Below are 72,089 nucleotides of genomic sequence, written 5' to 3' on the forward strand. Positions count from 1 at the left end.
TGAAAGACATTGTGAACTGCACCGAGTTCAGTTGGTAGGTTTAGCTTGTATGACACCTTGCCTATTTTCTCAATGATCTCGAACGGTCCGACATATCGCGGATTTAGTTTGCCCTGTTTGCCAAAGCGAACCACACCCTTCCAGGGTGAGACTTTAAGTAAAACCCGGTCCCCGACCTGAAATTCTAGTGGCTTCCTACGCTTATCCGCGTAGGCCTTCTGACGGTCGCGTGCTGCCACCATGCGTTGTCGTATCTGCGCAATCTTTTCCGTGGCGTCCACTACAATCTCTGGACCCGTGATCTGACTATCCCCCACCTCTACCCAACAGAGAGGTGACCGGCATTTGCGCCCGTACAATGCCTCGAATGGAGCGGCTTGTATGCTGGTGTGATAGCTGTTATTGTATGAGAACTCCACCAAAGGGAGATGCTTTTCCCAGCTGTTGCCGAAATCAATAACACATGCCCGAAGCATGTCTTCAAGAGTCTGGATCGTTCGCTCAGACTGCCCATCTGTTTGAGGGTGATACGCTGTGCTCATGTCTAACCGTGAGCCGAAAGATTTATGCATCGCTTGCCATAGCTCTGACGTGAATCGTGCATCCCGATCCGAAATGATGGAGGTGGGCACCCCGTGCCTCGAAACAACTTCTTTAAGATAAATGTCTGCGAGAGTGAAGAACTTATCCGTTTCCTTTATGGCCAGGAAGTGTGCAGATTTGGTGAGTCGATCCACGATCACCCATATGGTATCATTCCCACGCTGGGATCTGGGTAGGCCAGTAACAAAATCCATGGAAATTTCTTCCCATTTCCATTGTGGTATCTTAGGTTGCTGAAGTAGACCCGCTGGTTTCTGATACTCCACTTTGACTTTCGCACATGTCAAACACTTGCCAACGTAAGTTGCTATGTGGGCCTTCATACTAGGCCACCAGTATGTAGTTCTGAGATCGTGGTACATCTTATCCGACCCTGGATGTACCGAGTAGCGAGACTTGTGTGCTTCATCCATTACAAGCTCTCGTAAACCGCCATAAAGTGGGACCCAAATACGCCCTGTTACATAGTAGGCGCCGTCTTCCTTTTGTTCCATTCGTTGCCTTGAGCCGCGTAAGGCTTCAGCTTTGACGTTCTCGGGTTTCAATGCTTCTATCTGAGCGGTTCGTATCTGTGCAGGAAGACTGGACTGAATAGTAAGCTGTAGTGCGCATACGCGTCTAGGTAGAGTGTCTTTCCGACTGAGGGCGTCAGCCACAACATTGGCTTTGCCTGGATGGTACTTAATAGCGCATTCGTAATCATTCAGAAGTTCGACCCATCTTCGTTGATGCATGTTCAAATCCTTTTATGTTCGAGACTCCTGTGATCGGTGTAAATTGTGCACCTGGTACCGTACAGATAGTGTCGCCATATCTTAAGCGCGAAAACAACAGCTCCCAGCTCTAATTCGTGCGTCGTGTAGTTCCGTTCATGAATCTTAAGTTGCCTCGAAGCGTAAGCAATAACTTTATCCCGTTGCATCAATACACAACCAAGCCCCTGTATCGATGCATCACAATAGACCACGAAATCATCCGTGCCTTCTGGCAATGAGAGAATAGGTGCGCTGCAAAGCCTATCCTTTAAGTACTGAAAAGTGGTTTCCTGGGAATCTCCCCAACGGTAGGTGACACCTTTCTGTGTCAACATAGTGAGCGGCTGTGCGATCTTGGAGAAGTCTTTGATGAATCGTCTGTAATACCCCGCCAAATCCAAGAATTGGCGTATTTCCGTTGGTGTACGCGGTGCAGGCCAGTTCCTGATCGAGTCTACTTTGGATGGATCGACATGAATCCCATCCCTGTTCACCACATGGCCTAAGAAGTGGACTTCACGAAGCCAGAAGTCGCATTTTGAAAACTTGGCGTACAGCTGTTCCTTTCGAAGAAGTTCCAAAATAAGTCGTAGATGCTGTTCGTGCTCCTCTTGGCTCTTGGAGTAAATCAGAATGTCGTCGATGAAGACAATCACAAACTCGTCTAAGTACGGCTTGCACACCCAGTTCATCAGATCCATAAATACGGCAGGCGCGTTCGTTAACCCGAATGGCATGACAAGAAACTCGTAGTGGCCGTAGCGAGTTCTGAATGCGGTTTTGGAGACGTCCTCATCCCGGACTCTCAGATGATGATACCCTGACCTCAAGTCTATCTTGGAGTAGTAACTCGGCCCCTGCAACTGGTCGAATAAGTCATCTATACGCGGAAGAGGATAACGGTTCTTCACCGTCACCTTGTTCAGTTCACGGTAGTCGATGCACATCCTGAAAGTGCCATCCTTCTTTTTCACGAAAAGTACTGGAGCTCCCCAAGGCGATGAGCTTGGACGAATAAAGCCCTTTTCCAAGAGCTCTTGTAGCTGCTTCGACAGTTCTTCCAGCTCGGTTGGAGCTAAACGATACGGTGCTCGAGCTATGGGTGCTGCTCCTGGAGCTAGCTCGATTTGAAACTCGACCTGGCGATGAGGCGGTAGACCAGGTAAATCGTCGGGAAACACCTGAGGAAATTCGCGTACAACTGGAATATCCTCTATTCTTTTCTCTTTCGCCGATGCATCAGTAACAAGTGCCAAAATGGCAGTATGACCCTTCCGTAAACATTTCTGAGCCTTTAAGAAAGAGATGATGCCAACCACAGCACCACTCTTGTCGCCTTGAACTTCGAGAGGTTCCTTACCCGAACGAGGAATACGAATGATCTTCTCCTTACATAGGATCTCTGCTTGCTGCTTGGACAACCAATCCATGCCGATGACGATGTCGAAACTACCCAGAACTATGGGTATAAGATCAATCGAGAAGGTCTGACCAGCTAAAACGATGCTACAACCCTTGATTACATGCACGGCTTCTACGCTTTTACCATTTGCTAATTCTATGACGTGTTTGGTGTTTAGGGGTGTTGGTGTTCGTTTTAACAATTTACTCATTTTCAAAGACATATAACTTGTATCAGCACCCGAATCAAATAAGACAGTAACATAAATATCGTCAAGTAGAAACTTACCCATAACCACATTGGGATCATTCACTGCGTCACCCCGACCTAGCACAAAAGCACGACCCCCAAGCTTCGTTGCCATTGTTGTTGTTGTTTCCCCCGTTGTTGTTGTTGTTGTTGTTCCCGTTGCCCTGATTGTTGTTGTTGCGATTCTGGTTCTGGTTCAATTGAGGGCAATCACGTTTGTAGTGGCCTCCAGCCCCACACTGGAAACATCCCCGGTTTCCACGCTGTGGCTGCTGCTGCTGGTTCTGTAGAGCTGGCGGTGGGAGTTGCTGGTTCTAATTTGCTGGCCGTGAGCTTCTACAATCCTTTGCCTCATGACCCGGCTTGAGGCATCTTTGACAACGTTCCCTGCGACATCTCCCACTGTGGTGTTTGTTGCACCTATTACACCACGGGTGGATTCCCCGATATCCACTCTGTCCCTGACTGCCTGACGACTGCTGATTCGGACTCTGGTAGTCGTTGGTGCGACGCTGCTGCGCTTGAGACTGAACAGAAACTGATCCCTTGCTGGAATCCCCATCCCACTTTCTGATCCACTGCCTGATCGGTGAGTCGGTGAGCAAGACGCTGAATGTCTTGGATATTGTTGAGGTTAGCCGACGTCACGTGGCTCTGAATCTCTGGCGCAAGCCCCTTGAGGTACAACTCAATGCGCTTAACTGGAGGGTCCACCATCGTTGGACATAAGATGGCCAGTTCGTTTGACCGTTTCGTGTAAGCCTCAATCTCTGACCCCGTCATCTTCAAGTGGTATAGCTCGTTCTCCAACTTGTGAATGTCGTCTCGTGTGCAATACTCACGTTTAATCAATTCCTTGAAATCCTCCCAAGGTGTGGCGTTAGCAGCTACCAACCCTAGGATCTGTACTTGCGCGTTCCACCAGGTGAGCGCAATCCCTTCCAACGTGCCAGTGGCGTACTTGACCCTGCGAGCCTCAGGGCATTCGCACATTTCAAACACTGACTCTAGCTTCTCAAACCAATGGAGGAGTCCCACTGCCCCCTCGGTGCCACTGAAAGTACTTGGACGACAGTCCATGAAGTTCTTGAAAGTGCAGACAGGCTGCTGAGCGTGCTGACCTATCGTGTACGAATAGGACAAAGTTAAATACGAGAGTTAATGTAGGATCTAAAGATCCTAGTGTGAGTCTATACTGCAGGGTATACTACCTGCTTGAGCAGCTGCAAGTGCCGCAGCAATTTGTTCATTAACGAAAGCCGTCAACTGGGCTTGAGTCATGTTCACACATCCAGACATGATCTTCATAGCAAACGCAACATGAGTTAGAGAGGTTCGCGAATAGAGCGATGATAGAAGAGTGTAAGCACATAGGGGTTCTCATGTAACGACGTATAGTAAGCAATGTAATCTAGCATACTACGAGCAAAGTTCTATGCAGTTCTAGCAAGTAGGTAATAAACATAAACCTTATTACCTAGGATGTCGAGTCTTGCACGTGGAGCGAAGCGTCGTTGTGGATCGTTGAGAGCACTGTTCTGGTTATAGTCTGGTTTTAATAAAAACGTTTTCTCCATATTAAAACCAAGTTCTCTATAACCAATGGCTCTGATACCAATCTGTCACACCCCCAAATTCCACCTGCGGAGTATCACCGCTTGGGAGCATGACTGACCAGGATCAAGCCATCAATCATATTGAACATAGCATAATATAAATAAGATAGTTCGTAAAAACCCAATTCAATACAATTGATGTTCTAAACCAAACATAGTATCAATAGCGGAAGCGTAATAACGAAAACCCAATGTATAACATAAGTGCAAATGTTTAAGTGATTAACATAGCATTCACGATCCATTGCCCACAACGACCCGCTCCTCCTTGTGCAAGCTCCATAAGTACCTAAGGTCCTGCAAGGCATGCAGCAGAAAGTCAACAACTAGTTGAGCGAGTTCACAGTTAATAGTTCAGTAATAGTATAGTGCGAGTAGTAGTATGTTCGTTCGTTATGTCATGTATCGTATTAGTTTCCATCGCGGCCTCCCAGGCAGGTATGCGAAGATATTAGGGAATGTTTTTCCCAAGTATTCTAGACTAGGTTTATTTGTATCGCGGCCTCCCAGGCAGGTGTGCGAAGATTAGTAAATTTAGTTCGCGGCCTTCCTAAGGCAGGTGTGCGAAGTCAGTCATAATATCGCGGCCAACCCTTGGCAGGTGTGCGAAGATCAGTTCAGTAAGTGTTACTAGTCTAGTCGTATCTTATCGTTCGATTCTATCATCTGAGTATACACAATAATTCCTCAAATCCCATTCCCACCCGGGAACCCCATGCCTTGGCTGTGTGAACTCACCTTGGTTTGCTCGGTATGCTAAAAGGGTTACACGCCCACAATTAATCAATCACGACCTATAGTACGCACGTATGTATAATCAGTTTCGAACTCGAAATGTTTCACAGGCAAATCTATGACATAAGGTGCTTAGCAATTAATATCATATATCACGTAAGCAGTTAAATCAATTAACAGGTTTAACAGAGTTAACATACCACAGAATTAACGTATCAACAGAGTTATCTTTCTAACAGGGTTATACAACTTAACCGAGTTTAACCGAGTTAACAGAGTTACTAAACTAGAAATGTTATGTACTTAACAGTGTTAACATGTTTGTCAACATCAAATAACCTAACAGGAGTTAACAAGTTAACAAGTTAACAAGTTAACAAGGTTAATGACTTAACAGAGTTTGTACAATTAACAGAGCCGACAACTAACAGAATCAAAACTAACTGAGTTAAATAGATTTACATAGAGGCTACAGACATTAAATCGAAAACACTTTTGGGCCGAAAACAACATTGGGCCGAAAACACTTGGAGCCGAAATCACATTTGAGCCGAAATCGTTTGGGCCGAAAACCCCTTTGGTTTTCGTTGGCTTGGAGTATGACGAAAACACTTGAGTGTTTTCGTCCAGTTTGTGTTTTCGCCTGGTTGTTTTCGTCGAGGTGAGGAATCATCATCAAACAACAGTTACGCATCAGCAATCTAATCCTCATCATCACCATCAACCACAGCAGGTTACGTCGCACAACAACCCTAATCTCAACTAACGGTTTCAACACCAACATCACACAATCATTCGATCATTACTCAAAACAGCATATCGTTATCATCATTCAGTTGTCAACATACAAAAGAACTCTAATCTGTTAAGTGTCTAACATCCCATTATCATAACAGGTCATCAATATTAATAAGATTATAAGGACCCCTGGCATACCAAATCTATCCGATCTAAACAATACGTGAAATCATATGAACTATCACATCACTATGCAATCAAAATCACATACCATCATCAGATCGTTCGTGGCAGCATATCAATATCATGTAACATATAGACATGTAATCAAATCAGGTTTGACTCGAATGATAGTACTACGAACCGATATAAAGGTCACTAACCGAAAAGAGAAGCTTGAAAACTGATAGTTGCCGTCACACAGAAACAAGGACTCTAGGGTTTGCCGATTGCAAAAACTGTTCGTATAGTTTGGAAGCAAACATTTAAAACTAAATGCTATTGGGCCAAAGCCCAACTTGATTTCGTTGGGCACATTTGGACGAAAACACATATGTGTTTTCATCAGGATCTGTTGTGAACAAAACATAGATTTCGGCTAGGGAGGTGATTTCATAGATTTCAAGTTTGTTGCTGTTAAGCATGACGCTAAGCATGATATTAAACAAACATATATTACATACACGCTAAATCCCCACACCATATAAATCATATAAATCACTATACGTGTACAGTTGTGAACAAACAAGTGGTGAAAACAAACAATCCAAACAATTAACGTGCAATAAATGCGAAGATGGAAATCGTGGAAATTCGAGTTGTCACAGATATATCAAATTAAAAAAAAACCACGATTAGAATGTCTAAATACTTGTTGGTAATATTGATGGATCATTGTGAGACTGATAGATTACCCGACCACATAAAAAAGATTATAGTTTTTTATTTATTTTTTTTTTTTTTGAGTAAAACTACTAAAATGGTCACTGAGATTTGGTCATTTAGTTTAAAACTCAAACCTTTTGAATCTGGGTCCCTGTGGTTTCAATTTTGTTGTCATTTTCATCAAAAACAAAATTTGATCAGATTTTTCAGTTAATATCAAGTTTTTTTGTCTTTTTCCTTCCTTTTAATGAATGGCAAAATGGTCATATTTTTTTAATTGTAATAATAAAACGTTATAATACCATTTTTCACTCCATTAAAAGGGAGGAAAAAGACAAAAAAAAAAACTGTATGTTAACTTCAAAATCTGACCATATTTTGATTTTGGATGAAAATGACAATAAAATTGAAATCACAAGAGCCTAAAATTTAAAAAGTTTGAGTTTTAAACTAAAGTGGTGAAAGTGAACAAATCTCAGCAACCATTTTTACAGTTTACTTTTTTTTTTTTTCAAATTCCCCGATGACTTGTCAAAATCATGAAAGGAATAGCAACGAAGATTTTGAAAATATTAAAGAATAAATATATAAAACTCGTTAAAAATAATAGCTTTTGAAGGATTTCATTAAAGGTTTTTCAGTATTTTCCGGGGAATATTTTTTCACAGACATTCTATTGTGGTGGAAAGTTCCTAGATTTACGCATAGATTACCAACGAATTAATCCATTGGTTGAAATATTACGTTTTCTAGTATTTTGATGCATATTCATGATATTCACTTACCTAACTACGAGTGGGTTTATGTGAGTGAATAAGCTCGTATAGAAAATATTCGATTGGACGTGGGGCACATGTTTTATTTTTTTAAGGAAAACTTCATTAGAAACATCTAAATCCGAAAACCGGATCGGGACCCAACCAAACTACATAATTACAAAATTACAAATTTATACCAATCATTTTAATGGTTTTGCCGCAATCCTTTAAAAATAGTAATTTTACTCCCTGATCTATGAAGCTTATCTCTATTTCACTCCTTGCCCCTAACGTCATCCAATTAAACTGTTAAATCCTGGTTTAGATCTGCGATGGGAAAAGACTAAAAGACCCCTCATGTGAGGGGCATGTGACTAGGATTTAATAGTTGAATTGGATGGCGTTAGGGAGGGGGAGTGAAATAGAGATAAACTTCATAGGTCGGGGAGTAAAATGGCTATTTTTAAAGGATTGGGGCAAAACCGTTAAAACAACCAAACCACATGGAGCAAAACAGAAGTTTACTCTTGTTCTTATATCTATTTTTGAACCACAAGAAACCCAAAGACTTCACATCGCTGAAAACATTATCTACCTTAACCTCGACATCCGAGAACTTCGCCTTGTTCCAAGCCAGCCACAAGCACCAACAAGCAACAACGATGATACCGTGCAAAGCATCCCTTTCCTTACCTTTAAGGTTACCATTTTTATGAATCTCCAGAAGATCTTTTGTCGAAAATGCGAAGATAGGCGGAACCCGACACCATTGACTAATTTTCTGCCACAATACGAAGGCCGTGATACATGAGGTGAGGAGGTGATCGGCAGACTCTTCCTCAGATCTGCAGAGGGGACATAACCCGTCACCTACAACAATTCCCCTCCTACGCAACGCATCCGAAGTGGGATTACGGGACATCTCGACTCTCCAGACAAACACGTTGCATTTTATAGGGGCCCATTTACACCAATCCAACACAAAACTATTGTCATAGACAACAGAACCTTCTAACACTTTCTTAACCGAGCATACGAAAAAAAGTACCTGATTGATCACCCACCCATTTCCAGCCGTCACTTCTGCTATTTAAGGTGACCGAAGCGAGAACAACCGATAAAGCAGTCATCTCGGTGGATTCAACCTCCATGATCGGGTCATGTTTCCACAACCACTTTCCAGATAAACGATCCCGAACCGAGCAATCTTTAACAACTTCAAGCGAGAACAGATTCGGAAAAAGCTCTTTAAGAGGAGTATCCATCAACCAAGGGTACAACCAAAAAAGAATACCGTCACCTCTTCTAACCGAACCTTTGAAGAAGCTACGGATCTGATAATTTCCGGTGTCACACCCCAACCGATGGCGGAATCATCGGGGCGCGGCACTGAGCGAAACAGATTGTTCAGAAGTTCCCACAACAACTATCATACAATTCAGTTATATAACACGTCCCATACCGTGTCCCAAATAATAACAAGTTATCATAGAAATCAACTAAACAATATGGGAACTGTTTCGACAACTCAAATTCTTAATTATTACAGACCGAATTAAATATTGTTTTAAGACTTCTAGACGGCTAACTATAGATCTTACTGACTACAGGTGCCAGTACAAGATCTACAGATAATTATGGCCCTGGAGCAGGTATATGGACACTGTCCTAAGGTCACTGGCTCCTAGAAGCTTATTATTGCCTCGCTTCCCTAGCACGCTAGTAGCTTAAACACCTGTCACATACGTTAAAATAAAAGTCAATACATATAATGTAAAGGTGAGTACACAAGTTTGATATAGCATATAAAGTTCGAAAGTTTACGCATAACCAAGCACGTACACAAGGGCAAACGATGCATGTAAATTATCAACATGGGACCATCGATACCAACGACTTCAAGTTGACTGTCCGAGACAGTTCGCAATACATGATTACCACTGTAATCCATGCAAGTAATTGTCCTTAGCAACCCCCGTGTGAACGGGCGCTGAGTCCAAACTATAGTACTACGTTGCTAAAGCAGGTAGATAGCACTCCACGTGTAAACATAATAAACAGCAATCATTTAGACAAGTAATACATGCAAGTAGGTTAGCGTTCAAATAGTTTGTGTTGTTCGTGAATTTGATAGATTACGTATGTAACACCCAAAAGTGCTGAAAGCAAAAAGGGATCGAGTATACTCACAGTGGTTGGTTGTGGATTGAAAGGAGCACTGAGAATAGGTTAGCCTGAATAGTTCGATAACACAACGATGAGTATCGCGGAAAAGTAAACAATGTACTTGGGTCGAGTAGGCCATTCGATCGGACAGCAGTTCGATCGAGTGGACTGTTCGATTGGTTTGAAAGTCCGTTCGAACATCCATTCGATCGGCCGGCTGGCTCGATCGGCTGGTTCCTTCAAGTGGATTGTTTCTTCCTTTGATGTGAAGGATGTGTTTGTGTATGATGGTTTGTACTACCTTTCAAGTTGGCCAATCGAACAGCTGTTCGATCGGTTAGCCCAACCGATCGGCTAGCACTTCATTGTTTTCAAATATGTCACTCGATCGGTTGGCATGCTCGATCGGGTGACATTCCAATGTCTCGAAAAGTCTAAGTGTTGAAGTGTAGTATCTCATGATTCGAGCAGTAATGATTACAATCGAGTGGCGTAGTCGATCGAACAGTACCTCGTCAATACTACACTTTGTGAGTTGGTGGGTCTAAGTGCTAGTCGATCGGTTAGCCTAGTCGATCGGCTGGCAAAGTCGTTCGGTTGGGCTGTTCGATCGAACAGCCTAGCCGTTCGGCCAGCTTCTCGATTCGGTTAACCTATCACCTAACACTTGGTTATTCCCGTTAATTGTTGATGTTTTAGAGATATTTTGACTACGAGTTGAACCACGAAGCTGAAGTCCCTACTTAGTCTACTGACTCGAGCAGGAATCACCCAAGCTCGGCCAGAGGCGGTTTGGAACTTAAGTTTAACGTTTAACCCGAAATCGGTATATCTCTCGGTAGAACCCGAATCTTGAACCATGTGTTTGTTTAGAATGGTTTATAAATCGGTTCAAGCTTCGTTTTCACCGGTTTGGGTGTAAAAGAGTTGAAAGATAGATGAAAACCCATCTTCCAATCCTTTTCCACCGTGAAATGTTAAGATCTTTGGAAGATTTTAGGTTATTTATGTGGAAATCGGTTAGATCTAAGTTATTCATGGTGGAATGATGCCAAAACTTAGTGTTCTTGAAGAACACATGATGACATCACCCAAGAACACCTAGATCTTGGTGATTTCATGGATGAAATCCAAGTTTTGAAAGATAGAAAGGTGTAGAATCGATTAATGAACAAAAACGTACAAGGATTAGAGCGAAATACTTACCGGTTTGAGAGAAATCTGAGATTTAGTGAGAAGAAGAGGCTGGTCGGTCAGAGCTTTTCCAAAAGTGGAAAGTTTGACAAGGACAGCCCTATTTATAGGCTTCCAAAAGAGGAAAGGGTCAGCTGATCGAACAGCATTCCTGATCGAGCAGCTGCCCGATCGAACAGCCTGTTCGATCGGCTAGCCTGTTCGATCAGGTTGCCCTGTTCGATCGGCTTGCCTGTTCGATCAGGTTGCCCTGTTCGATCGGCTTGCCTGTTCGATCAGGTTGCCCTGTTCGATCGGCTTGCCTGGTTTAGAGTGTTTCGCGACGATTTTTGATATTTCGACTTCGATGAACGATGATTTGAGAATGATAGAATTCCTAATCAAATTACTTTTAGTCCCAACTACTATATCTAACATACAAGCATCCTTACACCACGTTTTGGATTCGATTTCCATTGAGTTTGATTCACCTTTGATTCTTGATTGATTTTGATTGATTCACCACACACTTTAACATAAAGTAAACATGCACAAGCAACACGTAAGGCACACACACACGTATAAAAGCATTAAAATTATCCACACTTGAGTTCGATGATTGATTTGATTAGCTTGATTATTGATTGACTAGCTTTATTGCATTGTTACTTCCTATCATTCACAGTCGGTCGTTGATTCACAGTTCGATTATCGGCCGTTTAGTTTGATTATACAACACTTACTCCAAATAATATGAAAATCAAGATGAAACTAAAATGAAATCAATCTTTATTGACCTTTAATTCCAATAACAGTCAACACTTGACTTTGACTTTGACTTTTGGAGAAAACACGGGGTGTTACAGTCTCCCTTCCTTTAGGGAATTTCGTCCCGAAATTAGGCCGAGAACCGTACATCGCCGTGTGATTTTACCAATTTGATGCTTCAGATCTATCTGAATAACTGCGGGTACTTGGCCTTCATGTCACCTTCGAGTTCCCAAGTGAACTCCGCGCCTCGTTTGCCTTCCCATCGTACTTTTACAATAGGAATGCGAGAGCGTCTGAGTTGCTTGGTCTGTCGGTCCATGATTTCGACAGGCTTTTCCACGAAGTGTAGCGTCTCATTGACCTGAAGATCGTCGAGTGGTATTATTGCGTCGTGGTCGGCTACGCATTTTCGAAGGTTTGAAATATGGAAAGTCGGGTGGACATTGCTGAGTTCCTCCGGTAATTCGAGTTTGTAGGCAACTTTCCCGATCCTTTCCAGAATCTTAAAAGGTCCAACAAATCGAGGCGCAAGTTTCCCTCTTTTGCCGAATCGGACTACTCCCTTCCAAGGCGATACCTTTAGGAGCACGTAGTCGCCAACTGCAAATTCGCGGGGCCTGCGTCGTTTATCGGCGTACATCTTTTGTCTGTCCCGGGCCTTCACCAAATTTTCCCTTATCTGGTGGATCTTGTCAGTCGTTTCTTGCAGGATCTCTGGCCCAGTCAATTGTGAATGACCGACCTCGTGCCATACAATAGGCGAGCGACATCTCCTACCATACAAGGCTTCGAAAGGTGCCATTTCGATGCTGGAGTGATAGCTATTATTGTACGAAAATTCGACCAACGGTAGGTGTTTGCTCCAACTACCACCAAAATCGATAACACACGCACGGAGCATGTCTTCAATAGTACGAATCGTTCTTTCCGTCTGCCCGTCGGTTTGCGGGTGGAATGCGGTACTCAAATTCAGCGTCGTACCAAGAGCTGCTTGAAAAGTTTCCCACAGTCTCGATGTAAACCGAGCATCGCGATCAGAAAAGATGTCTCGAGGCGTACCATGATTCTTAATGATCTCGTCGGTGTAGATTTGGGCTAGCTTGGCCACCTTATAGTCTTCTCGTATTGGCAGAAAGTGGGCTGATTTGGTTAGACGGTCGACTATAACCCAAATACTGTCGTGACCTGATGGCGTGGTCGGAAGCTTAGTTATGAAATCCATAGCTATGCTTTCCCACTTCCATACGGGTATCGGCGGTTGTTCGAGTAAGCCTGAAGGTCTTTGGTGTTCAGCCTTGACTCTTGCACAAGTTAAACAGCTACCAACATATAGAGCAATATCCCTTTTCATCCCAGGCCACCAGTACTTGTAGCGAAGGTCCTGGTACATTTTGTCCGCACCGGGATGAATGGAATATCGGGATTTGTGGGCTTCGTTCATGATGATCCTTCGCAAATCTGTCCTCCTCGGAACCCAGATTCGGTCCAGATAATAGAATATCCCGTTGGCTTTGCTCACGAGCTGAGTTCCATCGTGATAGATTCGTTCTTTCTTCAACGTACGCTCGTTAAAGCAAGCGTGTTGTGCTTCGCGGATGAGAGCTTCGAGGTTATACTGAGCCTGGATGTTTCGAACACCTATCACGTAATTCTTTCTGCTGAGGGCGTCTGCAACTACATTCGCTTTGCCTGGGTGATAACGGATCTCACAGTCGTAATCGTTGAGAAGTTCCACCCATCGGCGTTGACGCATATTGAGTTCTCTCTGGTTAAAGATATGTTGTAGGCTCTTGTGATCGGTGAAGATCGTACACTTTGTACCATACAGGTAGTGTCGCCAAATCTTTAAGGCAAAGACAACTGCGCCTAGCTCGAGGTCATGGGTTGTATAGTTCTTCTCGTGGATTTTGAGCTGTCGAGATGCGTAAGCTATAACCTTGTCTCGTTGCATGAGAACACAGCCAAGTCCAAGGTTTGAAGCATCACAATAGACAACGAAGTCATCGCTTCCGTCCGGCAGTGTAAGAACTGGTGCATGGCACAGCATGTGTTTGAGGGTTTGGAAGGCAGTCTCCTGCGCGGTTCCCCACACAAAAGGCTTGTCTTTATGGGTAAGGGAGGTAAGCGGTACAGCAATCTTTGAGAACCCTTCGATGAATCGCCGGTAGTAACCGGCTAATCCGAGAAAAGAGCGAACTTCTGACGGATTCTTTGGCGTAACCCATCCCTTAACTGCCTCAATCTTTGCAGGATCAACGTGTATACCCCGACTATTCACAATATGACCCAGAAATTGAACCTCCTCCAACCAGAACTCACACTTGGAGAATTTGGCGTAGAGTTGGTTTCCCTGAAGCAACTCGAGAACCAATCGCAAATGCTGCGCATGTTCGGCCCTCGATCTGGAATAGATCAGGACATCGTCGATAAATACAATGACGAAACGGTCTAAGAACGGTTTACACACGCGATTCATCAGATCCATAAAGACCGCGGGTGCGTTGGTCAAACCAAAAGGCATGACAACAAATTCGTAGTGGCCGTATCGGGTTCGAAAAGCGGTTTTGGGTATGTCTTCCTCTTGAATCCGCAACTGATGGTAGCCTGAACGTAAATCGATCTTGGAGAAACACTGAGCACCTTGTAGTTGGTCAAACAGATCATCGATTCTTGGTAAGGGGTATCGGTTCTTGATGGTCAGTTTGTTCAATTCCCGGTAATCGATGCACATTCGGAACGACCCGTCCTTCTTTTTGACGAAAAGGACTGGTGCGCCCCATGGAGAAGTGCTCGGGCGAATGAAGCCTTTTTCAAGTAACTCTTGGAGTTGGTTTGAGAGTTCTCGCATCTCAGATGGAGCGAGTCGATACGGAGCTTTGGCCACTGGGTTGGCTCCTGGAATAAGGTCGATTCGAAAGTCGATATCACGACTAGGAGGTAATCCAGGAAGATCATCAGGGAACACCTGAGGAAATTCTCGGACAACAGGAACATCCTTGACTTCAACTTTCCTTTTCTTGTCCGTCTCTGCTACAACAATGTTGGCCAAGAAGGCTCGATATTCCTTGCGGAGATATTTGCGAGCTTGAAGACATGACATGAGCTTGAGATCTTTTGCAGTAGTTTCACCATAAACACATAGAATATCACCACTAGCTAGCACAAAACGAATCATCTTATCGGAACACACAACTTCAGCACGGTTTTCACGAAGAAAGTCCATGCCTACTATGACATCGAAACTTCCGAGCTGCATTGGAATGAGATTAATCGGGAATATATGATTGTTGAGCTCGAGGGTACAATCACGGAGCACAGAATTGACAGCAATGGTTCTTCCGGTAGCGACTTCTACTTCGAAGGGTGTCGAAAGATAAGAGCGCTTACGTCTAAGAAGCTTCTCAAATTCAAATGACACAAAGCAGTTATCGGCTCCAGTATCAAACAAACATGATGCATAAATACCATTCACAAGGAACGTACCATTGACCACGTTGTTATCAGCTTGAGCCTGGCGTGCGTTGATGTTGAAAGTTCTGGCGTGAGCGGCTTGTTGTTGAGGCTGCTGTTGTTGTTGCTGGGGTTGTTGGGCTTCTTGTTTCACCACCCTGTTCGGGCACCGGTTTGCGAAGTGGTTAGGGTCACCACATGCAAAGCAGGTCCGAACATTGTTTGCCGGGGCCTGTGCAGCTTGAGGAGCTTGAGGAGCAGGTAGCAGGGCTTGGTTAACAGCGGCTTGAGCTTGCGTTTGACGAGGACCATAGCGGCAATTCGCAGTGAAATGCCCGTAAACGTTGCAGTGGACACAGAAACGGCAGGCCACACCCACCGGGTGATGATAAGAACATGTAGCACAGAGTGGGTGGGGGCCGGTGTACGCACGCTTAGCCGGCGGCGCGTTGATCACTGGCGCAGTGCGCTGTGGTTGTTGCTGTTGTGGCGGTACTGACTGAAGAGGAGCAGCATTGGTTGCGGCGGCGCAACTCTTGTTCTTCTTTCTTCTTCTCGAGGACTTGGAGGCTTGAGCAGTAGGGTTGTCGGTTAATGCGGTAGTAACTTGATGCAACGACTTGGATGGCTTATCCCAGACACCAGCCTTAACTCGCTTGTCGTTAATCTCGGCAGCGAGTAGGTAGGTTTCCTCGATTGATGCGGGTTTGGCGGCGAACACATAATCTGCAACACAATCCGGAAGAGCACGGATGTATTTCTTGATGGTCATCTCGGGAGTCTTGACCTGGTCTGGACAGATAATGCTCAGTTGTTTGAAACGGGCGGTGAGACCAGCGTTGTCGCCCTCCTTCTGCTTGATGGTCCAGAACTCATCCTCCAACTTTTGGCGTTCGTGGGGAGGACAGAACTCGTCCAGCATGATAGCCTTCAGTTCCTCCCACGTCAGCTCGTAGGCTGCGTCGTTCCCGCGCTTATTCCTTTCGGCTGTCCACCAGTCCAATGCCCGCGACTGGAAGACACCGGTAGCATTGAGAGTTCGAAGATGATCCGGGCATCCGCTTTGACGAAGGGTAACTTCCACAGAGTCAAACCAGTGAAATAAGCCTGTAGGGCCCTCTTCACCGGTGAACTCCTTCGGTCCACATGCCTTAAATTGCTTGAAACTGAACGAAGCTTTGCTGGGTTCAGTGAGGGTTCGGGATTCTTCCGACGACTTGCTGGTGTTTTCGTACACCTCACTGACAGCTTTTGCTACAGACCTTGAGATGAGCTTGGCGAGGCGTCGGTCTCTCTTTTCCTGACGGGAAAGGTTTTGGCGAATTCTTGATGATGACGACATGGTCTGCAATAGACATCGCCATAGGGCTCAACACAACGAATTCGAATCTCGCACGTCTTAGTTTACTAAAGCTTAGAATCACGTCGCATCTCACGTCACGTAACGCATGTAAACACATAAGCACATAATCATAGAGGCACATAAGCACAGAAGCAATTAGAGCACATAAGCAATTAAGCAAGTAGAGCACTTAATTTCCTAAACACGTACGCACTTTTATCACAGAGGCAATTAATGTCACGTAATTCCTCCTAACAGTACGTAGTAGCACACTTAGTTTCCTAACCGCCTCTAAGTTTTGAATATAGCGGTCACATACAACACATCGAGTAGCATAGTATGGCATTTTGGTTTCGTCTAGATCACATCCACAGGGAATCGAATCGCAGTAGGATAACGACAAAGGTCACGCAGATTGATAACAAATGGAGCAATCAACGAATCTTTAAAACACGTAAACAGGTAAATCATATAAAATCAACGAAGCAACACTCAAAATCGGAAAATGGATTGTCTGCGGCTACTAGACTTTGACTAACCATGGCAATTTAACTATTCACGGTTGACTTGTCGTCACTTTTGACTCTAGGGGACATGTTTCTGCCTCGATTCTTGGGCATTATGCATGCGCGTTCTAGGCCATACTCGTGAGTTCAGGTCGTTGGAGTCCGTCAATTGCCTTGGCGAGATTAAAATAAAGTTGGAATAACTGCCAAGGTTAGGGTTTCACCCCTAGCTCAGCAATTTCTTCCTTGTTTTAAGAAAATTTTAGAGGAAAATTTTCATCAAATTACGGGTTTCAGCCCTGATTTGGTATAATTCTCCCCCGTTTGTTGATAGAAATTAGCACAAAGTAATTGGCAAAAATTTGTAATTTAGGCAGGAATTCGCGGGTTTCACTCCTAATCCCGTCCAAACTACAAAATTTGGCTCGGAGTTCGGATGTAATGATAGAATAGAAGGAAACAACATAAAGTAAGCACATAAAACTTGGTCTCTTGGTTCCTAACTATAGTCTAGGTCTCTAAGACAGCGATCCGGACTAGATCGTGTCTAACCTAATTCCCTATAGTTATGGCTCTGATACCAATCTGTCACACCCCAACCGATGGCGGAATCATCGGGGCGCGGCACTGAGCGAAACAGATTGTTCAGAAGTTCCCACAACAACTATCATACAATTCAGTTATATAACACGTCCCATACCGTGTCCCAAATAATAACAAGTTATCATAGAAATCAACTAAACAATATGGGAACTGTTTCGACAACTCAAATTCTTAATTATTACAGACCGAATTAAATATTGTTTTAAGACTTCTAGACGGCTAACTATAGATCTTACTGACTACAGGTGCCAGTACAAGATCTACAGATAATTATGGCCCTGGAGCAGGTATATGGACACTGTCCTAAGGTCACTGGCTCCTAGAAGCTTATTATTGCCTCGCTTCCCTAGCACGCTAGTAGCTTAAACACCTGTCACATACGTTAAAATAAAAGTCAATACATATAATGTAAAGGTGAGTACACAAGTTTGATATAGCATATAAAGTTCGAAAGTTTACGCATAACCAAGCACGTACACAAGGGCAAACGATGCATGTAAATTATCAACATGGGACCATCGATACCAACGACTTCAAGTTGACTGTCCGAGACAGTTCGCAATACATGATTACCACTGTAATCCATGCAAGTAATTGTCCTTAGCAACCCCCGTGTGAACGGGCGCTGAGTCCAAACTATAGTACTACGTTGCTAAAGCAGGTAGATAGCACTCCACGTGTAAACATAATAAACAGCAATCATTTAGACAAGTAATACATGCAAGTAGGTTAGCGTTCAAATAGTTTGTGTTGTTCGTGAATTTGATAGATTACGTATGTAACACCCAAAAGTGCTGAAAGCAAAAAGGGATCGAGTATACTCACAGTGGTTGGTTGTGGATTGAAAGGAGCACTGAGAATAGGTTAGCCTGAATAGTTCGATAACACAACGATGAGTATCGCGGAAAAGTAAACAATGTACTTGGGTCGAGTAGGCCATTCGATCGGACAGCAGTTCGATCGAGTGGACTGTTCGATTGGTTTAAAAGTCCGTTCGAACATCCATTCGATCGGCCGGCTGGCTCGATCGGCTGGTTCCTTCAAGTGGATTGTTTCTTCCTTTGATGTGAAGGATGTGTTTGTGTATGATGGTTTGTACTACCTTTCAAGTTGGCCAATCGAACAGCTGTTCGATCGGTTAGCCCAACCGATCGGCTAGCACTTCATTGTTTTCAAATATGTCACTCGATCGGTTGGCATGCTCGATCGGGTGACATTCCAATGTCTCGAAAAGTCTAAGTGTTGAAGTGTAGTATCTCATGATTCGAGCAGTAATGATTACAATCGAGTGGCGTAGTCGATCGAACAGTACCTCGTCAATACTACACTTTGTGAGTTGGTGGGTCTAAGTGCTAGTCGATCGGTTAGCCTAGTCGATCGGCTGGCAAAGTCGTTCGGTTGGGCTGTTCGATCGAACAGCCTAGCCGTTCGGCCAGCTTCTCGATTCGGTTAACCTATCACCTAACACTTGGTTATTCCCGTTAATTGTTGATGTTTTAGAGATATTTTGACTACGAGTTGAACCACGAAGCTGAAGTCCCTACTTAGTCTACTGACTCGAGCAGGAATCACCCAAGCTCGGCCAGAGGCGGTTTGGAACTTAAGTTTAACGTTTAACCCGAAATCGGTATATCTCTCGGTAGAACCCGAATCTTGAACCATGTGTTTGTTTAGAATGGTTTATAAATCGGTTCAAGCTTCGTTTTCACCGGTTTGGGTGTAAAAGAGTTGAAAGATAGATGAAAACCCATCTTCCAATCCTTTTCCACCGTGAAATGTTAAGATCTTTGGAAGATTTTAGGTTATTTATGTGGAAATCGGTTAGATCTAAGTTATTCATGGTGGAATGATGCCAAAACTTAGTGTTCTTGAAGAACACATGATGACATCACCCAAGAACACCTAGATCTTGGTGATTTCATGGATGAAATCCAAGTTTTGAAAGATAGAAAGGTGTAGAATCGATTAATGAACAAAAACGTACAAGGATTAGAGCGAAATACTTACCGGTTTGAGAGAAATCTGAGATTTAGTGAGAAGAAGAGGCTGGTCGGTCAGAGCTTTTCCAAAAGTGGAAAGTTTGACAAGGACAGCCCTATTTATAGGCTTCCAGAAGAGGAAAGGGTCAGCTGATCGAACAGCATTCCTGATCGAGCAGCTGCCCGATCGAACAGCCTGTTCGATCGGCTAGCCTGTTCGATCAGGTTGCCCTGTTCGATCGGCTTGCCTGTTCGATCAGGTTGCCCTGTTCGATCGGCTTGCCTGTTCGATCAGGTTGCCCTGTTCGATCGGCTTGCCTGGTTTAGAGTGTTTCGCGACGATTTTTGATATTTCGACTTCGATGAACGATGATTTGAGAATGATAGAATTCCTAATCAAATTACTTTTAGTCCCAACTACTATATCTAACATACAAGCATCCTTACACCACGTTTTGGATTCGATTTCCATTGAGTTTGATTCACCTTTGATTCTTGATTGATTTTGATTGATTCACCACACACTTTAACATAAAGTAAACATGCACAAGCAACACGTAAGGCACACACACACGTATAAAAGCATTAAAATTATCCACACTTGAGTTCGATGATTGATTTGATTAGCTTGATTATTGATTGACTAGCTTTATTGCATTGTTACTTCCTATCATTCACAGTCGGTCGTTGATTCACAGTTCGATTATCGGCCGTTTAGTTTGATTATACAACACTTACTCCAAATAATATGAAAATCAAGATGAAACTAAAATGAAATCAATCTTTATTGACCTTTAATTCCAATAACAGTCAACACTTGACTTTGACTTTGACTTTTGGAGAAAACACGGGGTGTTACATCCGGGCAGCGACTTATTAATCACAGTGGCAATGTTATGCCACACTCCACTAATAGACTTTTTCTCCGGCAAGAACGACCAACCAGACCCACCGGCATGGATTGCATCGATCACCTTGACCCAAAGATTTTCCTTTTCACATTTATAACGCCATCCCCACTTACATAATTGTTTGTGCGTTATCCATCATGAATGTCTTTGATCTTCATTTAAATGTTAAGTATATAAAAGGTTAGCGTGAACAAATAGATACTTGCTCAACAAATATTCTGATAGCTCACACCTTCGAAATGAGCAATGTTCAATCCTCGGGAGATATAAGTATTTAAGTGGAAAAATTAGCCGTTCAAATTAAAAAAAGTTGGCCCTTTATCACTTAGGTATTTATGGATTAGTGATTCATGTTGACATATAGTTTGAACTTTTAAGTTGTGGATGACGAGCAGATTTTCATCTAGTTTTCAACGTTTAATATCGGACTCCTGTGGAAAACTCAAGACGATCAATATATGATCGCTCTTTTTTAATACTCATGTTATTTATTTTTACAATATCATATTTGACTTACAAAGCATATAACTTACAATACAAATAGATAACGAATTTGTACGTCTCTCTACAAAATATATACAAAGGATTTTATACCTAGCACTAAGAAGGATCTCAAATGCCCAACATTCATTGTTAGCTAGCTTAAAAGCATAAATGGTTTTGAGTTTTCATAATGGTAAACCAATAATATATGATAAAACAACCCATTACAATTAATCCAAATATGTAATGCTTTACTAGAGAAAAGGGTAATTTTTCTACAAATATTTTTAACACATTTCTGACCAAATATGTATTAAATGGGGAGAGACAAAAATGCGGGCAAATATATGCTGTTCTGATAGAATTACGATAAAACAGTGACAAAAAATGCGCCGTGTCAAAAAAAATTCAACACAGTTCCAACAAAACATATGATAAAACAACCCATTACAATTAATTCAAATATGTAATGCTTTACTAGAAAAAAAGGGTAATTTTTCTACAAATATTTTTAACACATTTCTGACCAAATATGTATTAAATGGGGAGAGACAAAAATGCGGGCAAATATACGATGTTCTGACAGAATTGTGACAAAACAGTGTGTCAACAAAAATTCCACACAATTCCAACAAAACATATGTTAAATCAGTGGCCGAGGTAGTGCTATAGTAAGGGTAGCACAGACTACGGCTCAACTCTGTATTAGTTGTGTAAAAATACCATTCAACCTCTCTACGTAATGTAAAATTTTTATTCTTTTTTTCGATTTTATACAAAAGCAGTGGCGGACTTCGGAATTATTTTGATAAAGAATTATACTTCTAATCGGCTTAAGTAAGCTTTTTTCCGTTGAGAAATATCTTATTAAAATGATCCTACATTGGTAGTTTGACAAAAACGTGTACTCTTGGCCTTATAAAATAAAACCCAAATCTAAGTCCAACATGGTTTGTTTCATTTTTTATTTTGTACACACAATGGCTTAAAAGTTTTGAACTTTAGCCGAAAGTAAGTTTTTGTTGAAGTTTTTGATTAATAACCGAAATAATCATAACCGATTAACCTGTATCCAAAGTTCGGTTATGGTTATGAAATCCCATAACCGAAACTAGTGGTTATGGTTATAGCTAATAATAAAAACCGAACCAAACCGACCCATGTACACAGTGGCGGACCCAAGATATTTTTTCAATGGGGTCCATTTTTTTCAATGTTCAGAATTTTCATAACAAAACGTTATTCAATGGGGTCCATTTTTTTCAATGTTCAAAATTTTCATAACAAAACGTTAAAACTTTCGGGTCGGTCCTCGTTCGGGTTGGGTCAGAGCGAGGTTTGAATTAGATTTAAAAAAAAAGCAGGAAAACAGGTTATGCAAGGGTTGAACATATGACCTCTTGTTGGTAAAGAGGTGGGTTTACCACTACACTAGCTTTCTTTTTTTTTTTATGGTGTCCACCTAATTTTATTTATAAGGTCCTTAAAAATTTAATATACCGAATCTACTTTTTTTTTTTTTTTAAAAAAAACATTGGCGTACGGAGATCCCGACCCGCTCTATGTGAGTCCGCCCCTGCATGCACACCCCTGCTCTATAGTTATCAAATCATGTTAAACAGACTTTGACTTTTCAATTACACTTCTCCATTGCAGACCTACCGAGACATTTGTGGGTAGGTAGGCGCACCCCTTGAAAAAAAAAGTGTTAATTCCGTCCAAAATTCCGACCGCACCCGTTGAAAATATTCAACCACCCCTCTTAAAAAATCTTATGAATTTATAAAAATTGTAAACACTGATTTTTATTAAAATATAACCTAATTTATATAATTATTCTTTAACCACTTTCACTTAACAATTTAATCCAATCACTTTCACTTAACAATTTAACTCAATAAACATTCCATTGTAACCTAAGCGCAATTAACACAACCCAATCAAATTTGAAGTTAAATAAAATAACCCAACCCATTGCACCTTCCAATTCGTTTCTCTCGCTCTCCCTCCTCTGATCGCCCAACGACACAAACAGTGAACATGACGACGATAGCCACCAATTTCTTGCTGGAAAAGCTTGATTCCGGCTACCAAACCACCTAGAAACCGAAATTTAACGATATCCCTTCGTTTATTTATGTTTTTTTTGTTGTTTTATATGTGTTTTTAGGAGAAATAGAGTTATAGGAAGTTAGGAACTAGGGTTTGATTGTTTGAAAATTGAAATTTACCTAACCCAACCCGATCTGAGCATATAAAACTTTGTTTGTTTATGTTTACTTGTTTTATATGACCCGACCTGTTCCGGCCCGCTATGAACCAAATATTTTTTATATAACTAGGAGACGAAAATCTTCAAAAGATTTTTGCACCCTCGAGAAAAAATTACGGGTCCGCCACTTTAATCTCCAGAACAAAATGTGTTATATTTGTAAATTCAACATAACTCAACTAACCATCGTATGGCATAAGCCCATTAAATAGCTAGTAAACATCACTTTGATGTAGTACATAGATAAAAATACAAACTAGTAAACCCTAAGGAAAACATATATACATATATAAACCGGAAATTAACACATTGTAGTAGTTATTTCAAATGAAAAAAAGGTTAAACTCTATCTACAAAACGTTGTTTGGTTGTTATATTGATTATTATAGGGAAAACTGGGTAAGTGACCTAAACAAAAAACAAACTTAATTACTTGGTTTTTAAGAAATTATACAAACTGTGTAAAAGGCTACATAGTTACGTGATAAATGATAACTTGAAATAGAAACGTTAATTTTCGAAACTCTTGCTGACAAGTATAATCTTATTCATCACATACACCCAACTGAATCTACAGATTCAAATTCAAGTCACGAATAAATTTCCCATGTTTGGCTTCTTTTTTCTTACAGTTTTATATATTTACATTCATGTAACTAATTCTTGCTTATAGCATAACAGGGATACCTCTTACACATCAAAGCTTTTTTTAAACTCATTTGATTTTGGGTGATATAATATGGTAAAGATCATCGTTTATTCTCGTGCAGTCGTGGACCAATCGAGAGGGTTGTGATATGCGAATGCGAAAGTGACGACGAAGAGGTGACTTATAACAAGCGGCAAAATTAGCACGGCAGCAATGTTTAGAGTTAATGTAGCAAGGGGAATGAACTAATGAGACGGGAGGTATATATAATTATTTTAATATGTTTATATATTATACAAAAGTAAATTAAAGTGTTATACGAAGAGAAAATCTTTTTCCGATTTATACTATTAGCAAAAGTTGGATCTGATAGTGATATGCCTTTTCCATTATCATACGAAGAGAAAAACTTTATGTGAAAACAAGTTAAAATTTGTTGATCAGTTCACACATTCTAGAAGTTATTTTAAAATTAGAAGTTTAATTGTATTGCGAGTTTTATGTTATTTTACTTTGAATTTTGATGGGAAATTAATGCTCGTGTGATAACTTTTATCACTGGTAAAAGTCAATAATTTAAACTTAATTGAATCATATTTTCCAATACAATATATACATGAGGTGCCATGCATTGAAAAAAAAATAGTTTTTCCATCGAAATCTGTAAGTATTATATTTTTTATTCTTGAATAGAAAATTTGCATGCACCCAACCATGCATAACAAAAAAATACACTTTGTGAATAGAATATATAACAAAAAAAAAAAAAAAAAAACACTATAATATGTTTCGATAGTTTTATGTTCTGATCGTTTCTCTGAGAATGATAAACAGTGTGGAAACTTTTAGGAAATCTGAAGGTATAACCTAGCAAACATATACTTCCGTTTACAGTTTGCATGGTAAAAGCGCATTAATTTTGCGTATTAAGGTACTGATGACTCAAGAGATATGCAATTTGATAATTCGTTGAAATTCACGGACAGGACGTAGCTTTTAAGGGAACGGACATGCTTACCATTTATCTATGATGTCGTCGGGTTGAGTTGTTTTTCTTCGTCTAGGTACTTAGCTTTTATCTCGCATCATTATAAATATTTTGGTCTTTGTTTTTGTTAAACAATATTTATCTTTTTTAATTTTATGTGTAAGAACGCATCATTTGAATGAATGAAGATTATGTAGTTTTATTTGGAGTTATTATTGTTTGACCCAACCCCAACATACAACCCGAAACATAGTAAGAGGAAAACAATTTTGGTCCCATGACTTTCCGCCCCCTCAGAACTTTTGGTCAAGCTCCGCCACTGTTCACGAGTATAGTGGTAAAACATTAAATATTTTATAACTTCTTACATTAATTATTTTCTCTCTAATTAGTTAGTGAATTTCAATTTATTCTACATACATAAAATTTTATCCTACATAAATCCTATACATTATTGAATTTTATGCTACACATGTCCAAATTTATCCTACACTGAACACAGCTCGTATGTTATCCTTAGGGATGGCAAAAAAGCCCAAGCCCGATGGGTATACCCGAAACCCGAAAGATATGGGCCCGGTCTACCCGAAGCCCAATGGGTATGGGCCGGGTACGGGCTTAAAAATAGAAAAAATTCGGGTATGGGTATGGGATTTAGTGATACCCACCCGATACCCGACCCATTTACCCGAATAATACCCGAAAGTATATCATATTATAAATTTCCATATATATAAACTTAGTAAATGTACCTATTACCTTCTCTAGAGTCATATATGGTATGTATATGGCAAGTGTTTAGTGAACATATAACTTATTTTTGATCATATATATTGGATATGGAAGCAATCACCCTTTATTATGTGGATGTTTTATGCAATTAGGTGGTCCTGATACAATTACTTAATTAAATAATAGTTTTAATTTACTTTAGTATATGTAACACCCCAAAAATATAAAACTTTATATTAGAATTATAAAATGTAAAATAAACAAGAATAAGCCAACTAGGATAAATAACCTAGTTAGTCATAAACCTTGTTATAACAAAGAAACTTGAGTTAAAACACTTAGAGATATCTCGGTTTTAATTGGGTGACCAAAAGTGTTAAAATGGAAAACTTATATTATTAAAAACTTAATAAAATTAAATCCAAACACATCCTTAGATGTGTCTGGAATCGATCAAGAACAGGGCAGGGCGACCAACCACCCTCAAAACCCTAACACTCACTAAACTCACAAATTGAATGCTCAGGCAAAATCGAATTCTGAATATGGATTAGTGATCACCTCGACGAAGGGATCATAAGGTATGTAAAATTTTGTTATTTTGTTGTATCTCAAATTTTAGATGAACTTATGAAATTCGAGTTTGAGCCTGTATAATCAATCTTTGGATGAAACTGGGAATGAAATTAGGTCTAGGACTAAACCCTAGCCATTTACTTGTTGAATTAATGCTTATGTTTGTGAATTCATGATCCTACACTCAAGTGTTGAGTGGGTCTTGAAGAAACTTTATAAACACTAGAGTGAATTTCAAATTTTGTCCTTTATCTTTATAGTGAATTTCAGGCGCTGTCCTTTATGTTTAAAATTGTCGAGTTTTGTCCTTTATGTTTTCATATCTATCATGTGCTGTCCTTTTGGCATAACTCAGTTTGATTTTTCCGTTAAATGAGGTCACGTGCAGATCATGTGAGGGTAGTTCTGTCAATTTAATGCTCACCCACCTACCACGTGCAGACTCTCCACCCAATATAATCCCTAAACTTATTCTCTTCCCCCATTTTCATCCTTCATCATTCTCTGCTTAATTGAGGCGATCCTTAGGGTTTCGATCATTAGGGTTTTGCCACACAAAGATGTCTGATCAAGAAGGGTGGTACATTCGAGAATCCCAGTTCAAAGATTTTGAAGTTGTTGAGTTGTATGGTAAGCCCTAATTTCATTCGATCATACTATAAACCCTAAGCCCTAATTTTTTGATTAACACTGATGATTTTGAAAATGTGCAGATGGCTTTCCTCATCTATTCAGCTTACGAATTCATCATGGTGGTCGATTAACATCTTCCCCAGGCCGTGTGTATGTTGGAGGTAAGATTGATCACGTTGACTTGATTGACATTGATAAGTTCTCTGTTCATGAGATTGATCTTATGCTGGATGAATTAGGCTATAATGGTTCAGAACCAATGTTGTACATGTTTGTAAATCCTAAAAAAAATTTAGACAGTGGTCTTGAACACTTGAGCTCTGACCGAGATTGCTTGAACTTGGCTACATTTGTCGAAGAGCACAAGATAATCAATGTTTATATATCACATGGGTTGAAAAACATTAAGGAGGTATTTTCTCCACAAAAGTCTACAAGTAAACCTATCACTATAGAGGAGATTGATGAACCTAGTCCATTTTCCATTGTTCCTTTAAAGCTAAACTTTGTGGGATTAGATGAGGGCCAAAGTAGTGGTATTAGGCATAAGGTTATGGATGAGAATGTGGGATTAGATGAGGGCCAAAGTAGTGGTATTAGGCATAAGGTTGTGGATGAGAATGTGGGATTAGATGAGGGCCAGAGTAGTGGTATTAGGCATAAGGTTGTGGATGAGAATGTGGGATTAGATGAGAATGAGTGTTAGATGAGAATGACTGTTTTGATGAGAATGACTGTTTTCATGAGACTGAGGATGAACCTAATGGGAATAATGAGAACCATGAAAATGAAAATCAGATAGTCAAAACTTTAATCACCAACCATACTTGTATTCAAACAAGAAAAATGTATGCATGTACATCTGCTTTCCTTTCACAAGAGATATTAGATCAGGTTGAAGAAAATCCAGATATCCCAGTGAGAGCAGTTCAAGAGCAGTTTCAAAGAAAATACGAACTTGGGATTTCAAGATTGAAGGCATACAGAGGTAAGGTCATAGCTAAAAAACATGTTGAAGGGGATTACAAAGAACAGTATGCTTTGCTTAGGGATTATGCTAATGAGTTGCTAGATAAGAATCTAGGTAGCACTGTTAAGATAGAGGTGGAAAATGGTGATCCAAGTAGCCCAAGCAGACAGTTTAAAAGGATGTATGTGTGTTTGGCAGCATTAAAACAGGGTTTCAAGGCACTGGGGAGAGATTTCTTAGGCTTAGATGGTGCATTTATGAAAGCCCCATTCCCTGGGCAGATCCTAACTGCAGTTGGCGTTGACTGCAACAATGGACTATACCCTGTTTGTTATGCAATTGTGGAGTCTGAAAGCCTTAGCTCATGGACCTGGTTTCTAGAACTATTGGGTGATGACCTTGGTCTTCAAAGAAACTCAAACTTTACCTTCATCAGTGACAGGCAAAAGGTATCATTTTTCAAACTTGTTATTCATTTGTTATTCATATGTATTTGTTATGAGATTATTCATTCATTTGTCTTGGCCAGGGGATTCTTCCTGCTATCACAAAGCTGTTTCCATGTGCTGAGCACAGATACTGTCTCAGGCACATTCATGAAAATATGAAGTTGCAGTTTAAAGGGAAGTTGTACAAAGACAAATTATGGAACTGTGCAACAGCCACTACTATTCCAGAATTTACAACTGCAATGAATGAGTTAAAGGCATTCAACAAGAAAGCCCATCTATGGTTGTCCAAGATCCCACCATTACATTGGTGTAGAGCATATTTCTCAGGTTTGTGTTTGGCTTACAAGTTATATTAAGTGTTTTTGTTTGATGTCTAAGTAGTGTGTGATGTATTTGATAACAGGAAGGGCAGTTTCTGATATGCTACTTAACAATATGTGTGAGGTGTACAATGGAAAAATAGTAGAAGGAAGGGACAGGCCCATCATATCTGCCTTAGAGTACATAAGAGAGTATTTAATGACAAGAATTGTGACTGTTCTGAATGTGATAGAGAAATGTGAAGGCTTGTTGACACCTTTGGCCACTGAGCAGTTTGACACAATCAAGAAGGAAGCACCACACTATCATGTGCAGTGGAATGGAGGGGAATATTATGAGGTTAGTGGTGAACCCAACAGTGCACGTGTGGTGAACTTAGATAAGAGGACATGTAGCTGCAGGAAGTGGGAAATAACAGGTATGAATGATGGTTGTATTATCTGTTTTACTGGTTATGAGTTATGGCTGTATACTGGTTATGAATAATGGCTGCAATATCTGTTTTACTGGTTCAACAGGTATGCCCTGCAGACATGCTGTGGCTGCATTATGGTTGAGGGCTGCTAATGGTGGAAGGGTGGGGGCTTTGGAGAGCTGTGTACATCCTGTCTACACAATGGATAGGTGGAGGCTAGTTTATTCACACAAGGTAAACCCACTCAATGGAAGAACTTTATGGGTAAAAACATTGTTTCCTGTGACCATTACCCCACCCAAACACCACACCCAAGTTGGTAGACCAAAAAAGGCAAGAAAAAGGTCAGCGGTGGAAATGGAGGACATGGCTCTTACTGGCAAGCTTTCAAGGAAGAACACGAAAGGAAAGTGTACCAAATGTGGGGAGAAGGGCCATAATATCAGAACATGCAAGGGAAAGAAGAATGCAGGGGGTGCAACAACTTAGTTTGTTGTTTGTTAGGTGTTATGTAGTTTAAAAGAACTTGTCTTTTGGTCGTTGACAAACTTGGTTCTGTATGTTAGTTATGGTACTTTAGAAACTGTCTAAAAACTTCTCTTTTGGTCGTTGACAAACTACTAATCTACTGTATTTTGGCTATGAAATGTCAGGTTGTTATGTTTTGATGTTTATAAGTGTTTGTTTATGGTTTGTTTAGTTTGTTATGGTTTGTTTTTTGGCTATCAAAGTACTAGTGCAGTGGATTATAAATGGGTCAAACAAGCAGGTTTACTTTGTTATGTTTTCGCCAAAGATCAATGGGTCAAACAAGCAGCACACTATTATGTGCAGATTTAGTGCATATCGTTGTTTTCGCCAAATATGAATGGGTCAAACAACCACTTTATAGTCTGTTTTGGCCAAATACATCTTCATTACAACATGCTTTTGCATACTGCACATCGATATCTTATATTACACCACAAAAACTGTGCATATTAGCACTACAACCATTTTTCAGCCAAAATAAACCCTATCCAACTACAAACAATCACACCTTACAAAACATTACAACCAAAATAAATCCTATCCAACTACAAACCAACATTTTCTTCCATTTACTAGCATTATTATCGCTCTTCTTGATCTTGTCTTCAAGAAATCTATTGGCAGCTTCAGTTACCTCGATCTTGTCAGCAAGAAATTTGTTATCGGATTCAAGTTTGTTCTTGCCCTAAGCAAACCTGGGATTATGTCCATGCATCCTTGACATTTTGTACGATCATACCACCCATTGAATCCACAGTTTGATCCCTGGTCTGGACATGCATAAAATCTGCGACCTGGGTTGTTGTCGGTCCAAGATGTGACGATGATTGCCTCTTACCCACAAAGACACATCACCATCTTCAATTGGGGAATCACTTGAGAAGAACTAGGGTTTTGGGTGAGAAGTCAGATGTCAATTTGGGGGAACTCTCTAGTTAGGGTTCATGATGGAGAATGAATTGGGGCAAGATTTAGGGTTTATATTAGGGGAGAGATGAGAGGTAGTTGGGTATTAAAAGTGGGCATTAAATTGACAGAACTACCCTCACATGATCTGCACGTGACCTCATTTAACTGAAAAATCAAACTGAGTTATGCCAAAAGGACAGCACGTGATACATATCAAAACATAAGGACAAAACTCGTCAATTTTAAACATAAAGGACAGCGCCTGAAATTAGGTATAAAGATAAAGGACAATCCTTGAAATTCACTCTAAACACTAGAATTATGATTCTTGTTTTAGCATAATCTGAATTTAAGAGGTAATTTCAGAAATATTGAAGTTAAGACATGTGTAGAATTGTCTAATTGAAGTTAATTTAGATGAAGATAACAAGTCATGAACTTGGTATTGATTATGTGAAAATCAGACTCGCTAGGTGTTTGTTAAAACGCCTAAGTGAGGATAAAAAGTTAAAGATTTGATGAAAAATGCAGATTTGAATATTATAATGAATGATGCGTTAATAATTATGAAAAGAGTTCTAAATTAATTGTGAATTGAACTCTTTAGGCAAAGAGTCCGGGTCGTCGAGCGGACAAGCCGGAGGGGATACGCATTTGAAGGGTGTGGTCTAAAGGTACGTGACTTTAGTCCCGTTAAATTATGCATACATGTTTGGGTTGAATGTATAAATAGCATCGTAGTGTAATAGATGTGTTTGTTGTGTCTTTGAAGTGGCGAAGTTCACTCAACAATCAAACGGGTCAAAATAAAGGTTGGAAGTGGGTTGGCTTGTCAATAAAGTGATGGTTTTCACTAGATAGCCAAACGGGTCGAAATGATGCGTTTAAAAGGATCATGGGTGTAGATACTTGAAAGTCTCATATTTCATTAAGTGTTGGACAGTACCACGCCAACGAATTGGCTATGTTAACTTAAGTTTACGAATCCGAGGTATCGAGTCAAACAATAGAAATAAATCGTAAGTGTCACTCGCAGCGGAAATGCTTGAATTTTGAGAAACAAGCATTAGGTTCTAATGTGAGCGTAAAGCCATGGAATGGTGCGGATACGCCAAGGTTTATAAGCCCGGGAAATTGGGTAATTATGTTAAAAAAGTCTTAGAACTGAAAAGAGGTGTTTTGCACTTAATGCTAATAGGTTTGATGATTGAAACAAGGATTTTTATGAATCGTTTGTTTGTAATTCGGTTTCCGTGATGTGAAAATTACATGGTTGGTTCCGTAATTTTATTACAGACTTATAGGAAAAAGAATCGGCTAAAACGGACAATCAAGTAAAAAGTTATGATGATTTAAAGTTCGATTTTTGTGAATTTTCGGAGTTGGACAAATATGCAGGTCCAGAAACTGGACCTGCTGGAAAACGTACTCCCCCGCGCCACGCGACGGGGGCAATAAGATCTGGCGCGACACACGGGGCCGCCCGCGGCACGCGAAGGAGTTATCTGGGTCTGGCGCGTGGCGCGGCAGACATAAAATCAGAATTTTGTTATTTTTAACATATATAGGTCATTAGGGCTTGTCTAGGCCCGTTTAATATTGTCAAAACTAATTATTTACGTGGTTTTGATCTCAGGTGGTGCTCGTTAGTTTCGGATGCCGATCAATCGCGAAATCAAGAACCGATCACCATTTTTGATGCTTCCGAACTAATCTAAACATGTCTTGATAATGTTATTTTGTAAACACTAGTAGATGTGAAGGTGTAAAACTAGATAATTGGTTATGTTAGATCGCTGAAACAATTACATCTTAACTTTTTAACTAAATATATGCTAGAAATGCATTTTGTTTTAAAAAGTCCCATATTTTATGAATATAATAATAGGAATTAGGACGAGTGTTACAGTATATGTGGTCTGAATATGATATGTAAGTTATTAATCATATTTTCATTTGTTATAGTCATTAAAATAGTAAATTATATAAACAACAAAGTAAAAATTGCATATTTGTCCCAACGGGTATTTTTAAGAAATTAACGGGTATACCCGATACCCACGGGTATGCCCGATACCCGACGGGTAATTACCCGAAAAATATCCGACGGGTAACGGGCCGGGTATGGGACAAAGAATTACAACCGGGTACGGGCCTAGGATTACCAATACCCGGCCCAAGCCCGGCCCATTGCCATTCCAAGTTATCCTACACAACTCATAATTTCTCTTACACTCTAAATTCTCTTTTTTTTTTAAATTATATATTAAAAAAATAAGTTACAAATTTAATGTATATAGTTATTGATGTAATGTAAATTACATCTGTTTCCGTGTATAGTTTGTATTATGTCACCCTCCGAATTTCCAACCAAATCCCGGTGGGCGCGGGTGGGGAGTATCGTGACGTAAGATTGGTATCATAATAGACGCAAACACAGATAGCACAGCGGAAGTCTTGGAGTTTAAAATATTAGTACTAATCAAATGTCCAAATGTTCAAAATAATATACTAACAGCTGGTAATAATAAAGATCCACAGGCGGATCGTAAATTGTACAAAAGGGAAATCATCAGACTACTAGGCTTTATGCAAAGGAGTTGCAAATTCCTTTTCTAGCATTACCGAGCAACTTCCAGCATGTTTACGTACTTGCACCTGTAACTTAGTCTTTTGAAAATACGTCAGTTTACATTGGTAAATACAATCAACCGACTCATTTTGAAAACATTTTCAAAATCATTTTAGTGCACAAGGCACATGATTTTTATAAATAACTTGAGACAATTCAAAATGATTTTGTATATGCATGTCAATACATATGGGGCCCAGTACTAAACACCGAGACATGATTAACCGACACGTCACTTAAACCCACAAAGGAGTTATCCCCAACTTGTGGGTAAGAAGAATATTTTATAATAGCATTAGCATCTGTCAGGTGTATGCCTACACCCCGTGTGACTTTGAGGCAGACTATCTAGTGTGACTTCTGGAGTTTTATTTTCTGTCGTTAACCAAGGCAGATTTGCAAAGTTTACATTTTTATTGACTGCCAGGCTTTGTAGGTATGTGTTTGTAGAAATTTGGTGCTCAATAAATATTCGTTTTGTGCTGGTCTGTAGGTGTTGCCATCAGCATAAGGAAACGAAGCAAAAATTTTGCAACCGATTGTTGGTGGAAAGATGTGTGTAGCAATGTTGTGGTTAGAACAAATTTCTCTCCAAAACGATTGAGAAGTTGTCCAGTCTTACTGTTTAATCGGAATTCCATATAGTCAATCATACCGTGATGGTAAAATTGAACTATTTTATCATCTGTTAACTGTGTAGGAAGAAAAACTTGTAGTAGATAAGGCCCGTTCCATTACCTTCATCATATGTTCTTTCGACTACTTTTACTCTAGTTATGAGCGGGTCTTCAAAGGCCAATTCCACCAATCTTTGTTGTATTCTATAAAGAACTAGAGGAAACTCTGTACAAATCTTCTGGGAAACAATCTGTTTAAACTCAGGAAAACGCTCTATTACTGGTTTTAGATAGTGTTTCCATGGTGTATCAAGAACTCTGACTCGAAACATTTCATAATTTCTGTTTAACACTGTATTTTCTTTTTTATCATTTTTTTTGTAATGCCTGTCTATATTTTGTTTCGAGAACAATAACTTTTTGTTTTAATAGACTATTTTCAACCTTCTCTTGTATAGAATGTGTATTTTTTTCTTGTTGTACAAGCTGATCTTGTAACTTAGTGATCAACTCTTCTTGAGTTTTAATTACTTGTTCGGGCTTAGTTTTTGCCATGTCTGCAAATGTTTGAACCTCTTCAGGTTCTATGTAAAAGCCACTTACCCCAAAATGTTCCTTGCTGTTTCTATAGCCTTTTGAAAATCTGTAAAACGTTTGTAAATTGGGTTGGGGCATTGGATATGCTTAGCCACAGTCTTCCATTTATTAAAAATACCAATTTAGAACCTCGAAAGATGACATAATGGGTAAACTTGGGCTTTATTTGTTTCTCTGGTGTTTGGCTACTTTGTTCATAAAAATAAATGCTTAATGCATTTAACACCTGGACTTTAAAGGTTAAAGCCCGAGGCATAGTTTGAATATGCCAAAGGTTATCTAGTAAACACTGTTATTTTTCTGTTAATTTCATCCCAATAATTGGACGAAACTTTGTATTGGGATCAACACATCTTTGTAATGCATAATTTCCAAAGGTAATGACCGAGTTTTGTGTATTCTGTGAATGAGAGCTTGCCCTTTGTGTAAAATGTCTATTTTTTGGAGGACGAACATTTGTAGCCTTTGATTGACTTGGGTTGTAAGTTGTGTGAGACTATTGAGATTTGTTAGTGTTGCAGGCAATTGTCTAAAATTCTGTGTCCTTGCTGCTTGAATTGACTGGCTCATGAGCTTTTCTGTTTTCTCTTCTTCAGATGATATACTCATCGGAGAAGATTTTGTAGGCTATATAGAATGTATAAGTTTTGCCTTTTCTTTTTCTTTTTTCCTATCCATCTAAAAGCAACAATCTATTAATGTTACGAGATAACATATCAGCTATCCCATTATTTTTTCCTTTAATACATTCAAAATTTACGTGATATCCACATTCTTGGATGATATTTTGTAAATTAACCCATCGGGTTCTGTTTATCTTTTTTGCTTTGATCATTTTTATAAATTTTACAATAGCTTCACAGTCAGTTCTTACTGTAAATTCTTTGTGAAGGAAAAGTTAAATTTTTTTCCAATGCATATATTAATGCCTGTATTTCAAAATCGATGCTAGTCAAACTTGTTTTGTTTTGAAAATTACCGCTTGCAAGCACAAATTTTCTCTTTTTCCTTAGGACTATATTTATTTGGTTTGCAGAGAAGAACTGTTCCCCAACCTTCTTTGCATCCATTTGTCTCAATAATTATGTAGTCTGTAATAAGTGGTAACTCTAGTGGTTTTATGTTTTTTATTGTCATTTTAATTTCTTTAACTAGCTTTATATCTTCTGAATTGAAGTACCTTTGGCCGTTTTTGTTGTTTTACTATATAAAGGTCTTGCCAACTTTGATAAATTTGGAACAAATTTTCTAGCATAATTGTCTAGTCCCAGAAAAGCTTATATTTGTTTAGGTTTTCAAATTTTTTCTAGGAAATCAAGTATTTTTGTAGAGATATGTGATTGTAATTCTATCTTTCCAACGCCTATTTCTAATCCTAGGAAAGATATTTTTCTTTTAAATACTTCCATTTTCGTTTAGAAACTACTATTCCATTCTTTTTTATTTCTCCAAACACTTGTTGTAAATGTTTTTGATGTTCTTGCACTGTTTGGCTTGCCAATATCATCAATATATACTAAACAAAAATCATATTTTAAAAAAAATATTGTCCATAAATCTTTGAAATAGTGAAGGAGCATTTTCTAGCCCAAAACTGAGAACATTCCATTCAAATTGTCCTTCTGAACATGTAAAAGTTGTCCATGGTTTATAATTTTCTTTGAGTTTTAACTGATTATATCCTGACTTTAAATCAAATTTTGAAAAAACTTTCTTTTTTTTTGTATAAGATTAGTAAAGTAACTTTATTGGGGATATTATATCCATCATCTATTGTATTATCATTAGTTGTTTACAGTTATATGCTATTCTTGCTTTACCTCATATTATTTCACTATGGTTCCTTACTATAAAGGCTGCTGATCTGTGAGGACTTTTTGATTTTTTTATTAATCCTTGGCTAATCATTTCAAGTATTTGCTTTTTAAACTCTTTTTTGTCTAAGGGACTACATTCTACATTAGGAGTTGTTATAGTAATATCTGGATTTTTTAGTTTAAATTTACATATGTGTTTTATATGCGATTTTGTGATATCTTCACCTATATGACCAATTTTTTTCTAAGTGTAAGATAATAGGGTGATTTATACTTTTTATAATATCTTTTCTTTTTTCTATTTCATGGCTTAAAAAGTCTGTTAATAGTTTTATAGTCTCATTTTCTATTGGATTACTTCTTTTTTGTTGTCTTAAAAATTCTAAACTTCCTTGACCACCACGCTTTTGTGCATTCTCTGATATATTATTATACTTGGTTGTTGGTATTGTATAGATCTGTTTGCTGAGTGTAATAAAAGTTCTAGTCATTGTGACAGAATCATTTAAAGCAAATAAAAATTTTAACCCAAGCACACATTCTTTTAACTGTATATATGTTGGGTTTATATTTACGTGTAGTATGTCATATTTTATGCTATAATTTTTTGAAAGATCTAGAAACTGTATTGCTACAGGTTTTAGGTAATGTGTTATTTCAACTAACCTATCTTCAATTGTTCTACACATTACTTTGCATTTTAGTTCTTTATGGTATTGTATTGGTGCTAGACTATGTGATATTAAACTTTTAGTGGCTCATGTATCGACTAATGCTGTTAAATCTAAAAATTTGTTATTATCGAGCCATAAATGATTGATCATATTCATAGACCCTTGGGTTTGTATAAACACTTGTTCTTCAGGTGCTTCTGTAGACATCTGACTTAGCTCTTCTGTTATTTTAGATCCTATCATTTTTTTCTATTTCTATGGTTTTATTGTCTAAATCTTTTAACTTTAGGCTGTGTAATTCAATTGCTAATTCTAACTTGTTTAATTTTTCCATATTTATGTTAGTACTTGTTTTTATGGTTTTTGATGTGGTGCCTATATCTATATTATGTAATTTTCTTAGACAAATGCAATATATTTCCTGAAAGCAAGTATTACACTGTGACCTTTTTTCTATACTAGGGTAATTGTCACGGCCCCCGTCCCGGTTTTACCCGGTTCAAGAGCCGCGGGGCAGAAAAACTCGTGGTATTTATTATCTGATTTGACAGCGGAAGTTTTAACAGGATTTTTAAACTTGAAAATGCCCGATTATTTTATTTCATAACTTGGGACGAACCCCATAATTTACAATAGAGGAATTTCCCGAGGAAATTCCCTGGTTTACAAAACATGTTTATTTGTTTAACTGAGCCACCCTTCAAGCTTGATTAGTGCTCCGTAGCACATTTCCTTGATTCACATGAGGTCGCCTGAAACATGTTTTAAAAATATTTTTGTCAGCGGGGAAATACTGGTGAGTCACTCAAAAGTTAACAAAATGACACCTAGCTATAAATTACAGCATAAGAGCGATTACAATGGCTTTTATCTTATTTTTATCTGGCGCCGTGTCACACCCTGGTGACGATGGTCATACCACTATTGGGTCCTTTCGCCCAAGTAGTGATGATTATCACTATTAGGATTTATTAGCCTAACCGTGAGAAATTAGTAATGTGCACAATACCCCACTAGCCAGTGATTCAAGATAACCACGACTTAATCCCTGTAATTATAACTTTTGAAAATAATTTGGAGTATTGTAAAACATTGTTAATAAAAAGAGAATGACTCACTTTGCAAGTTTATACGGGCAGAGTTTAGCCTACTAATAAGCCTGATAACCTAGTTTAAACAACAATGCACACGAACTAGGTTAGTAACTAATACAGCATTTACGATAACTCACGAGATACAAACCCTCACAACGAATGACAAAGTGCGATACTTAAACATCCATCGAATTTATGACGAATGACAAAGTATAACCCTAATGTGGGCAGCACTTAAACATCCATTGGATAGTTCCAATCGATCGGACATTGAATCGTAATAGCGATCGAGTTAATACCCGATATCGTGGCAGCACCTCCCTAATGGTGTAACGCCACAAAACTCGAATTATTAAGTTTGCTAGTGTGTTACCATGTTTGAAAGAAAGAAATATAATAACTAGGTTATTAAACCTAGTTAAATGCCTAGCAAAACAAATAAGAAATGAAATTTGGGTCAATCAAGATTAAGTAACAACTAGGAGGGCCAAGGTTGCCAAAAGTGAAAACTTGTATTTAAATTAAAATAAAAACCCAACACACACACATTAGGTGTGTGTGTGTGTGTCGAGTGATACGACCAGGAGAAGAAGGAGAAGGGCCAAAACCCTAGTTCATGAAAATCTTCAAATTGAGGGAGGAATTTGGCTCAAAACTAATGCATGATCTGAGAATTATGATCAATCAAGTATTCTTCACATCAAGTAAGTTAAATTTTATGTTTTGGTGAATGTTGATGAAGTGGGTTGTGTGCAATTCGTAAATATTTTATGAAATTGAACATGAATGTTAAATAATATCTATTGTAGAAGTTGTATTGTACTTAGTTTTGATCATATTAAAGATTTGTGGTAAAACCCAATTGGAATTGTAGAATGGTGAAGATGTTAAATTGTGATTTTGTTGATACATGAGATGTTACATGATAGTTTTGATAGTTAGACATGATGTGGAAGTAATGACAATGTGATTTGTTTGAATGTAATGGTTCATGAGATGAATTTGGGAAGAACATGCTTAAATCACTTGTACATTGTGCTTAGAAAGTGGTATGCACACCAAGTGTTTGATGAAATGCTTAGGTGAAAATTATAAGTGGAATTGTATGCAAATAGCTAATATAATGGGTGAAAATGATAATAAGAAATTGGACGGTGGATTGGTATGAGGGATGTGTCTTGAGAAAAGTCCATATGTGAACTTAGTGATGTTGTGATTTGGTAAGAAGTAGGCAATAGAATCTTGTACTCTAGACCTTAATGATACAACACATGCTAATATGCATGAAAATGATGATACATGTATGTGTGTATGTGACTAGATGATTACATGGTTATATGAATTTCACTATATGGGTGCGAAATGTTTATAGTGCCGTTGGTATGATCGACTACATCGATGCGGATGTATGTTCCTAAGTTGTAAGTTCGTATAATTGACCATTGACCTTACAAAGTTGTCAACGAGTAAGAGGATCGAGTGAGGCATGATGGGTCATTATATGTTGTACTTAATGGTATGTTAAATCGTGTAAATTGAAATGATGCATTGTTAAATATATGTCTTATGCTTGTTCTAATTGACTAATGTAAGTCAAATGCGAAATACGAACTAGACATGGTTAGCGATATGTAAATCTTGAATGCTAACCAGAATGTGAATGTATTTGGATGTAAAGGATAAGCATCATGTCGAAATGGAATCGAACATGAAAGGCTAACGGGTCAAGATGAGGCAAGGAGGCGGACACGGACACGGATGCATAAGGTAAGTGATTTCCATAAAAACTTCTTAGTTTGTTTAAGTAATATAATGTTTTAATTAATTAAACATGATGTTTGAGGTCAAATATGTGTTGAAGTCTTTCAAGTAAATGATGGGATTAAAGTTGACTAAAACGCCCTTGATAGGTATATCGGGCAAACGACCTTAAAAGTCGCTTGAAAACAAGCTATTTGGTTTGAGTAATGTCTTGGTCAAGTATGAAAGCGAAGAATAGGGTTTTGTATGTCATAGATCTTTTAATGCGCAAATACCCATAACGGGTCAAAATAAGCTTTTGAGCGAAAATGGGTTAAGAGGATGCAAGGCATCCGAGAATTTAATCTCTTATGATAGTTGTCGTTGAAATTATTAAGTTCATATGAAGTTGAGGTCAAATCAATAGATTATTTTGATAAATGCATGAACGGGTCGAATAATTCGTAGATGAATAATAAGCCGAAGACGTATAAGTTAAGAATTTCCTTAACCCGGATGTTGGATTTCAAGTTCACATGATAGAATATTAATTTACAATCATGTAGGAAGAAACGTGACGCAAAACGGAAGAAAAATGAGAGAGTTATGTCCGTTTCGGTAAGAATTAATGGCTGGGAAAAGTGGTGAGCTGACACGGCCGGGTGAAGGTTCTGTGAAAAATATATGGTTAGTTGATACGGTGCACAAGGGCCGTTGTCGACGCCCCCTAGGGCCGTCGCCGATGCCCTCCCCATGTCCAAAAAGCTGAAAATTGTTGTCTAAGTTGAATTATGGATCGTAGGCTTCGGTAGGTTTACCGTGGACTGCGGCGGGCCTCCCAAACATGATTTTGAACATTCCTTTGATGATTATAGGTTATAAATCTAAGTCTAAGACCCACGTAATTAATGTATGGTTATGTAAGAGTTATGCGAGAACTTGTACGTGTATATATGGTTAGGTACATCTGTAGATGTGTATATATATATATATGTATGTATGAAGGTGCGTCTGAGTGTATGTATGTACGTGAAGATATAGGAAGGTATGTATGTATGTGGATGTCTATGTATGTATGCATAAAGGTATGTATGAGTGTATGCGAGTACGTGAAGATGTAGGAAGGTATGTACGTATGTAGATGTGTATGTATGTATGTATGTAAGAATGTATGTATGCATGATTTAGACACGTTGAGTATTAATGTTATTAATGGTGCGCTTTGAGAATGAAACGCAATGCAGGTACATGATTGAAGCCTCACCGGGGAATAGATACACAGACGAAATGCTTAAAGTTAGAAAGATAACGGAATGGGAAGTTTACATAAGTGAATCTGGTTTATACATGATGTACACTAATGTATGAATGTATGTGGTGAGTGCAGGTTATACGAATCACGGATTATCATCACGAGGATTAGCGATCGAAGACCGAGTCACAATCTAGATTGTACGGGAATGCTGGAGTATGTAGTTTGGTAAATACAAGTGATGCTTTTATTTTGTAAAAGAGTTATTTCAAAACGAACTTTCAGGTATGTAATGAGACTTATAATGAAAAGAAATTTTATGGTACGAATTTCCGCTGCAACTTTTGTCAAATACGTGTTAGGGTCTAACAAGTTGGTATCAGAGCCCTGGTTCGAGAGAAATCACGTAGAAGGAGGTAAATACTTGAACTCGAACTTGTGTGCTCTTGTGACAAGGAACCCATACAATCTAAGACTCGATCAAGGCCTAAAGTTAAAAGCGAATGTAAGTATGTATTAGATTATGTATTTGAAGGAAACTAATACTATGTTATGTGAAGGGTAAGCGCAATGGTTTGGAAGGGAGGATCCGTGAATGCGGTCCATGACCGGCATCAAGGCAAGTAATAAGATGAATTGACCCCAGGTACGTAAACTTAACGTGTGTGTATGAAATGGTATAATTAAGCAAGTGAAAGAAAATTATAAATGAAATATAATAACGACATGGTAAAGAAGTTTTGAAAATGTTACACGTGCCGAAACTTAATTCTTCGAACATAAGGTGGCGATTGCGCGAAGATACGAAACTTGTATGTGGATTGTGTACCTGGCCAGTACACAAGAAACGAATGACATTCGTGAGACCGCGATAATTGCTACAGGTATGTCCGTTAGAATTAGGTAGCAGGTGGGCGTGTGGGTGAAATGGGTAGTAAGACTCTCGGGAGAATGGGAGTACTACGTAAGAGTGAAAAGTGTGAGTGATAAGAATGAAGAATGTTGAATCCATAAGAAAGTACGGACCAACAATGTATGAATAAAATGTTTGAATCCGCGAGACGGATTCAAAGAATGAAAGATGTGAATGCAATGTTTGAATCCACGAGACGGATTCAAGGAATGAAAGGTATGAATGAAATGTTTGAATCCGCGAGACGGATTCAAAGAATGAAAGATGTGAATGCAATGTTTGAATCCGCGAGACGGATTCAAGGAATGAAAGGCATGAATGAAATGTTTGAATCCGCGAGACGGATTCAAAACATAGAAGGTACGAAAGTTATGAATAATGTGTTCGAATCCGCGACATGGATTTAAGATATAAAAGACGAAACTAGTCTACATAAGAAGAAGTCGATAGTTTGACCATGTTTGAGTCAAACAAGTCATCTAAGTAAATGTAAAGCAAATGAACAAAAGAATAATAAGAATGAAAATTTTCGAATGAGTAAGTAATTACGGACCAAACAAGTAAGTATTCCCTAAGTGATATGATTCAAATTATGTTTAAACTTTCATATATGAATATATTTATGCAAATGCGTTTCGTTGTATGCAAGAATGGTAGAAAGGATAAATGGGACATACGGGTCAGATGGCGATCGCCATTTGAACTCGGTAGTTAATGATTTGATTTGTTAAGTTTTATACTCATAGGTGAGCTTGAAGAATGGACACGCAATGTCACTAATCGGAAAAGAATGATCATCGTAAGGTATGGATAACGAATCAATGGAATTTACTTCTGTCAGGTATGTATAAAAAGAGTTATAACTAAAATAGGAGGTTATGACTCGACTAGAGATGGATGTGTCAGAATAGAATGTATATATACAAACCGTAATGCAAAAATGTAGAGTGAATTTCAAAATGTTCGTAATGATCGTCGAGTGGTATTGAACTTGAATGCTCGTAACTGTGGAAATTCTGATAGAATGTAAGAGACGGCAAGTATCATTAAGAAATACTAACCTTGATGCTCGGCTTGTTGGTCATGTTCATTTGAACAAGACATTGTAGAAAAGATACGCATGGCATAAGTAACAATAGTAACCATGGAAATAATGCTTAGTCTTCGTGTTAAGTACGGATAAGTAACTTTAAGAAGGGTGATTTTGGTTGTAATAATAAGTCTTTGAATGATTATAATATGCGTATGATAATATATCGACCCCTCCTATGAGCTTAAAGGTAATCAGAAGTAATGATTGTAATGAAATGTTTAGCATGGCTCATAGTGAACAAAATGAAAGATAGCATATGATGTATGAGTAGAATGAAATAAATTAATTTATTTCGATTAAGTAAATATATGAATGTAATATGCTTAAATAGGATGTTAGAAACAAGCCATAGACTTAGTTTGTACGATTAATAATTGTAAATTGGAATAAATTCGATGAATGAAGCGCTAGTGATGGTATGTGCTAGGAGCTAGCATTAAAAAGTTAAAGACACTAATAAGAGCTCTGGAACAGACCCTGACCCTTGTGTGATTATGAAAGTAAATTACTAATTTAAGAAGATAGGGGCAATGCGTATGACTATATTTATTCATGGATAAGACTTTTGCAAAGATCCCGAATGTAATCATGTTGTATTGAGCATCGTGAATGGATAAATGAAAAAGTGAGAGTAGTATTGGTCTACTAAGAATGAGAAAGGTTTCGGGGACAAAACCTTCTTTAAGGGGGGTAGATTTGTAACGCCCCAAAACTCGAATTATTAAGTTTGCTAGTGTGTTACCATGTTTGAAATAAAGAAATATAATAACTAGGTTATTAAACCTAGTTAAATGCCTAGCAAAACAAATAAGAAATGAAAGTTGGGTCAATCAAGATTAAGTAACAACTAGGAGGGCCAAGGTTGCCAAAAGTGAAAACTTGTATTTAAATTAAAATAAAAACCCAACACACACACATTAGGTGTGTGTGTCGAGTGATACGACCAGGAGAAGAAGGAGAAGGGCCAAAACCCTAGTTCATGAAAATATTCAAATTGAGGGAGGAATTTGGCTCAAAACTAATGCATGATCTGAGAATTATGATCAATCAAGTATTCTTCACATCAAGTAAGTTAAATTTTATATTTTGGTGAATGTTGATGAAATGGGTTGTGTGCAATTCGTAAATATTTTATGAAATTGAACATGAATGTTAAATAATATCTATTGTAGAAGTTGTATTGTACTTAGTTTTGATCATATTAATGATTTGTGGTAAAACCCAATTGGAATTGTAGAATGGTGAAGATGTTAAATTGTGATTTTGTTGATACATGAGATGTTACATGATAGTTTGGTAGTTAGACATGATGTGGAAGTAATGACAATGTGATTTGTTTGAATGTAATGGTTCATGAGATGAATTTGGGAAGAACATGCTTAAATCACTTGTACATTGTGCTTAGAAAGTGGTATGCACACCAAGTGTTTGATGAAATGCTTAGGTGAAAATGATAAGTGGAATTGTATGCAAATAGCTAATATAATGGGTGAAAATGATAATAAGAAATTGGATGATGGATTTGTATGAGGGATGTGTCTTGAGAAAAGTCCATATGTGAACTTAGTGATGTTGCGATTTGGTAAGAAGTAGACAATAGAATCTTGTACTCTAGACCTTAATGATACAACACATGCTAATATGCATGAAAATGATGATACATGTATGTGTGTATGTGACTAGATGATTACATGGTTATATGAATTTCACTATATGGGTGCGAAATGTATATAGTGCCGTTGGTATGATCGACTACATCGATGCGGATGTATGTTCCTAAGTTGTAAGTTCGTATAATTGACCATTGACCTTACAAAGATGTCAACAAGTAAGAGGATCGAGTGAGGCATGATGGGTCATTATATGTTGTACTTAATGGTATGTTAAATCGTGTAAATTGAAATGATGCATTGTTAAATATATGTCTTATGCTTGTTCTAATTGACTAATGTAAGTCAAATGCGAGAGACGAACTAGACATGATTAGCGATATGTAAATCTTGAATGCTAACCAGAATGTGAATGTATTTGGATGTAAAGGATAAGCATCATGTCGAAATGGAATCGAACATGAAAGGCTAACGGGTCAAGAGGAGGCAAGGAGGCGGACACGGACACGGATGCATAAGTGATGTGTGTAAAATGCAACATATAAATTACATCAAACGAGGCATAAAACTAACCCTTTTTAAGTACTAATGTTGGAAAAAGAGTGCTTTTGTCTTCCTTTAGTATTTTCAGGATTAAATGAGCTCAAATTCACAAAAGAAGCAAAAAGACAGCTAAATCTAACATAAATGCAAGAAAAGGAACATAAGTGGACTGCCCGACCCCTCAACGACATCCTCCCAAGCAAAATAGAGAAGACAGAAGACTGAACACGCTCCGTGCTCAGCCAGCACGGGGCCGTGCCCAAGAAGCAGCAGAAAAGACAAACCTATAGAAGCTTCTATTGCCCACCACGGGGCCGTGTCCAGCGGACACGGGGGCGTGGCGAAAGTACAGCAGGCGAAATTAGTTGTAATTGCGAATTACAATTAATGAAGAGAGAGAGTGTCAGACAGGCACGGGGGCGTGTCCAGCGGACACGGGGCCGTGCCCAGCCTTCTGTTCAGCCTATAAATAGGAGTGCTTGGTTTCATTGCAACTTATCCCTTGGCACACCACCTCTCTCACACTTCATCCACCACCCACCACCATCACAACACCATCATCCACCACCATCATCCATTGTCCATCATAGAGTGTGTGAGTCGTCTCGGGATCCAAGATTGATTGTAAGAGTTCTTGACAATCAAGGCCATGTTTGCCTAAGTCTCTTACATCACTTGGTGAAGACAAGTGTTTAGTATAATACTTTTTATTTTTAATATTTTGCACTTTTTATTTGGTTTTGTATTAATGACTTTAATAACTAGTTACTTATGTTGAAGGTGATCTTTCCTTATCGCTTGTCCGTGGTGTCTTGGCCTTATTTTACTGTCTATATAAAATAAAAGATTTTCACCATTCATATCTCCACGGTCTATATGGAGGTATGTTGGCTACCTGGTCGGGGGTTAAGGGAACGGTTTGGTAAGGGTCTTGCCCTTGTTCAGCGTTTAGGGGTCCTGCAAGGGACCTGGGTCAAATTTAGTAGGATCTCCTTCAATGCCCATAGGTATTGGATGGCGGGGATCCAAACTCTTTGACCCCCTCATAAGTTAACTACTATTAATACTATAACCCGGCTATCTAGGACTGTATCCCTGCTGACTCGGACTACTTAGTCGAGGGTAACGTCACCGCCAAAAGCGCAGCCTACCATAATTTGCATTAATAACTTAATTCATTATCTTCCAATAATCCAACCCTTTAGGATTGTATCCTTGCTGACTCAAACTACTGGGTTGAGGGTAACGTCGCCTTCAAAAGAGGGGCCTACTACAATAACTAAGATAATCTCTTAAGCAAGTGCAAAAGTGTGAAAATAATCAAAGGTTATACTAATACACGAGTCGGATCCAAGTGATTCATCTTGTCTATCTGTTTTTTGTTTTTATTTTATTTTTCAGCATTTAGTTAGTTTTTATTTTCTTAGTTTAAAAACCTTTTCTAACTTTTTGATTTGATTAGACGTTGAGGATAAACCGGTACTAAAAGCTCTTGTGTCCTTGGACGACCTCGGTATCTTACCAACACTATACTACGTCCACGATGGGTGCACTTGCCCATATGTGTGTTTAGTGTTAGTAAATATCGTGTTTTATAAATTTAAAACTTGGCTAAAAGTGTAAAAAGGGCTTAAAATATACATTAAAAATATATTACACTACACGCACATCAAGTTTTTGGCGCCGTTGCCGGGGACACAAGGATTTTAAGAAAGTTAGGAATCAACGGCCTAATCATATTTTTATCTTTCTTTTTAATTTTTTAGGATTTTCTTAGTTTTTCAGCTTCTGCGGAGCTCAGCACGGGCCGTGCCCGCTGAACACGCCCCCGTGCTCAATTATTGGAACTGGCAATCCTGTTTTAAGTCAGACAGTAAGCTGAACACGGGGCCGTGCTCACTCAACACGCCCCCCGTGCCCAAGATTCACTTACTGAAAACAGAACCGTTAGATCCCGGCGGTTGGTAATTTCTGACATAAACATGAGTGATAGTAATTCTTTTTACTTTCGGCACTCTTATGGTACGTGGTGTCAATTATGTGGAGGCGAACATAAAGAATTAGAATGTTACTTTCTAAATTATAGGCCCCACTACATAGACCCACCGATTCCTTATAACCTTAAAGTAAAAATAAGCACTATCTCTCCCTCGAATGCGCCCAGCCAGATATTCTAGGGGAAATGCTCCTTGAAGAGTTATTTCAACTAGAAGAGCTACTTCTAAATTGGTCAAAAGAGCTTAGGAAGGACTTTATTGATCCGCCCCAAGACGATGACCATGAAGAAATGTTGGAACCGCATTCCGACAACCTCGTTGCTCCCAAAAATACCTTCATACCTAGCAAAGACGAGGATGATAGTCGTCCCTGTGCCGATTGTGCCGTGAAGAACTCTCCATCGACTTCGTTTGGTGCATACATAGACCTGAGCGATTCAGCATACACCTTCTTTAACGAGAGCCTGTGAAAGGGTTGGACTTGTCCACCTAGAATGAAAATAGGAATTACCCTCACCGACAACCTCTTGCGTTCTCGCCTTAGTCTAGGACAATTAAGGTATCTTAGGCACTTTGGGGTTGTTCCAACCAATCAGGAGCCGCCCGATACTAGTGAGTTCCTTAAAAAAACTAGACAACTTCATAAAAACAGTCCCTCGACACGGGGCCGTGTCCAGCCAACACGCCCCCGTGTTCACCAACAGATTCCCTTCTGATCAGTACGTCAGAATACGGACAAACTGTGTCAGAACTCCACCTGCACACGGGGCCGTGTCCAACGGACACGGGGCCGTGCCCAAGATGCTGTCGTTTTCTATAAATGCAGCCAAGAATTCTGCACATTTGGACCAACTTGGGACAGAGATTTGAAGGAATCTTCTCTCAACTATCCTAGGTAAGTCTAAAAGAAGGTTCCAACAAACCATCTTGTCCTTTCCTCTTTTAGCCATTTCCTTCTTCTCCATCTTTCTCCAAGAACTACCATTAAAAGTTTGAATTCTTCAAACTTTGTGGTAAGGATTAATGAGTTTTGTTCAAGGAATCTTGGTAAAAATATGTTGTTTAACATTGTTTTAAGTTATTAATGTTTAAAAAGGCCCCACAAGTTCAGAAAATAACTTAAAATTTCAAGTTTCCTTGCTCCAAAATTCTGCAGAAAGATGAACACGGGGCCGTGCTCAATGAGCACGGGGCCGTGTCCGGTCAATGTTTCATCAAATAAACTATTTTTGAGTTTATTTTTCGTAGAATGTCGAGTGAAAGCAGCGAAACATCTTCCGTGCATTCATCAAACAGCCGCAGAGGAAGGAGGCCCTCCGTTGAAGCTACGCTTGTGCACTATGTGATAGCATTAAGGGAGGCTCTCGACGAAATGACGTCAGTAGAGGAGGTCCTAATCGACCGTATTAACGATCTTACGGTGGGACTCGAAAACAGCTTCCAAGAAATTAACCTCTTGCACCAGAGGTTAAATATTCTTGTAGCACCCCCGATGGAAGCAGTCCTCCCACAACAGGATTGGAACCTGGCACTCGGAATTAACAACCCTACCGGTGGGAAGACTTTCTGGCGGAACCTCCCGTAGAGCACCAACAAGAGATCCCGGTGGAAATCGAAACTCCTCAAACTAATGCCAATGAGCCCTCTTTTCTCCTTCCAAGGGAGGTGGAGGAGTGGCTCGCCGACATGTGAGGAAAGCCGCACCCGGAAGAAGGAGTTCTAGAAGGCCTTGTCTAACCAAGATTAGTAGCTTCTTGGAAATTTTGCTAATTAAAATAAAGTATAGGCTAGAACTCCATGGTTTAATATTTCTTTGTTTGCATATCTAGTTTAATATGAATTTAGGACTATGTAAGATCTCTTTATGATTTCATTGGAATGATGGTTTTTAAAGTTTGAATGGTCCAAAAATAAAACTTATGATGGCAAGGGATGAAAAGGGGAACGAGAAAAATGACCCCATGCACAAGAACAAGGCAACCCGACAACAATTTCTCCAATACAGAAGGTTCCACACAGGCCGTGTCCAACCAACACGGCCCCGTGCTGAACCCCCTGCAGAAAAATGCCCAGTTCAGGTAACTGGACACGGGCCGTGTTCACCAGACACACCCCCGTGTCCAGGCTTCTGTTTCTTTTCTTTAATTTTCGTTACTGGCACCTGAACACGGGGTCGTGTCCGGTCCCCACGGGGCCGTGTCCAGACTGCCAGTAACATAAATTTTTGCTTTTAACACCATATTACACATCTAATCAACCTAAAAATTTATTTTTGGGACACATTGAGGACAATGTGTAATTTAAGTGGGGGGGGGGGAAGCTAAAACCTTGAAATTTTGCAAGTCCTAATAACAAGTCTTACACAAAACTCCATTGGAACTGCTAAACACCCTAAATTTTTTTTTCAAAAATTTATATTTTTTTTTACTTGTCTAAAGTTTAAGTTGGGAATCCTAAGATTAATAAGGTTATATTTTTATAAATTTACAACCGAGAGCGTCGTGATAAAAAGAACCAACATACGAAAATTACGAAACGGCATGACAAGCTTGAGTTAAAATTTGATTATATATACTTGATCACATAGAAAAACCCATTCCTACAAAAAGTGAGTTTTGAGCCTTTATTGAGCATACAAATACACATCTTTAGACTAAATGCTCATTTTTCGTTTCTTGTGTGAATAGCCGCTTGGTTCTTACGACTCTAGAACTTGCCACGATGATTCATTCCCGGTCCTTACCAACTTAAACCCAAGTAAGTAAACGATGGAGGCATTAGGACTAACCCTTTTTCTTTCAAAACCATTATTTTTAATTTTCTTTTCACCCACCTAAAAACTCCCCCTAGTTAACCCCTTTGAGCCTAAACCTTTCATTTCTTTACCCTAAAAACCCTTTTACCCACCAAAACCCTTTTTATTTTTACCCTTTATTTTAGTAACAAGCTCGGTTTTTCGTGTGACGAAAAAAAAAATGATGAAGTTTGAAATAAACAAACAAAGCTCTTAAAACAAAAAGCTTGTTTGAAGAAATACTTCACAAAAAAAATAAAAAGTCACTAAAACAAAATGTTTTACGAAAACTGACGCTTTTTACGCTTTTCGCCCTTTTCTACTAACCACTAACCCATTCACCCACCTTTAGCCCAAGCCTTTATCCAAAAAGTCCTCTTGATATTTACAAAGGTAACAAGTTAAAAAGGAGGAGGATTGATTGCTTGGCAAGCTTATGGTAGTAATAAGTTCCATGCCGCTCTCGAGTGATTCACTAAAATACACCTTCGGCCGAGTGTGAGTGATTTCTCTGGTGAGGTATGTGAACTTGTATATAAATGGAATTTTAAAAAAGGCATGTTATGCCCAAATAAATAATTTATCCTATGAAACGTTCTAAATAAATCATAACGAATAGGATTGTAAATAAATAAAAATAAAGCCCGAAAAGATCTTGGATTCCCGACACTCTATGACAAGCCAAAACCTTCTCTTCTACCCATTCCATTTGGGAGTGTAAGCCACATATTAAAGAGTTTTGCTTGAGGACAAGCAAAAGTTCAAGTGTGGGGGTATTTGGTGTATGTAAAATGCAACATATAAATTACATCAAACGATGCATAAAACTAACACTTTTTAAGTACTAATGTTGGAAAAAGAGTGCTTTTGTCTTCCTTTTTGTATTTTCAGGATTAAATGAGCTCAAATTAACAAAAGAAGCAAAAAGACAGCTAAATCTAACATAAATGCAAGAAAAGGAACATAAGTGGACTGCCCGACCCCTCAACGGCATCCTCCCAAGAAAAATAGAGAAGACAGAAGACTGAACACGCCCCGTGCTCAGCCAGCACGGGGCCGTGCCCAAGAAGCAGCAGAAAAGACAAACCTATAGAAGCTTCTATTGCCCACCACGGGGCCGTGTCCAGCGGACACGGGGGCGTGGCGAAAGTACAGCAGGCGCATTAATTGTAATTGCGAATTACAATTAATGAAGAGAGAGAGTGTCAGACAGGCACGGGGGCGTGTCCAGCGGACACGGGGCCGTGCCCAGCGGACACGGGGCCGTGCCCAGCCTTCTATTCAGCCTATAAATAGGAGTGCTTGGTTTCATTGCAACTCATCCCTTGGCACACCACCTCTCTCACACTTCATCCACCACCCACCACCATCACAACACCATCATCCACCACCATCATCCATTGTCCATCATAGAGTGTGTGAGTCGTCTCGGGATCCAAGATTGATCGTAAGAGTTCTTGACAATCAAGGCCATGTTTGCCTAAGTCTCTTACATCACTTGGTGAAGACAAGTGTTTAGTATAATACTTTTTATTTTTAATCTTTTTCACTTTTTATTTGGTTTTGTATTAATGACTTTAATAACTAGTTACTTATGTTGAAGGTGATCTTTCCTTAGTTTGTCAGTGGTGTCTTGGCATTATTTTACTGTCTATATAAAATAAAAGATTTTCACCATTCATATCTCCACGGTCTATATGGAGGTATGTTGGCTACCTGGTCGGGGGTTAAGGAGCCGGTTTGGTAAGGGTCTTGCCCTTGTTCAGCGTTTAGAGGTCCTGCAAGGGACCTGGGTCAAATTTAGTAGGATCTCCTTCAATGCCCATAGGTATTGGATGGCGGGGATCCAAACTCTTTGACCTCTTCATAAGTTAACTACTATTAATACTATAACCCGGCTATTTAGGACTGTATCCCTGCTGACTCGGACTACTTAGTCGAGGGTAACGTCACCGCCAAAAGCGTGGCCTACCATAATTTGCATTAATAACTTAATTCATTATCTTCCAATAATCCAACCTTTTAGGATTGTATCCTTGCTGACTCAAACTACTGGGTTGAGGGTAACGTCGCCTTCAAAAGAGGGGCCTACTACAATAACTAAGATAATCTCTTAAACAAGTGCAAAAGTGCGAAAATAATCAAAGGTTATACTAATACACGAGTCGGATCCAAGTGATTCATCTTGTCTATCTGTTTTTTATTTTTATTTTATTTTTCAGCATTTAGTTAGTTTTTATTTTCTTTGTTTAAAAACCTTTTCTAAATTTGATTTGATTAGACGTTGAGGATAAACCGGTACTAAAAGCTCTTGTGTCCTTGGACGACCTCGGTATCTTACCAACACTATACTACGTCCACGATGGGTGCACTTGCCCATATGTGTGTTTAGTGTTAGTAAATATCGTGTTTTATAAATTTAAAACTTGGCTAAAAGTGTAAAAAAGGCTTAAAATATACATTAAAAATATATTACACTACACGCACATCAATAAGGTAAGTGATTTCCGTAAAAACTTCTTAGTTTGTTTAAGTAATATAATGTTTTAATTAATTAAACATGATGTTTGAGGTCAAATATGTGTTGAAGTCTTTCAAGTAAATGATGGGATTAAAGTTGACTAAAACGCCCTTGATAGGTATATCGGGCAAACGACCTTAAAAGTCGCTTGAAAACAAGCTATTTGATTTGAGTAATGTCTTGGTCAAGTATGAAAGCGAAGAATAGGGTTTTGTATGTCATATATCTTTTAATGCGTAAATACCCATAACGGGTCAAAATAAGCTTTTGAGCGAAAATGAGTTAAGAGGATGCAAGGCATCTGAGAATTTAATCTCTTATAATAGTCGTCGTTGAAATTATTAAGTTCATATGAAGTTGAGGTCAAATCAATGGATTATTTTGATAAATGCATGAACGGGTCGAATAATTCGTAGATGAATAATATGCCGAAGATGTATAAGTTAAGAATTTCCTTAACCCGGATGTTGGATTTCAAGTTCACATGATAGAATATTAATTTACAATCATGTAGGAAGAAATGTGACGCAAAACGGATGAAAAATGAGAGAGTTATGTCCGTTTCGGTAAGAATTAATAGCTAGGAAAAGTGCAGAGCTGACACGGCCGGGTGGTAAGCTGACACGGCTGGGTGAAGGTTCTGTGAAAAATATATGGTTAGTTGATACGGCGCATAAGGGCCGTCGTCGACGCCTCCTAGGGCCGTCGCCGACGCCCTCCCCATGTCCAAAAAGCTGAAAATTGTTGTCTAAGTTGAGTTATGGATCGTGGGCTTCGGTAGGTTAACCATGGACTACGGCGGGCCTCCCAAACATGATTTTGAACATTCCTTTGATGATTATAGGTTATAAATCTAAGTCTAAGACCCACATAATTAATGTATGGTTATGTAAGAGTTATGCGAGAACTTGTACGTGTATATATGGTTAGGTACATCTGTAGATGTGTGTATATATATATATGTATGTATGAAGGTGTGTCTGAGTGTATGTATGTACATGAAGATATAGGAAGGTATGTATGTACGTGGATGTCTATGTATGTATGCATAAAGGTATGTATGAGTGTATGTGAGCACGTGAAGATGTAGGAAGGTATGTACGTATGTAGATGTGTATGTATGTATGTAAGAATGTATGTATGCATGATTTAGACACGTTGAGTATTAATGTTATTAATGGTGCGCCTTGAGAATGAAACGCAATGCAGGTACATGATTGAAGCCTCACCGGGGAATAGATACACAGACGAAATGCTTAAAGTTAGAAAGATAACGGAATGGGAAGTTTACATAAGTGAATCTGGTTTATACATGATGTACACTAATGTATGAATGTATGTGGTGAGTGCAGGTTATACGAATCACGGATTATCATCACGAGGCTTAGCGATCGAAGACCGAGTCACAATCTAGATTGTACGGGAATGCTGGAGTATGTAGTTTGGTAAATACAAGTAATGCTTTTATTTTGTAAAAGAGTTATTTCAAAACGAACTTTCAAGTATGTAATGAGACTTATAATGAAAAGAAATTTTATGGTACGAATTTCCGCTGCAACTTTTGTGAAATACGTGTTAGGGTCTAACAAATGGAAATTATAGTTTTGAGCAGTGTATCTTCGTTTTGATTGAAAATTTTTGACACAGAATGAAAGCCCCATGCACAGGCTATTTATAGCCTGAATTTGGGTTTTATGCGGCCCGCGTAAACCCATACATAACTCTTACGCGGCCAGCGTGGCCACCTAGTCTACATGTAGGGCATATGTGTCACGAGTAGGTTCGCCAGTTGGTCAACACGTGGTCCGGCATGCTTATCTGGTCAAACTTCAAGTTGACGCGGCCCGCGTAAGGCCATGCTTAACCTTTACGCGGCCCGCTTGAAGGTCAAATTTCATATTTTCTTGGTTTTTCATGCACGTTAGGGTTTCAAGGGTCCGAGTTTTTACTTACGGGTTGGTTAGGGACATTTTTGGTAGTCCTTACATCCCCCCCACCTTATTTAAAATCTCGTCCTCGAGATTTACTGAAATAAGTGAGGATACTTTCACTTCATCTCCGATTCCAGCTCCCAGGAGTATTCAGGTCCTCTTTTTGAATCCCACTTGACTTTGACTAGTACTAGTCTTTTGTGTTTGAGAAACTTAATCTTTCTATCTTCTATTTTAAGTGGTTTCTCAACAAACTTCAACTTTTCATTTACTTGTACATCTTGAAGAGGTACTACCAGGGATTCGTCAAATAAACATCTCTTAAGATTGGATACATGGAATACGTCATGTACCCCGGCTAGCTCTTCTGGTAGTTGTAAACGATAGGCAACTGGTCCTATGCGCTGGATTACTGGGAATGGTCCTATGTATCTTGGACTCAGCTTTCCTTTCTTACCGAATCGAACTACTCCTTTCCAGGGAGAAACTTTCAAGAGTACCTTGTCTCGACTTGAAACTCTAGCGGTTTACGTCGGTTGTCTGCATAACTTTTCTGGCGATCTCGAGCCATCTTTAGTCTTCTTTTGATTTGAGTTATCTTGTCCGTGGTTTCTTGCACAATCTCAGGACCTGATAATTGGCTTTCTCCTATTTCTGCCCAGCAAACTGGAGTTCTACACTTGCGTCCATACAATGCTTCGAACGGGGCAGCTTCGATGCTTGAATGATAACTATTGTTATAGGAGAATTCAATTAAGGGTTGGTGGTTATCCCAGTTACCACCAAAATCGATTACACATGCCCTGAGCATGTCTTCCAAGGTTTGGATTGTCCTTTCACTTTGTCCATCAGTTTGGGGATGATAGGCAGTACTTAAATTTAATCGGGTTCCCATTGCCTCTTGAAAATTGCCCATAAATGTGAAGTGAAACGACTATCTCTATCTGATACAACGGAGAGTAGGACTCCATGTAAGGATACTACTTTGTCTACATATAACTTGGCTAACCTTCTAAAGGTTTCCTTAATGGGTAGAAAATGAGCTGATTTGGTTAATCGATCCACAATTACCCAAATCGCGTCGTTACCTTTTCTGGTCTTGGGTACTTTAGTAACGAAATCCATGGTTATTAGTTCCCATTTCCAAACATGTATTTCTAATTGTTGGAGTAGCCCTGAGGGTTTCTGGTGTTCTGCTTTAACTTGTGAACAGGTCAGACACTTAGACACATATCTAGCTATGTCCTTTTTCATTCCTATCCACCAGAAATTATTCCTTAAATCTTGGTACATCTTATTGCTTCTTGGGTGCATGGTATACCTAGATTTATGGGCTTCTTCTAGAATTTTATCTCTTAAATTTCCTTGTTTAGGTACCCAAATCCTTTTTTTATGGAATCTCCAAATTCCATCGATGCCTCGCTCTAATTCTTTTATATTTCCTTTTATTTCTTCAGCATCATCCTTGATTGCTGTTTCTTGAACATTCCTTAATTGTTCCATTAAATCTACTTAAAGATTTAATCTAAGAGCACGAACTCGCTTTTGCTTTTCATGATACTTACGACTTAGAGCATCTGCGACTACATTTGCTTTTCCTTCGTGATATTGGATATCACAGTCGTAATCACTCAGGATTTCCATCCATCTCCTTTGCCTCATGTTCAACTCTTTTTGCCCAAATATGTACCTTAAACTCTTGTGATCCGTATAGATTGTAAACTTACTTCCATACAGATAGTGTCTCCAGATCTTAAGGGCAAAAATTATTGATCCTAATTCTAAGTCATGAGTCGTATAGTTTTCCTCGTGCTTCTTCAATTGCCTTGAGGCATACGCAATTACCTTTTTGAGTTGCATTAGCACACATCCTAATCCTAATTTAGAAGCATCACATTAAACTTCAAAATCTTCAGTTCCTTCTGGTAAAACAAGAATTGGGGCATTTGTTAACCTTTGCTTTAAAATCTTAAAAGCCTCTTCTTGCCTAGGTCCCCACTCAAACTTTACTGCTTTACAGATTAGCTTAGTTAATGGTACAACTATCTTAGAAAAATCCTTAATGAATCGCCTATAGTACCCAGCTAATCCTAGAAAGCTTCTAATTTCCATAGCTGATTGCAGAACCTTCCATTTGGTGATTGCTTCTATTTTGGAGGGGTCTACATGAATACCTTCATGATTCACCATGTGCCCTAAAAATTGCACCTCATGGAGCCAAAATTCGCACATCGAGAATTTGGCGTAAAGCTTCTCCTTTCTTAACAAAGTTAAGAGTGCATGTAGATGTTCATAGTGCTCATCCTGGCTTGTGGAATAAATAAGTATGTCGTCGATGAAGACAATTACAAATTTATCCAAATACGGTTTACAGATCCTATTCATCATATCCATAAATGCTGCAGGAGCATTTGTTAATCCAAAGGGTATAACTGTAAACTCGTAATGACCATACCTAGTTCTAAAAGCTGTTTTAGGTATGTCTTCTTCTTGAACCTTCAACTGATGATATCCGGAGCGTAAATCTATCTTAGAGATATATCTGGCTCCCTGAAGTTGATCAAAAAGATCATTAATCCTAGGTAATGGGTATCGATTCTTAATTGTAACTTTATTTAATTCCCTATAATCGATACACATTCGCATCGAACCATCTTTCTTTTTCACAAACAACATTGGTACTCCCCAAGGGGATGAACTAGGTTGTATAAACCCTTTGCTTAGTAATTCATCTAACTGCTTTTTCAATTCTAACATTTCGGTGGGTGCTAACCGATAAGGTGCCTTGGCTATCGGTGTAGTTCCAGGAATTAAATGAATTCTAAATTCTACTTCTCTATCGGGTGACAATCCAGGTAGTTCTTCTGGGAATACATCCGGGTATTCTGATACTATTGGGATATCCTTAAGTTCTTTACCTTTGGGATTAACTACTACCGAAACCATATATGCTATTCCCTGTTTTCTAGAGTAACTGGCCACTTTCATGACTGGAATGAATTTCATTGGTTTTCGTGGCTTATCACCTACAACCACAATTATTTCTCCTGATGGCGCATAAATTTCTATGGAATTCTTTTCACAAAGGATTCGAGCATGGTTGGCTACTAACCAATCCATTCCTAACACAACAAAGTTCATGGGTAACAGGGTTGCATAAAATTTATACCTGGAAAGTTCTATTTTACCTTCCTGCAAGACTCGATCTATGCTAACAGAGTTACCGTCGGCTGTTTCTACTGTATAAATCTGTCTAAGTTTGGTTAAAGGTAACTTAAGAGCTTGGCAGAACGAAGTATTTATAAAACTTTGGTTTGCACCAGAGTCAAATAATACTTTCGCATAAACATTGTGAACTAGAAACGTACCCGATATCACATCCGGAATCAGATCCGCTTCTTGTGTAGTCAACTGAAAGGCTCTTGCATTTTTCTTAGTAGTTCCCTCTGCAGGTTTAGCCTTATTGTCAGCTGGTTTGACCAGTTTAGGGCAGTCTGGTCTAAAATGTCCAGCTTCTCCACAGTTGAAGCAGATTGTTGATTTCTTCCTCCGGCAATCTTCTTCTTGATGTCCTGGAATTTTGCAGAAATTGCAATACCCTTTGCATCTTCCAAAGTGCTTTCTTTTGTAGGTACTGCAAAATGGAACAGTGGAGGATTTCCCAGTTCCTCTTTTCCTGAAGTTGTTACTAGCATTACCCCCTCGGAAGCCTTGGGTAAATTTGTGAGCCAATTCCTTCTTTCTGTTCTCTTCTCGCGTGCGTACCGGTTCATCTGTCAATGTATTGGCTAATTCTACCGCATCATCAATTGTGCGGGGTTTGGCAGCTTTGACGATATTACGGATCTCGCTAATCAAACCCCAAATGTAGCGAGATATCAGTACTGGCTCTGGTGAAGCCAGAGTTGGCACAATTCTGGCATACTCGAAAAATTTCGAAGTATAACCTCGACAGTCAACATCCACCATTCGGTGGCTCAGGAACTTGTTTGCCATTTGTTCCTTTTCATATTCGGGACAAAATTTTCTTTCCATCATTTGTCTAAATTCTTCCCAATTCATAGCATAAGCCAAGTCACTTCCCTTGGCTTGCAATACCGTATTCCACCACTCCAATGCCTCTTCCTTAAAAAGGTGAGAAGCATACATGACTTTATCTTCCTCCATGCATTTACTTATTTTAATTAGCGCTTCAGTTTTCTCTAACCAATTCAGTGCGGCGGTCGCCCCTTCATTACCTACAAATTTGACTGGTTTACAGGCAAGAAATTCCTTGTAAGTGCAACCAGGTGTTGCAGCTTTCATTCTTTTGAATATTGGGGCCTGAATTAAGTTGTCGTTATTGCCTCCTCCGTTAACACTATTACTAAAATTATCGTCGCGCGTGCGTTTACTGGGGTGAGCTTGTGAAGGCTCAGCAGGACCTTTAACTGCAGCGACGATTGCTGGAATAGCTTTAGCTATTCCCTGAGCGACAATGTTTTCTATATCTTGTCGATTTAAGAAGTGATCCTCGTTATTGTTTTCCGATTGATTAACTTCATTAACTGGTTCGTTAACAACGTGTTCCATCTGAATATTTATCAATTAGTAATTATCACAGGCTAATATTTAGTGCAAACATTTAGCTATAACTGTATAACCAGATAAAATAAAAACATAGCGAACATTGCGACTTATATATATTTACATGTTTATTACAACTTACAACTGAAATTCAAAATATACTAGGGTCGTGCATTATTTTAGTCTAACTAGAATTATTATGCTTAGCGTGCTTTTATTCTATTTCCTTTTTCTAAAGTTCCTGGTTTATAGGTGATATGGGTGCTAGTACTCAGTAAAGGTGTTGAGATCTAATTTTATTGGTTGATCCGGGTTCGGCAGTTTAACTTAATTAAAAGTTGGCGTTTACTGCTGTAGTGGCTAACATATAAAGATTCGCCCATTTTTCATCCAATTCATCTTCCCATGGTGGGTTATTGCCTATTTCCTGAGTTTCCTTATTAATTATCATTTCTTTTTCTTGACTTTTTCTAATAATCCGACGTCTTTTCTTAGCGGTAAGTGGTTCCTCAAATTGTGCCTTACAAATAAATATTCTTTCCTCAGTATTTGCTGAGTATCTTGAGGAGTTTGATTGAGATGAGGTTCCCTTATCTTTTGGTGAATTATCTAGTTGACGATAGATGTCCGAAATTCTTTGCTTACCCATACTGTAAATTAACAAATAGTCCAATAACACAAAAAGAAAAACAGAAAAACACATAATCACACTAACATGTCCAGTCAAAATTGTCGACTTTGCGACTATCCGATTTTATATATTTTAGTAGTACGCATCCGTACACACTGATTATCTTACAAAAGTTTTATTTTAGTTATTTTACAAGATTATATTACTTATTATTTTATTATTATTAAACAAACACACCACGCCACCACATACTATCCCCGTCAGCTGGCATTTCAGAAACGACGTTCCCTCTCGTCGTACTTCCAGAAGATCTGTTCTCCCACTTCCCGAATTCTATTCCCTGCATCTACCAACTCCTCGCCACAGTGGCGGAGTTCAGCCAAGTTCTCATTGCTCATTGGTGGGTTTGGTGCAGGCTTTGGGTCAAACTGAGGGAAAAAGGTGTTAGGGTTATTCAAAAGGTTCTGAAACTGCCAGTCGGTGGTCCACCATTCTTCCAGTTCTGCTGGTAGAGGTTGGGGGTTGACAATGGGATCTGGGATAGCAGGCTCTAAATCTACTGGGAGTTGTGATTCAATTGGGTAATAGAAAAAGTCATCATCGGTAGGTCCGATGAGGTCACTAAGTGCCAGTTTCTGATCCAACTCCTCCCAGGGTGGCATTTCCTGGGCTTGCTTATAACTTTCCGCAATCTCTATCCCTTTTCCCTTATCCTTGGGATCCTCAACCTTTCTAACTTTCGCCTTCGGTATCGTTGGTCTCTTCCTACGCACACGCCTCCAGCTTACAAACCTTCTTCTCTTTTTCACCTTTGGTTTATCCTGGGGTTGAGCCCGGAATACCATTGGTTCCTCAACATCAGCCTGGTAGCTCGTGGTAGTATCCATATCTATCGTATGGATAGTAAAATTGTGAAGGGCTTCTGATAGTTCGTTCATGTTGTTAGCATATATGAAGAAACACACAAAATTCTAAGTTAAATTCTTGTAACTAAATATAACAGAATCACAGAAATGGCAATCAGAAAAATTAAGTATTTAAGAATACTTAATTGTCTTGAATCAGTGGCTCTGATAGCACCTTTTTCTGTCACGGCCCTCGTCCCGGTTTTACCCGGCTCAGGAGGCGCAGGGCAGAAAAACCCGTGGTATTTATTATCTGATTTGACAGCGGAAGTTTTAACAGGATCTTGAAACTTGAAAATGCCCGATTATTTTGTTTCATAACTTGGGACGAACCCCGTAATTTACAATAGAGGAATTTCCCAAGGAAATTCCCTGGTTTACAAAACATGTTTATTTATTTAACTGAGCCACCCTTCAAGCTTGATTAGTGCTCCGTAGCACTTTTCCTTGATTCACATGAGGTCGCCTGAAACATGTTTTAAAAATATTTTTGTCAGCGGGGAAATACTGGTGAGTCACTCAAAAGTTAACAAAATGACACCTAGCTATAAATTACAGCATAAGAGCGATTACAATGGCTTTTATCTTATTTTTATCTGGCGTCGTGTCACACCCTGGTGACGATGGTCATACCACTATTGGGTCCTTTCACCCAAGTAGTGATGATTATCACTGTTAGGATTTATTAGCCTAACCGTGAGAAATTAGTGTGCACAATACCCCACTAGCCAGTGATTCAAGATAACCACGACTTAATCCCTGTAATTATAACTTTTGAAAATAATTTGGAGTATTGTAAAACATTGTTAATAAAAAGAGAATGACTCACTTTGCAAGTTTATACGGGCAGAGTTTAGCCTACTGATAAGCCTGATAACCTAGTTTAAACAACAATGCACACGAACTAGGTTAGTAACTAATACAGCATTTACGATAACTCACGAGATACAAACCCTCACAACGAATGACAAAGTGCGATACTTAAACATCCATCGAATTTACGACGAATGACAAAGTATAACCCTAATGTGGGCAGCACTTAAACATCCATTGGATAGTTCCAATCGATTGGACATTGAATCGTAATAGCGATCGAGTTAATACCCGGTATCGTGGCAGCACCTCCCTAATGGAAATTATAGTTTTGAGCAGTGTATCTTCGTTTTGATTGAAAATTTTTGACACAGAATGAAAGCCCCATGCACAGGCTATTTATAGTCTGAATTTGGGTTTTACGCGGCCCGCGTAAACCCATACATAACTCTTACGCGGCCCGCGTGGCCACCTAGTCTATGTGTAGGGCATATGTGTCACGAGTTGGTTCGCCAGTTGGTCAACACGTGGTCCGACATGCTTATCCGGTTAAAATTCAAGTTGACGCGGCCCGCGTAAGGCCATGCTTAACCTTTACGCGGCCCGCCTGAAGGTCAAATTTCATATTTTCTTGGTTTTTCATGCACGTTAGGGTTTCAAGGGTCCGGGTTTTTACTTACGGGTCGGTTAGAGACATTTTTGGCAGTCCTTACAGTGATACCCACAATTATAGCATTTAATATAATTATTACCTCTTTGATGCACCCAAGTATGATGACATTCTTCTATATTCATGTATGTGTAACTGACTTTAGCTATTGGTTTTTCGTCTTCACTGTATATGCTATAGACTAATTCATTATCTGCCTCATCTGTTTTAATGGCATCTATTTCATAATCGTGTAACTGTTCTATTAAGCTAGCCCTTTCTACGTTCTTATTTTTATTAGGACATTGATTAGCTAGATGTTGTTCTTCTCCACATATGAAACATATACAACTTCATGTTTGAGGCTTTCTAACATATTTGTTTTTGTTATAGTTTGCTTTGTAGTTTTTGTTATAAGATGTGCTTTTTCTTATCTTTTTCTTTCTAACATAAAAACCATAGGCTTGGGGTGTGTACATTGATGTCTTACAGAATGCATATGCATTTCTTTTTAATTGCTCTTGTAAAGCTACTTCTTTACATTTATCTTCTAATATTCCGAATGTATTAGTTATTCTAGGTCCTATTCCAAGATTGCGTTGTTCTCCATATATTGATTTCCATAACTCATGTATATTCTTTCCTAAATCTCCTGGTAGTTTTATAAAATATTTGTCGCATAGATTATTATCCATTGCTTTTCCAGTTTGTGATAATAATCTTGTAAAATCTAATGTGAATTCATTTATGTATTTCATATCAGCTATACTTAATTGTCCTAAATTTCTTATAGGTCATTCCAAGTTCTGTTAACATTCTATTATCATATTGTCTACTTCTTCTTGTATATTTAATTCTGTAAATTTTCTGTCTATCATTTGTTCTAGTGTTTTGTTAGTTTCTTCTGTTTTAAAACTTGTTAATTCTTCTTCTTCTTCATAGTCTAATTGAGTGTAATCCATATATTCTTCTTTAAATCTTAAGAAATTTGTATTTAGTTTGTCTTCATTTTCTGTATCATATATTGGGTTCATTTCATCATCTTCTAGTGGTTCTATATTCATAAAACTATATTCCATGTTATTTTTATTATTTTCTTCGTTTGTAGTTTCTTTAAAATCCGCAAATCTTAAACTTTTCTTGCCATCTGATCCTTCATATAAAAAAACTCTTTTTGGAACTAGAATTGTTCTTTCATTTGTATTTACATTAAATATCCCAGGTTGGTATAATATTTCTCGGGTTTAATATGTCTAATTGGTGCTGATTATACAGATCCATATTTCTATCTACATCTATTTCTTCTTCTATTTTTATTATTTGTCTACTGCTGTTAGACCCTGATCCGCATCTAAGTATTCGATTTAAAAATGTTTCGTTAGGAACCACTCTTTATTGCGAGAACCGCGAGAACCAATGTGAACACAACAAAAATACCTAAAAACACACAATTTTTTAATACATCTTTAAAAAAATCGCTATATTTCGTTCCTTAAAAAAAGTTGAGTAACAATTATCGATGCACATGTGCATACGTACATTTCTTTGACAAATTCCGTAATACATTACTAGTATTAAACAATTGCACTTTCATTTACAATACTATCCGTAATACAGTACTTTTTACATAACCAATATTAGAAATGCACATGTGTATCTATATGTATGAACATGATATAACGTGTTTTTGGTACACTACTTTGAATACACTTTCCTTTTCATCTATCATACCATCCATAATACAATACTATTACCTCCTACTATCCATAATACACTACCATTACCAATATGTATTATATTTTCACTTTATGCACATGTACATCAACACCCTTCATACCATACAATACCATACCAAACAACATATTACATCATAAGGTGACAAATATAACTAAACCATCAACCACTAGATATAACTAACAAAAAATATGTATATGGGCCTACTTCATCATTCAAAATCACAAACTTTTTGTAACAAAAAAAAAATTATATTATGCTCATACATATAGATGTACATGTGCATTTTATATATTGCTAATGTAAAAAGTAGTGTTTTACATATGGTAGTGTAAATTAAAGTCAATTATCTAATTCTAGTAATATATTACGGAATTTGTCAAAGAAATGATACATATGCACATGTGAATCGAAATATAGCGATTTTTTTAAAACATATGGCTATTTTTTTTAAAAAAAATTAAAGAAAAATATGTGTTTTTTAGATTTTTAGGTATTTTTTTTGTGTTCACATTGCTTTTCGTGGTTCTCGCAATAAGAGTTGTTCTCAAATGAACCATACCCTATATATATATATAGGGGATGGATCATGAAAAAACTAGTTTAAATGAGAAAACCAAAAAACTAACTAAAAAAGCCTAAAAAACATACCAAAATATTTGTTTTACATTTTTTTATAAAAAATCGCTATTTTTATGTATGGGAAAAAATTTTCAAATTTTTTTTGTTGTATTGCACATGTACGCTAATACGGATATAATGCACATGTGTAGTACATATGTAATGCACATGTGCAGTATAAAATTTTTTTTTGAAAATTTTTATATATTAAAAGTAGCGATTTTTTTTATAAAAATTAAAAAAAAATTGGTATGTTTTTTAGCTTTTTTTTAGGTTTTTTTAGTTAGTTTTCTAGTTTTCTCATTTAGATGTAGTTTTCTAATTATCCTCTCCCTATATATATATACGTATATATATATATATATACATATATATATATACGTATATATATATATATACATATATATATATATATATATAGGACAAAGATCCGTTAGGAACCACCCTTTATTGCGAGAACCGCGAGAAGCAGTGTGAACACAAACAGTAATACCTAAAAAAATCTAAAAAACACCCAAATTTTTTTTTATTTTTTTACTATTTTTTATATAAAAATCGCTACTTTTAGTATCCAAAAAATTTTTTTTTGGCTACTAAAAGTAGCGATTTGAACATAAAAAATAGTAAAAAATAAAAAAAAAAATTTAGATTTTTTTTTTTTTGATTTTTTTAGGGGTTTAGTTTTTAGCATTTTAGCTTGGGGGGTGGGGAGGGGGGGTTAGGTTTTTGGGGGGTGGGGGGGTTAGGTTTTTTTAGGTTTTTTGAGGGTTTTAGTTTTTAGCATTTAGCTTGGGGGGGGTAGGTTTTGGGGGGGGGGGGGTAGGTTTTGGGGGGGGGGGGAGGGTTAGGTTTTTTTTTTTTTTTGGGGGGTGGGGGGGGTTTAGGTTTTTGGGGGGTGGGGGGTGGGGATTAGGTTTTTTTAGGATTTTTTTAGGTTTTTTTAGCTATTTTAGGTTGTGTTTACATTGGTTCTCGCGGTTCTCGCAATAAGGTGGTTCTCGCATGAACGTTACCCTATATATATATATATATATATATATATATATATATATATATATATATATATATGGTAAGGGGAAGATTCAATTGAGAAGAAATTTAATGTGAGAAGAAAAAGAAGAAAGGGCATATTAGTAAAATACTATTTCATTTATAAATCATATCATTAATTGTTAACTCTTTAATTAATTAGTCAACTAATCATTAATTATCCTACATATAATCTACAAAACCTACACATATCAAAATTTTCCTACATATACCCTACACATTATAGAATTTTACCCTACACAGTCAAAATTTATCCTACACACATCCAAATATATCCTACACAACTCGTAATTTATCCTACACAACAAGTAATTTATTCTACGCTTTAAATTAAGTCGTTTTTTTTTAATTTGGAAAAACTATATATTTTGAAAACAAGTTACAAATTTAATTTATTTAGTTATTAAAGGGGAAGAATACAAATTAATGATTTTTGTAATTTTACCAATATACCTTTATATTAAAATTAAATGCAAATATTAAATGAAGTAAAATGAGGCATTTTTATTGGTTGAAACTTCTTCTTTTTTATTCTTACAAAAAAATTCTTTTCATTTGAACCTTCCACTATAGGGTAATGTTCATTTGAGAACTACCTTTATTGTGAGAATCAATGTGAACACACCAAAAAAATCTTAAAAAACCTATAAAAAAAACCTAACCCCCCCCCCCCCCAAAAAAAAAAAAAAAAAAAAAAAAAAACATAAACACCCCCCCACCCACCCGCCCACCCAAGCTAAAATGCTACAAACTAAACCCCAATAAAACCTAAAAAAACTAAAAAACACACAATTTTTTAATATTTTTAGCTAAAAATCGCTACTTTTAGTAGCAAAAAAAAAAGATTTTTTTGGTAACGAAAATTAGCGATTTTTAGCTAAAAAATATTTAAAAAAAAAATTTCTTGTGTGTTTTTTAGCTATTTTTAGGTATTTTTGGTTGTATTCACATTGTTTCTCGCGGTTCTCGCAATAAAGGGTGGTTCCTAACGGATCCTTCTCCTATATATATATATATATGTATATATATATATATATATATATATATAGGTTTTTTAAGATTTTTTTAAAAAACCCATGTGAGTTGAGAAAACCCAAATAAACCCTATGTAACATTTTTATTTTTTTCTAAAAAAAATAGGGAATGTAATATAAATATACACGGACCTATTTATGAAAAAAAAATGTAAAAAACGCTTACTAGTTTTTTTTTTTTAAATGTTGAAAATTTGTATGTTACATTTTTTTTGGGCATAGATATTATGGAACCTGAAATTTGTAACATTTTTTAAAAAAAAACTACTCGGCGTTTTTTTGTGTTTCTTTTTTAAAATGTTCAAATATATGTATATTACATTTCCTATTTTTTTAAAAATGTTTCTTGAGTTTACATGGGTTTTTTACAAAGGTTTTCTGAGTTTTCTCAACTCAAGTGGGTTTTCGATTTATCCTTCCCCTATATATATATATATATATAGGAAAAGTGTATCGTACAATTGCCCTTAACGTACATTACGTACGCGAGTATAAATTGCACGTTATAAAGAAAAGTGCGTTCACGAATCTGGGAAATCGCATGGGGGGATGAAATCGCATGTTGTGTTTTACGGGGTGAAACGCACGGGGGATGAAATCGCATAGGGGGATGAAATCACATGTGGATGAAGATCTGACGGCTGGGGTTATCGCGTACGCAATGTACGATAAGCCATTTTGTACGTTGACTGACATATATATATATATATATATGTATGTATGTGTGTGTATATATATATATATATATATATATATATATATATATATATATATATATAACTTTCATATATTGTACAAATTTTATGTATGATATATCGTAGAAATATAAACTACACATAGGTTGTTAATGTTCAAAAATTTTAAAAACAAATACGGGCAAGTTAGTTTAAAGTTTTATTTGACATGCATAACTTACGTGTTAGTATGTAAGAAGTAAAAAAATGAAATATATGTATAAATATGTGTGTGAGTGAGAAATGATTATTTGATGTATACTATGAACATAATTAGAGAACTGCTACTTCCATATTATGGTCTTGACTCATTACTCCTGATTAGAAAATTAAAAACATATATTATCATTCCAACAACATCCGAAGTCATGTAACATGTCACTACAAATAAAATACTGTACTTTTACACACAATATATACATATATAACACGTTAAGTGCTATGAAACAACTGTTGTAAATCATGAAATATAAGTGCACGTGTGGAGAGAGAAGTGCAGGAGGACAAAGTTGACGGTTGTATTTAGAAAGAGAGAAAGGGGAACTCCAAATTCCCCGTGAGGAGCCTTTGGAATCATCCAAAACCAATAACTACAATTTACTATTTCTTTCTTTTCCTCCATAACCTAGGTTTTTTCATTCTAATTGACTTTAAGTATCATGATAGCTAGGATACAATAAGAACATAAAAGCTAGGAAATTGTTGCATCATTGAGAAATTCTATTCAAATCTAGTGCCATATGGGAAGGGATTAATGTTTTGATAACCGTAGTTTGATTATCGATTCGTGTTCGTTCAGTATGATCTAATCGTTTTTTTTTTTTTTTTTTTTTTTTTTGTAATTACAAAATTATTCAGGTTTAGAGATATTTCTTGATTTGATGAGATTGGGAATTACTCAACCATAGTTTGATGATGAAAATAATGATGATGTGTTGTATATAGTGTACTGTAGAAAATGGGTCACAATTTTATTAATAAAACTAATAAAAAAATAAAGATACTCTCTTTAAACATTTGGGAAATTGTAGTACATGAACCGTGTACAAATTCAAACGAAAATAAATATGAACTACAACATATTTAATAAAACAATCGATTCAAACCAATATCTTCAAAAGATAAAGTCTTTATCTTTAACCGCGTCTACTTGTACGGTTAGTTATGTTTTCAGTCCGTTGTGTAGGTTTCAACAAGGTCTTGAATCACATCTTCTTGTACAATAATTTCCTACAAAAAGAACAAACAAATATTGGCGGTTGTGGCTGAGGCACGTGTTCAACACGCTTCCCTTAAAACAGATTTCGCGTCTCTACTAAAGACGACGCGTCTGTCTCCCAGGGTACAACAGCTGAAGCAGTTCGTACTGGCGGAGAAGGACAGGCGCCTGAGGTTACACCGGATAAAAACATAGTGTTAGATCTTTTGGAAATTAAGAATAGAAATGTAGTTGAATCATGTAGAGAAACTTATCTCTATATGTTCCCAACATATGGGTCATCAAGTACTTCTTCTTCAAAGACTCTTCATGCATATCTTTTTGTCTCTTTTTTCCTTCTTACCCTTGTAGTTTTACATGTACGAAAAACCCATCAAGTTAGGCACATAACCTACTTTTAATACAAGAGACATGAGGTAGAGAGAAGTCTCTCTTAATTAGAAATTTATTAGAGACATAAACTCTAATAAATTGATATAAAAACTCTACTTAAGAATTTATGTTCCATATGAAGAGTGTATACTTAATTAGAGATTTATTAGAGACATAAACTCTTATAAAAACTAATAGATTGATATAAAAGCTCTACTTTTTTTTTTTGAAATGAGAATTTCATTAAAAAAAAAACACCCAAAGCGGTCCTCAAAATAAGGACCCCCGGGCCACAAACAAAGAATTACGTCAAATCGAGGGGGTATTTACACCAACTATTCCAATCGACATCTTTCCATCTAGTCCTATTTCGGATCCAAAAGTAAGAAGTCGATTTAACGAATTCCATAACTTCTATAGGACGACGCTTCTTTTTTTTCAAAAATACGCCCATTCCTCTCCTTCCACAAAGCCCACATGGTAGTGTAAACAATGCCTCTAATCACGAGTCTAGTGTCCTTCACATCCGATTGTTGCTCCGCTATCTTAATCAGGTCTGACACATCAAACAACACAAGAGGACTAAATCGGCACCAAGCTTCAACGCGGCTCCAAACTTCATGAGCAAACTCGCATCCGGTGAAAAAATGCTCAGCTGTTTCGAGAGCCGAGTGACATAAAACTCTACTTAAGAGTCTATGTTTTCATATGAATAATCTAGTAAATAATTATCATTTCATTAAATTATAATTTCACTAAATTAATATACATTCATAATATCTAAATTTCCAACAACCCCCCACATGAATGGAGATCGTTCTAAACACAGAAAATTTCCAATGGAACCTCGACAATTGAGCTTTGCATACGATAGGTAGGTGTTACCCTTTGAACCTTCGCTCATGAAATGCACTTAGCCCACTAGCTCTGAGTAGATAGCGATGTCTTTGAACTCGTTTGTCGTTTGTGTAGACGACAATACATTTCATACAAGACTCTCCTTAGCCGGGTCATCTCCTCATAATCGTGTCCAATAATGGTCGTGGAACACTTTCCTGGTTCTGCGAGAGCTCTAGGAATTGTGCCCTCAATTCCATTCGAAGCGACCCCACTTCTCTCTAACATAGGTGATTCTCCTTAGATCATTAAAAGCATTGTGGTTATCGTGATTTATCCGAATCATTTACCACATATTATGCTTAGCCTCATTCTTTGTCACTGAATATCATAGGAATAGACTAGGACGTATTTAAACACCCTTTTTTACTTTGGGGGTATGTATAACCATATATACATATCATTTATGCCCCCACAATGACCACTTTTAGGCATATGAGTTAGTTGTCCTATTGAACTTAGATCTTGGGATCTCCAGTCAACTAAGTTAGGTGTCCTTCGCATACCCTTTTCCATGAGCTTCAGTCTCATTCCACAACTTGATCTCTAATAAACCCTCAGGTTGTTGGATCCATAGCATTAACAAATAACTTGCGTATTTGAGATCAGTTGTCATGATGTGTTCTTAACTCGTAAGTTAATTTTGCCTATTGTGAACTTCTAAGACTATAACTTCAGTGGCCATCTGAATCTGGTTATAATATATGTCTTTGTAAGATACGCTTATCATTTAAGGCAAACACATTTCCGTTATTCACTACGACCTTTGTGTCCTCCACATAGTCGTCTGTTTGCAATGTTAGATTGGATTACAAAATCCTTATTGCCAAACTTTTATGATACAAATGCAAGACACCCCCACATTTAAGTGTTATAGGATATCATCCAAATGGATCCTCCCCCACATTTCTTGCCATTTGATCAACATTTCCGTAACTTCACTTATGACGACATTTATACACATATGATTGAACAAGATCAACCTCATTGTATCAGTGAATTCAACTCACATTACATTAGCTTACATAAGCTTGCGAGCTAACCAAAGCAGCACATGCCATTATCATAAGTTTGTCACCAACTTAGAATAATTCTAATTTAATACCTAGAATAAGCCTAGACAATGAGTTCTCCTCATTAGCTTTTCGAATAAACTCTTCAAAAGTTACATGTCTTTTCCTTATAATGAATGAAAATTCTCCCTCAACTTTGTCCGAACACAAATTCTTTTTGTGTTCATACACTTTTGAATGTTTAGAGTTAATTACTCTCCGTCAAGACCCATAATTAACCAAGTACTAGTCTAGCATGCTTTAGACTACAATACTTTAACATGTAAACAGAAGATGCATCATTCTGATTCTTCACAACCCTAAAGATATCATAATATCACTTTGCAACATTCATCCCTTGTTAAGACAAAATAATGAGACTTATTCATAATCCTAAAACATCAATATTTAGGAAGGTCTCGCAAATTATTATATATAGCACATAGCTAAATTTCATCATTCATTTAAGGAACATAACTTATTTACCTTTGATCTCCAACAATCTACCATTGACTCATAAGTACTTAAACATAAGTCTTAATCCAAGTCACTTGGTGAACACATTCATCACCAACAAGATGAATGTTTCTCGTCTACAATCACTATTATGTTTGAGATAGAGTCAACTAGATCGACACTCAACAACATGGCATTCATAATTTTGCCATAATTGATTTGCACACATCTATTGTTATTCACTAGGAGATATGTATATTTAGGATGCTCTCCCAAATGAAGGTAAAATCTCCATATTGATCTAACAATAATCAAGTGGTAGATGCATCTACTTATAAATCTCGCAAGATTTATTCAAGGTATACAATAGCATATAGTACTTTTACTTTCATATGTTAGAATTCACACTTGTGAATTTTCCAATGACTTCTAATGAAGTATGTCGACATGAATGTCATTAGTGTATTTCATCTCAATACACTCTATAACAACCCTCGGTAAAACCGACACCCTCATAATATTTCTAACACCCTAATATATTTTAAATATCTCAATGTGTCTTTATATGTGCCCCGTATGTGAAAACCGAGCCCAAAATACAAAATAACATATAATATAAATAAAAACAATAAAAACTAAGTTGAGGCGGGCCGCATGGGACCTCACCTCAACTTAACGCGGGCCGCGCGAGGGTATAACCTGATTTCGCTTAAACCTTAAGTTCATGCGGGCCGCGTACAAGTTGGTCAAGTTAAGGCGGGCCGCGAGCGACCAAGATAGTGGCGCAGCCCGGTGATGACACGTGTCATCATCGTGGCGAGTCTAGGGGGTGAGCCGGACAAGCTAGTCCGTTGACCAGGATTGACGCGGGCCGCGTAGGCCCAGCCCTAATGTCACGCGGGCCGCGAGAAAGTCCAATTACAGCCCTATATAAGAAGGCAACGGGCTTTCAGTTTCC

The 72,089-nt window shown here is 38.1% G+C and overlaps 1 protein-coding gene across 1 annotated transcript; it reads left to right on the forward strand.

Annotated features, from left to right (window-relative positions):
- Positions 1-27,821: 27,821 nt before the first annotated feature.
- Positions 27,822-29,622, forward strand: LOC110876021. The gene is made up of 4 exons (XM_022124205.1): positions 27,822-28,394; positions 28,475-28,724; positions 28,801-29,136; positions 29,237-29,622. The coding sequence occupies exons 1-4, from the start codon at positions 27,822-27,824 to the stop codon at positions 29,620-29,622; spliced, it is 1,545 nt and encodes a 514-aa protein (XP_021979897.1).
- Positions 29,623-72,089: the final 42,467 nt, after the last annotated feature.

The sequence above is a fragment of the Helianthus annuus genome, chromosome 9 (genome assembly GCF_002127325.2).
Source record: "Helianthus annuus cultivar XRQ/B chromosome 9, HanXRQr2.0-SUNRISE, whole genome shotgun sequence".
Lineage (NCBI taxonomy): Eukaryota > Viridiplantae > Streptophyta > Magnoliopsida > Asterales > Asteraceae > Helianthus > Helianthus annuus.

What these genes read in the sequence shown, in the direction of transcription:
- LOC110876021 (XM_022124205.1), top strand. Translation starts at nt 27,822, where the DNA reads ATGTATGCATGTACATCTGCTTTCCTTTCACAAGAGATATTAGATCAG. An exon ending in TCATCAGTGACAGGCAAAAG is followed by an intron (nt 28,395 to 28,474) that starts GTATCATTTTTC and finishes TGTCTTGGCCAG; the next exon opens with GGGATTCTTCCTGCTATCAC. An exon ending in CAGGAAGTGGGAAATAACAG is followed by an intron (nt 29,137 to 29,236) that starts GTATGAATGATG and finishes CTGGTTCAACAG; the next exon opens with GTATGCCCTGCAGACATGCT.